The sequence below is a fragment of the Podarcis filfolensis genome, assembly GCF_964270895.1.
Source record: "Podarcis filfolensis genome assembly, chromosome: 2".
In the NCBI taxonomy this organism is placed as follows: Eukaryota; Metazoa; Chordata; class Lepidosauria; order Squamata; family Lacertidae; genus Podarcis; species Podarcis filfolensis.
In genome coordinates, this window is record NC_139605.1 from 41,009,007 (window position 1) to 41,079,509 (window position 70,503).

The 70,503-nt window shown below is 44.4% G+C and overlaps 4 protein-coding genes across 9 annotated transcripts in view; 2 read left to right on the forward strand and 2 right to left on the reverse strand.

Annotated features, from left to right (window-relative positions):
• The first annotated feature begins 4,278 nt into the window (after nt 1–4,278).
• Nucleotides 4,279–36,964, forward strand: RAB7A (RAB7A, member RAS oncogene family). Of its 5 annotated transcripts, none has more exons than XM_083603146.1 (7): nt 4,345–4,430; nt 29,526–29,703; nt 30,462–30,552; nt 33,268–33,394; nt 34,470–34,688; nt 35,044–35,172; nt 35,669–36,964. In XM_083603146.1, exons 3-7 carry the CDS (start codon nt 30,500–30,502, stop codon nt 35,762–35,764), a joined length of 624 nt encoding a protein of 207 aa, XP_083459272.1. In that variant the 5' UTR covers nt 4,345–4,430; nt 29,526–29,703; nt 30,462–30,499; the 3' UTR covers nt 35,765–36,964. The 5 variants fall into 5 exon arrangements, with proteins under 5 accessions (XP_083459270.1, XP_083459272.1, XP_083459271.1 ...); XM_083603147.1 differs by having other exon boundaries at nt 4,398–5,066; XM_083603144.1 differs by lacking the exon at nt 29,526–29,703 and having other exon boundaries at nt 4,279–4,430.
• Nucleotides 36,965–39,831: 2,867 nt separating this feature from the next.
• Nucleotides 39,832–45,335, forward strand: H1-10 (H1.10 linker histone). The gene has a single exon (XM_083603142.1). It carries the CDS (start codon nt 43,877–43,879, stop codon nt 44,549–44,551), a length of 675 nt encoding a protein of 224 aa, XP_083459268.1. The 5' UTR covers nt 39,832–43,876; the 3' UTR covers nt 44,552–45,335.
• A 4,889-nt stretch (nt 45,336–50,224) lies between these two features.
• On the reverse strand, nt 50,225–53,827 carry LOC310755830 (histone H2A type 2-B-like). Its single transcript, XM_083599143.1, has 2 exons — nt 53,714–53,827; nt 50,225–53,492 (listed from the first exon to the last, which is right to left on the reverse strand). The coding sequence occupies exon 2, from the start codon at nt 53,391–53,393 to the stop codon at nt 53,013–53,015; it is 381 nt and encodes a 126-aa protein (XP_083455269.1). The 5' UTR covers nt 53,394–53,492; nt 53,714–53,827; the 3' UTR covers nt 50,225–53,012.
• Nucleotides 53,828–56,672: 2,845 nt separating this feature from the next.
• HMCES (5-hydroxymethylcytosine binding, ES cell specific) overlaps nt 56,673–70,503 on the reverse strand; it is a 14,021-nt gene continuing 190 nt past the window's right edge. The window contains exons 1-7 of one of the 2 annotated variants that reach the window (XM_083603117.1): nt 70,350–70,503; nt 68,576–68,769; nt 65,102–65,245; nt 62,175–62,294; nt 59,240–59,409; nt 58,464–58,656; nt 56,673–57,868 (exon numbers count right to left, since the gene is read on the reverse strand). The exon at nt 70,350–70,503 is cut by the window's right edge and continues 190 nt beyond it. In XM_083603117.1, the coding sequence (XP_083459243.1) occupies nt 57,659–57,868; nt 58,464–58,656; nt 59,240–59,409; nt 62,175–62,294; nt 65,102–65,245; nt 68,576–68,758 (1,020 nt within the window). In that variant the 5' untranslated portion in view covers nt 68,759–68,769; nt 70,350–70,503 and the 3' untranslated portion in view covers nt 56,673–57,658. Of the gene's footprint in view, nt 57,869–58,463; nt 58,657–59,239; nt 59,410–62,174; nt 62,295–65,101; nt 65,246–68,575; nt 68,846–70,349 lie in introns of both variants that reach the window. The other variant, XM_083603118.1, reaches the window with a different exon arrangement.

The following is a 70,503-nucleotide window of genomic DNA, read 5'->3' on the forward strand; positions in this document are numbered from 1 at the left end:
GGCATCCCACTGAATTCATTGGGACTTGTTCCTCAGTAAACATGCTTAGGATTCATCAAGGCTGGTCCATTAGGGCAAATGGGGCACTTCCCCACCATCCTCAGTTGGCCCACCGCCAGCTCCCACCTGCTTTGCCTTCTTTACAACCAGTCCAGAAGATTGCACTGGGTCATCTTCCCCCTCCTTAGTCCTTGCGGAACTCAGCAGGGAGGAATCAATTGTCTCTGGTCCCACCTACTGTTGGTGTCCCCACCTTCTGGTGTATCACTGTCAATGGGTACCAGCCACCACTGCTTAGGTTTGTGCTGCATACCAGCAAGTCTGGTATGAGTTACTTCAAAGTAGCTATGCGTGGAACCAGGGTGTTGGTGGCTTGATTCCAGGAGGAATAAATGAGGCAAACTTTCACTTTTATAACATGTTGCTATTTAAATTGATAAGGAATCTTTAGAGGGATTGCTGTTGTCAACTAAAATCTCTTATTCGCCATTTATAGGCCTGCTTTTCAAACTTTTGAAATCTCCACCAATAAGTACATAAAAGAGTTTTGGCAACATTTGTTTGATAACTCGCTTCAAAGCTGAAGAACAAAAGCTGCATCAAAAACTTTCATGCCCTAGTCAATCAGTCAATCAATCAATCAATCTTACTGTATAGCAAAAGGTTTTTACAATGGACGACAGATAATAAAAGGACACTTTCATCTAAAATCATACAATGTAACCTGTAGCAGTTTACAAGATAAAAAGAAATTTACAACATTAAAACTGAAGATTGGAGTGCATTCACATAGCTGGAACGGAGCTTCTTGGTTGCCAGCGCAAATTTGGCTACCTGGTGTATAATATATAGATGTTTATCTGCTAGACGTTGAACTGTCACTTCCTGTGCGGATGACCTGAAAGCCAATTAAGAATTGGTGATATAAATTTTCTTCTGGGTGTTGTATACAGGGTGCAAATCAGTAAATAGTGTGGGGTGTCTTCTACTGGATTGCATCCATATATACATTTGCTCTCCACATGAGAAATTTCCTGATATCTCCCCTCTAAATATGCTGAGGGCATCTGTTGAAATATTAGTTCTGCAAAGGCCTTGCGTAGTTGTGGGAAGGTCAGAGTCTCAAGATAACAGGGCCTTGAGTGATTGGTCTTAATTTGGGGGTACCAAGTAGAGTAACCGGTGGCAATGGATGCATGCTGTCTTGGTTGGCACCCTGACCAAAAATCCAATTTCTAAGGTCACGTGGGCTAAGGGCTAAGTAGTTCTCCATTTGAAGATTATAAACTCTAAGCTAATCTTGGCACTTTTGTGCCCAGCCCCGTGTCCTTAGTTGCTCTAACCAGCAGAGCTTGATAAGGGTACGATCCTTGAAGGCATTTAGCCTGTGTCAGTATCTCAGATAGGCTAGATCAATTCTGGCTGCTAGCAAGGGGAGGCCCAACTCAGCTCTAAGGTGGGCTGCCGGTGTACCGCAAGGAAGCCCTAAAATCTGCCTCATAAATTTATTCTTGGGGGTGTCTATTTCAGATTTAACACCAATTCCTCATATGTCAGCTCCGTAGAGCGTTTTGGTGATGATTTTAGAGACAAAGATCTTAATAGCTGGGTTGATGAACTGCCTGCCCTTTGAATGGAAGAACTTATATAGGTGCCCAGTAGATCGGCCAGATATTAGCTTAATTGCTTCCAGATGGGGTTTCCATGGTGACTTCCCATCGATAAGTACGGTAATCCTAGATATTTAAATCTGGGTACTTGCTCAAGGGTGTGACCCTCTAGAGCAGCGGTTCTCAACCATCTCAACCCAGATGTTGTTGGACTACAACTCCCATCATCCCTGAGCTGAGCTCTGGCCTTGCTAGCTAGGGGTGATGGGAGTTGTAGTTCAACAACATCTGGGGATCCACAAGTTGAGAAAGGCTGCTCTAGAGTCTACCTGGACTTGGTAGTCCTCTTGCCAAATACAGTGACCTTGGTTTTATTGTAGTTTTTAGATGCTCTTTTTTACACAGCTGTCCAAATTTAACCAGCATCCTTCTAAGTCCAATTTCATTCCAATTTAACAAAAATAAATCATTGGTGTAGAGCAAAATTGTCATGCATGTCTCTTTATGGCAAGACTTCTCATTTGTCAGAATGAGATGCTTTCTACCTCAGCCAATCAAAACACAGTTGTTTCATTTGTCACAGGTGTGCAAATCAGTGTTTGCAGGATGAGTGAAATTTTCACTCTGCATAGAGAGAAAAATGTTAGAAAATGAAGAGGCTTTTAACAACACAAAGAGTGCATTGAACTCAGTGAGACTTCTAAGGAAATGGTTAGGATTACACTACTACTGTTACTGTTAGGTCTTGAGAGACAATGAGTACGCCTCTGGAGTGCTGCCTCCTGCATTGTTTTTGCTGCCTAGGGCCCCTTCAGACATTCTTTTTGTTCTGCATTCTCCAGGCTAAACTCTTCATCAGCCCCCCTTCACAAATGCTCTTGCCTGACTGGGATGAGGTTACTCACAATGAAATGTGGCCTTTGGAGTAGAAATAAAAGTTCCCTACCCTTCCCCTGGTGCAGATGTTCTCCCATAATCCCTGGCCATTGGCAATGCTTGATGGGGCCGATGAAGGACCAAAGGATCTCAACACCTGCCCTAGGGCTGAGAATCTTTGGAAATATGGTGTATCCCAGTTTCAGGGACAGGGGTGATGAAAACAGGCCTCATCCTGAAGATCTTGGAGGCTATTATAAAGCCAAAATATCAGCATATTGTTATAGCTCAATCAATTTTGGAGATAACATAGTAAAATTTCATTCCTTCATCTATGTGCTCTCTGCTGCTGCTCCTTTCACTTTGGCTTCCTTTGCTATACTTCGGTTCTTTAGCTCGTTTCCCCTTCTTGATAGTGAGGACCCACACCTGATATGTCTTTTCCCCTGCCTTAATCCTCTGTTGGACAGAGCAGTGTTGCACCCTCAGGACTCTCTCCCTGCAATACCACTTCCAGGTCAGACTGGGAGCCCCTTGGCACACTTTCTTGCTCCCTCCTCACAGGTACTTTGCAGTGAATTAAATATTTCCTTTTGTGGCTTCAGTCCATTTTATTGCTTTCTGATGAGTGCCAGGAGGGGGATTAGTAAACAATAGCCTCTTGAATAACCTCTTTCAGTTGCAAAATGTGTTTCTGTCACTAGTATAGTAGAGGTTTTAATTACTGATATTCTCTATGATTTTCTTCCAAGTTTTTATTTGTGAGATAGCCCAATTTGCTACAAAAAAAGACAAAAGGAAAGCAATTAAAAACATTAATGAAAAACTTCCAACATGGGGAAAAAAACCTTTACCTTGGGGGAATTAACAGCACAAACCTATGCTTGTTTACTCAGAATTTACTCTGAGTCAGAAGTAAATCCTGGGGTCTCTAGCTTTCAATGGGACTTATCATTGACTTACAAAAAATTACAATATGGACCATGTCCCATTAGCAAACTTAGGTTGTGAACTGCTCTGAGATCTATGGGTATTGGGCGGTATACAAATTTAATTAATACATAAATGGCATGGGAAAATGTTGTGAGCTCCTAGAATCAGAATTTAAGTTGCCGGGTAGGATGTCAAAAGCCAGGACCTTCAAGGTAGCCTTCTCTGAAATACAGGTACAACTGGTTCCACGTGGACCAACGTGTGGATGAGACGAGGGTGACAATGTCAGAAGGAGTCTTTTTTGGATTTTAGGGACCAGGGAACATTTGGGGGCAAGCTAGGACTAGTACAAACGGGGTGGGGGCTCCAACTGACCCAGGATGAAACCAGACTACTGGGAGAACAGCTTTTAAACTGATTGGGAACCTCTCGTCGAGGATGAAGATGATAAAAAGCTGATGACATTGAAAATTCTTATAACATTTTAAATGGGGGAGGCGTAAAACAAGCTAGTGCAATGGCACAAAGTACCACAGCGCCAGAAACTCTTGGAGAGGGAAAGCGAGAGGCACGGTATATAATGCCAGAAGCCTCTGAGACAAGATGGGGGAACTGGGTTGCGGCCTGCTTTCTTCAAAGTAAACTCGACCCAGCACCGGGAGGCTGCCAAGGCTCAAAGAGCAGTTCGCCCCAGAGTTCCCAGAAGCCCCTCAACCGCATCTAAGTCACGTGGGGCGCCGGCCAAACACCGTCGAGGTTAGCCCGGCCCGCCCGTCGTCGCACCAGACGCTCCCCGAGCCGCCTTGGGACACTAAGCCCCGCCCTCTGCCAGCCCCACCTATGCTCCTCCCCATCACGTCAGAGCGTCAACACGGCGGGCGGGTCCCGTGACCGGAAGAGGGCGAGCAAGAGGCGGAAGTGAAAGCGGGGAGGGTGTTTGGCCCCATTAATAGAGGGAGCCGAAGGTAGCGGAGGGGCGAGTCAGCGCGGCGGCCGAGCTTTTCATATACGGTGAGGGCGGAGGGGGCGATGCTGTGGGGCGGAGGGTGGGAGAGCGGGAGACCTAGAGAGGGCGGAGGCGGAGGCTGTTCGGGATCCAGGGCCGCTGGGCCCGGTGCTGGGTGCGAGGCCCCGGGTGCGGCGGTCTCGGCTCGCTCGCCGGGGCTGAAGGAGGGGAGGCTGGGTGCGGCTCCGTTAACGGCGCCGGAGCGGGTGCGGCTGCGGCTCCTCCTCCTGCCTCTTAGCTGGGGCCGCGTTTGCTGAGGGGTTTGGGGCGTCGAGGAGCGGCTGGCTGGGCCCCGCCCTGGTCTTCTAGGAAGGCAGGGAGCAAAGTCGGGTTGGTTTTTTCGCGGCGCGGGGGTGGCGGTGGGATATTTTACCCGCTTCGCTACCCTCCGCCTGTGTGTCACAGGAGCGGGTCTCCCCCGCGAGCACCGGTCGTGCCTGTGTGGCAGACCCGGCAGGAGAAGCCCGGGGCGCGGGGGAGGGTTGGTTCCTCTTTCCTTGTCTGGCTCCCTCCTTCCCTTCCACCAGCGCCCTCCCCGGAACAAAGAAACGTGGGAAAGGGGCCGCCCTCCCCCAGGGTGCTGTCACGGTGCGGGCCGCCCGGGACCGTTCGGCTCCCGAGTCCTCGGGAAGCTCTGGAAGGTGAGAGCGGAGGAGCAGCTTGCAAGGCCAGCCCAAGTTCCTTCTCCCCGCCCCTCCCGGCCAAACAATAAAGCTTCCCGTGGCTGCCGGCTGGAGCAAGGCATGTTGGATGACTTCCCGGTGGGGGTGCTAGCCCTGTTCGTATTATTGCCGAACTTTTGTAGCCTTTGCTCTCTTCTCCACCTTTCCCGTGTAGCTTTATATTTGTGATTACCCGAGGAGGTTGGTTTGTTCCTTTGCCGTGCTTAAAAAGGAGCTCTCGAAGTGCATGCAGAGGTTGGGGTGGGGGGGATTGTGGTGGAGGGCGGTGCTTTTTCCTAGTGGGCAGCATGCTGCCAGACACTCGGTCCCATTGAATGCAACTGGACTTAATCCTGAGTGGAGTGTTGCACATAAGCTATTAGTAATGATTGTGACTTGACAATACTAGTTTTGGTGAATTGCATGTGTGGAATGATGTGGCGATATTTACACAGAGAACTAAGAGAGTAGTTATTTGAAGAATCTATTACAGAATCTGCTCTGAATACCTTGAATGTTAAATAAATGGGGCCAGCTACATGTTATCTTACTAGCTAAACATGAGGTCATTGATAAGTTGGGATGGTAAACAAAATGTGATCTTCTCATCCTGGAGTGTTGCCTGTGAGTAATGCTTTAGAAGTCACTGGTCAGAGCAAGACTGCAGGTGTTCTGATCTCCAAGGTTTGAAGTGCTGATGTCCTTAAATAAAGATCTTATCTTATCTTAGTCCTATTGTAGTAGATCTTGTCAGGCTGATTCTTTTAAACCAGTTTGCTAAACTAAAAATATTTCAGCATGAGCACAATAGAAGCATGTTGTTTCTAAAGCATCAGCCAAATGGTAAGAACAAAAATGTATTGGGCCCTAAAACTGATTTTACTCTAATGACTACCAAATACTAACTACCATAGTAAAAGAAAACCTTTTTTTAAAGCCAGCTGAAAAACGGACCAGCGCAATATTTAGGTCAACAATAATGCAACACTCCTGGATGCAGACTATTCGTCAGATGTAACATATGTAATCTAGTATCTTTTATAGGCAGCATACATTTTCAGAATATATTTACTTTGTTCAGAGGCTGAAAAGTGAAACGTCCAGAAAACTCTTCCTGTTCTAAGCCATGCCCTCTTAGTTGGGAAGAACAAACATACTGTCTTGCTTGTGACTTCAGCAGCAGCTGATTAAGCACATGATTTAGTTTATGAATAGTTAACTATGATTTGACTAGGTATCAAATAAATGCCATGTCTTTAATGGAAGCAAAGAAATACATGTCACTTGTCTTTCGAAATCCTGGCATGTTTATGCAGAATCACTTTTTAGGGGGGAAATGGTCACATCCTGGACTTCATCAACATAGCCTCTATGTTCTAGATTAATTTTAAAAATAACTTTGTCTTATAAAATACAAATACTACAAAATCTGTAGAAATGTCTGCTTCATTCAGTGTCTCAGTAATAGAAAGATGCTCTTGCATATGTTTTCCTGCACGCAATACTGTACTTATAAAAGTTCCAGCCAAGGGTTCTTAAAAACAGACGCAAGAAAGGATAAACTCAGAATACAGGAAATAGATCACCTTAGAGCTGCAAGCTGCAGTACAAAGCTTTAAAAAATTTTTACTTTTAAGTTGGTATTGAAGTTTTTTTACTTTACCTGGCAGCTATTAAAGCAAGACCCAAGGCATTTTCAGTTCAACAAATTTGATTTCATACTGTGTGAGACCATATGCTTTGTGTGCAGAAGGTTCCGGCTTCAGTCTGGCTCTAGAGTAGCAGGTGTTGACTTATGCCAGCTACCAGAGAACTACTGCCAGTAAGAGTAAATGATACTGAACTCTGTGCACCAGTGGTCTGACCTAGTGTAAGGCAGCCTCCTAGGAAAAAGAAAGCTGACAACAGTTAAATTATATATGTGTGCTCTGAATTCAACCTGTATTCAAAATTATACATGGCAAGGGATATCCTGGAAGTGTGGTGTTATAGCAAACATTTTTAATGCAAGCCACTTGATGTTAAATCAACTAAAATGGTACTGGATTTCCTTCCATAGTTGGAAGCTCCCTGTTAAAATGAATGTCTATGTAGGTGGCAGACTGCCTTTGTCTGGAGGGAGCAGTACACTGAATAGGGCCAAAAATGGTAGTTATAGTTGGTGAATCTGTTTGAACCTGAGGGTTGTGTTCTTTTCTGGATATCCTTCTGGGCAGCATGCCAGCAGTGAGTGCAACTAGAGCAAAAGTGGCCAGGACAAAGAATGTTAATTTTACTTTTATACAGTGGACTAGTTTCTACCTTGCTGTTGAAAGCTGGCATCATCATTATTAGCTTTGTGGACACCCATCAACAAATATTCTGTAGTCAGTTTATAGAGCAATCTGCCAACCCCCAACTAAACAAGATGCAATATTAAAAGCACGCAAGAGTTAAAATAAAAATACAGTGTAACTTTGCTTCTAGCAAACAGACGAAACAGTAAATGGTTAGAGCCTGCCTTTTTATTTTATTAAAATAAGTTAGTTTAAAATGCATGGATAAAAATGTATTCACTTGGCACTGAAGAAACAATTAGAAGCAGTGCCAGGCAAGCTTCTATAGTGAACCTCGTTCATAGTTTTGGTGCCCACACCACGAAGGCTGTATTAGTAGCCATCCAACTGGCCTTACTTGGTGGGAGTGCAAAGAGGAATGTAAGGTTCAGGTAGGTATATATGGAAAAAGCCAACCTTTCAGTTAACCTGCCCACAAGCTATTAAGGGAATTAAAGCTTAAAACCAGCCATTGAAATTGGGTATGGAAAGACATTGGAAGCCAACATAGCTGGTAAAGTGCTGGCATAATATCACCAGAGTGTCCAGCCCCAGTTGATGATCTTGTGTTTCTGTCTTGAGCTAGCTGCAGTTTCCTGGCCATTTTTTAAAAGGATACCCCTTGTACACTGCATTGCAGTAATCTAAATAGGCAGCTACAACCACATACATAATTGTTCTCCAGGATGCATCCATCCAGGTATTTTTGCAATTGGTATATAGCCCAAGTAGATAAAATTGGAAGGGGGTATCCAACATGCACTCCAGATATTCCTGGACTAAAAGTCCCATCATCCTTGAATGTTGGCCATGCTGGCTTGCAGTGTTCGAAACTCAGATATAAGCTAAGTGCCAAACGGCTCCTTAAACCAAGGTTGCAGTTGCCAAAACGGAATGTCTAGTTGCTATTTTGAGGCAAGACAGCTCTAAAGTCTTATTTTTCAAATGATGGACTGCCTGTGATTGATTCTCAGTTAAACATCTGGCTAGTTCAGATGACTACCTTGAGCTAGGTTAAGAGCTTTGAGAAGTGCAAAGTCGCTTGATTCAGGGACACTCCACATATTGGCCTATTCCGACCGCTTTTCCTAAGGCAGACTGCTCTTGCTCAGTCTTCACAGAAAAAACAATTTGGTTCCAGAAATTCATTCTGATCATGCAGATAAAATATAACTGATAGAATTCTACAGGATGGAGTATTAGCATGTGAAAACAGTCCAGATCCAATGATCCCCAAATGGTGGAGATGTCAGGCACCATCCTGGCACCCTGTCATCTTCACTTGGTTGCAAGTGGTCGAAAGCCAGGTGCAAAATGTGCCTGGCTAATTTTGAAAACTCTGTGGGATTGATTAGAGTTGGACTGTAGTCCAGGAGCATTAGGAGGGCACCACGTTGAGTAACCATAGTCTCCTTAATTTTGGGGTGACAGTTTTCTTGCAGTTGCCTGAAGACAGATAATGCACCAGTTGTTGCCCTGCCTTACCTTCTTTGGGAAGCACACCCTCAACCAGTTTTGCAGATAAGTTAAATGTGTACTTGATTTTCTGTGAGATGCATGAGGGTAATGTTCTTAAATCCAGATCCTAGCCATGTAGCACACTCTTGATAGCTTCAGAAGATAAAACATTAAGGTAGATTTCTCCCTCCCCACCCCCCACGTGGGATTAGCCAACTCAGAGTTGGTTTGTGATACTGAGATGAATGCACGAAGCCTTCTTGGAGTCCTCTGTGAAATAGCTGGAGGTACTCTCTGTAATATCATTGGCAAGATCATTTCTGTTGCAGCAACACCATCTCTCGGGGTTATCTATCCACTCACTCATGCTGACTTGCAAGTCTTATACTTTTAGCCCTGACTAGTTATAAGGTGCAGGAAGAAAGTATGAGCAAACTCTGCAGGGGTCTCATCCATGTCTGATGGGTGATCTCATTACAGTAGCTGCATTTCAGGTGAACTGCTGGGCGCATTCACCCTAACACTAGCTGACAATTATACTCATCCCCATTAGATAATATCTCCCTCTATCTTCTGTGCCACTCTTCAGCTGTCCAAAACTCTTCCTTCTGTGCTTTCCTTAACGTTTTTCTCTGCCCTCCCCAGTGCTGGTAAATATGTTTCTTCCAATCTGCCATTTCATGCAAGGGTGTGAAAAATAACAAAATTAAACTACAGGCTGGAATTTAATGTAGTGCTAAGTGGAATTCACTTGTGCAAGGAAACATTTCCCTTTCTTCCCCTGCATGCCCCCTAATCTTGTTTTAGGGGTCCCCCACCCCTGAGCATATTCAGGAGTGGGAGGGGGGATAAGTTGCACGAGTAGGCCACATATACAACAACTCAGATGAATCCTGCCCAGAGAGCTCAACCTAATACAGTCATACCTCGGGTTGAAGTAGCTTCGGGTTAAGTATTTTCGGGTTGTGCGCTGCGGCGACCCAGAAGTAACGGAGTGCGTTACTTCTGGGTTTCGCCGCTCGCACATGCGCAGACGGTCAAAATGACGTCATGCACAGAAGCATCGAATTGCAACTCGCAGACATGGGTTGTGGTTCGCTTCTGGATGTGAACGGGGCTCCGGAACGGATCCGTTCGCATCCAGGGGTACCACTGTACTATAGAACTGTGTGCAGGCAGGAGGCACTGTGAATTGGTCCGTATACATTGCTTTCAGTGTTAGAAATTAGCCAGGCATGTTTTACTACTGGTGTAGGTCCAATTACAACCACATGGAGATCTCTGATTTGGTGACTGACATCTCCATCTAGCTAGCCTCTCCAGCTTTCTTAAACAGGTAAGCAGAAGAGCTTATTTATTGCATTTATATCTCACCTTTTTCTCCAAGGAGTTCATGCTTTTCCCCCTCCTCAGTTAATCCCTACAGCAACTCTGTGGTGTAGGTTAAGAGGCTGTGATTGGCCAAAGGTCACCCAATGAGCTTCATGACTGAGGGGATTTAAACTCTGATCTTCCAGGTCGTATTCTGACATTCTAACCACTACACCACAGAGGCTTCCTAGTACTTCTAGTACACAGTACTTCTGCTGTGGGGCAGCTATATAAATTAAGTAGGTAAATAAATATGGGAAGAGCAGAATGTCACTTAGAGAAGGATCTGAAATATTTTCCTTGAAGCTTGAATTTGTTTTATTATGGATTGTTTTGTTTTAATGTGTTGTATAACTCTTTGAAAAAAAAATTCTTTAAAATATAAAGAAATATATAAATGAAATTAATAATAATAAATCCCATGGTAAAAAAAGGCAACTAGACATTCTGTTGTGGTGGCCATAACCTAAGTTTAAGGTGCCATTTGGTGATTAGCTTATATATCTGAGTTTCTAACACTGCTTTGCATCAAATATTATTCCCATGGCACTCTATAACAATATATGATGAGGGTCAGTGATGCAGTTAAAGAGAGCCTGCATAGCTTCAACATAGCTCAATTCTGGGTTGACTCTGACTAGTGTAGAATTAAACATCTAATGTTAAGCTTGAGAAATAGGTTTTCAAGAAACCACTCTGCACTATACAGATGCCCCAAATGCAAAGTTTGAAGCACCCTTTTAACACCATTGGATGTATTGGAGTACAACATTTTGTGTGTAGTGGGATAGTCACTAATTTGCACCCTGATGCTTTTCAGTCCATTCAGGGACTTGGAATTCAGCCAGCAAGAGGGCTGGTTCAAGAAGTGTTGCTCTGACTTAGGTCAGGACGGGCTCGTAAGAACAAGGTAGGTTGTATAAACATGGCTTGGTTATGTATCACAGCTGAATGATTGGTAGGTAAATGAATAGACTAGGAGTTGCTGTATAGCATGCAGGCATTTCATGGAGCATTCTGTTATCAGTTGCTATCATTCTGGCACATATTGCTACAAGCATATCTGCTGATGAGCTTTCCTTTTTGTTTTTTTAAACCAAAGCTGCAGCTTACATGCAGCAGCTGTGCTTGAAGCTCTCTGCCCAGCACTGGTCTGCCCTTGGTGATGTCATTCTTGCTGTTCTGTAAAGCATTTCTTACATAGAAGAGAGCCTAACTACATGGCAGGTTTTCTCAGTAGTGCTGTTAATGTAAACTGTAATGTAAAAGTAGAAAGTCTGGTCAAGCCTACCAGCCTGATTAGCTAATATTGTTTGTTATATTGATGAGTTGCTTTGCACCAAGACAGTCACAAAGCAGCTTGCAGAATAAAAATCCATACAAAAGCACGTTAAGAAGTGTCTATCCAACAATAATACTTGAGGAAATATACTTTCCATTCACCAAAGAACAATTGTCACAAAACCACCAGCATGCCCTCTAAAACGGCAGCAGTACTAAAACCAAAACATTTTCCTGGTGCCAGAAAGTGTTGATTCTAGGCGCCTTGACCTGTGAGAGTATTACAGAGAGGGTGGGCAGGGGCTGCCAGCTGAAAGGCCTGCTATCCCATAGCTAGCCTCTGGATTTCACTAGGGAGGACTTGCAAATGTTGAGAAGGGCCTTGGGCTATCTTGGGCTCCAGATATATTCAAATGGCAGAGCCATCCATTAGGTTTTGTGGTTCCAAGTTGTGTAAGGTTTTATAGGTAAAAGCCATTACTTTGAATTGAGCTCAGTGGCATATTGTTAGCCAATACAACTTCACCAGAACTGGTGAGATATGTTCAGACCCCCTAGTTCCCATTAATAATCTGGCTGCTGAGTTCTGCACTATAACAACAGCTTCAAAGACAATAATACAGTGGGACCTCGGGTTACAGACACTTCAGGTTACATACGCTTCAGGTTACAGACACCGCTAACCCAGAAATAGTGCTTCAGGTTAAGAACTTTGCTTCAGGATGAGAACAGAAATCTGGTAACAGTAGCGCAGCAGCAGCAGGAGACCCCATTAACTAAAGTGGTGCTTCAGGTTAAGAGGAGTTTCAGGTTAAGAACGGGCCTCCGGAACAAATTAAGTACTTAACCCGAGGTACCACTGTACATATAATGTATTGCAGTAATGTAGTCTAGACCACTGAAGCTAAACTCTTGTCTATCTAGATAGGATTGCTGTAGGGTTAATTGTGAAAGGCAGCAGAAGGGACCAGTGTTAGAAACTCAGATATATAATCTAATTGCCCAATAGCGCTTTAAACCCAATGTGGTTGACACACTGGAATGTCTTGGCAGTGTGCCCCCCCCCTGGATTTATTATTATTGTTCATTTCATTTCTATACTGCTTCATATAAGTGACATTTTGCTTTTCTGAGTCACCAAGCTGGCATCAGAAATCTCCACATGGTTGCATTTGGACCCACGTCAGTCACAAAATGCAGCTGGTGCCTGGCTAATTTCTAATACTGGAAGGCACCCTGCACTTGTGGGGTGGCGCTTCTGCCTCCAATGGTGGTCATAGAGCCAGGAGGTCTCCAAGCTGCCCACCTGATCTTTTAGTGGAAGCACAACTTTGTCCAGAACATGGAGCACTCAGTAAACCTTGGGGCTGGCAAAAAGTGTTGCCTGTTTAAGCAAGCAGGTTATTCTTAACTAAATTTTTTAGGTGCTGTTGTGAAATACAAACCTGTAAATTACTGAGTGTTGTGAAATTTAAAGGAGGTGGCACTTTAATTGCCATAAAGGCTAATTCAGAGTTGAGACCATAAACGCTTGATAGAAAGATTTGCATTGTTCTCCTGAGTACTAGAAGTATTCATGTATCATACAAGATCTAGCATTGCTGACTTCTCAAATAAAAATTGCATAGGGTGTCTTCTCAAAGAGGGGAGGGGCTTATCTGTTACTTAATCATAGTGTTTCACTAATTCAGTTTGTACACAGGTTGTCTTTAAGCGTCTAATACATTTGCCTGTGTGATCTAGCAGTTTGAAACTGCCCATTGTGCCCAGATTAATAGTGAAGGCTCGATAAGATGTAAGCCTGGTTTATATTTGATAAACTATTATGAAGATAGTAAATCCTTGTGGCTAGGTAAGGAAACAGTTGCATTAACCAGGTGAGTTACTCCTTTGCTAGAAGATTTTACAATGATGACATAAGACTTGATCTAAAACTAGTCCAGTACTCTGCTATATCTTGTGGACAGGTTGTATGGCAGGGTAACTTCTTTACCTGTACTTGCTGCTTAACAAATTACTCATTTTAGTTCTTGTTGTTAACTGAATAGATTTATCTGGTTTTCTGTATCTAGCTTAATTTTTTTCAAACCATTGTAATATAAGTATACCATTGTAATGCTAATGGAGACCCTCCTACCTTGAGCCCTTCTTGAATCTTTTTCTGTTGCTTTCATGTGCCTCAAGCTTGGAACTAAAGGACTAGAAGCTAGCAAGCACTGGCAGTCATGTTTAGGTATCAACTGTTAGTGGTTCCAGAATCTGTGGGAGGCAGGGCTGATGTGCCAAAGTTGACTGTCGATCTAGGTGGTGAAGAGTTAGGGATTTGAAAGCAGATGAATCCATTGAATCATTCATGTGTTAGCAGTGAGATTTTGTGTTGCATGCCCTTGAGCGTACTTTGAAAAACCATGTGAAATAACCATTCTAATATATCTAGGGTATGGCAACAACCAAGTGAGCACATCGGACTGCAAAGCCTAGTTCCACCCTACCTCCTCAGAGGCTGAACTGCCACTTTCAGCTGTTCAGAAGCTTTTCCTAGTGTCTTTGCTGCTTCTCAATTTGAGGAGGGGCATTTATAGGAAAAGTACAACTTGCCACTCAAATGTGTGGCTCTATCCTAGCTGCATTTAGAAACTCAGGGGAGAAATGCTGATTGCTTATACTTCTGCTCACTTCCAAAAGAATCATTCAACTGTGCTGAGTTCACAATACATCTAAAACCATTATAGAAAGTCAAAGACTCATTCTGACGGGGTGGGGAAGCAGACATGGAGTGTTTTCTCAAGGAGGGGGGGTAAGTGATTAAGCACCCTGAGCCCACACATGATGCTGTAATCTGACTGTGCAGCCTTGAGCCAAGTACTGTTCCTATGGACACCAGAGGGAGTGAACAGGAGGAGGGAAGACATGCCACCAGAAAGAAAGTTGGCAAGAGGAACTTGCTTAATATGTGCAGAAACTGAAATACTGTTCATTTTTAACTGAATTTATTTCCTTCAAAGTAGCATAGCATGTTCAAGGTATCCTCTCTTTCGGCCCCTCCCCTCATAGTTGTGCCCTACAATATAGAAGCACAAACCTACCACAGTGTGCTAGGCTTTGAGACATACCGGTATATTAACTCAGTAGAACAGCTTCTGACTCCTAAGGGTAATGCGGAAAGAGCCTGTTCTATCTCTGGCACAGTGTAGGTCCCATGTTTATATGGGAGAACTGACAATTTCATCAGATGGAATATATGTACAGCTGCTGAACCGGTATAGATGCCACCTGTACTTTTCCAGAAGCTTCTGACTCTTTACATTCCTCCAGATTGGCACTTGACAGGCCTGGTGTCCAAATACCTCTTTAAAGGAGGAAGCAACTGGTCAGGAGCGTAAAGGCATATTCAGGCCAAGTGTACAGGAAATCAGTAAAGTAGCAAGGCTAGTAGTGGCTGACTTGTTACCTATGTGACTGATAGTTGGCCCTGTGGTCTTTAAATTTGCAGAGTGTCCTAATCTACATTCTATCTGGTAGTGATTGTGAAATGGCGGTTTAGTTGCTTGTGGCCAAATACCTAGCAGCCAAATACAGAATAATCTGTCCCAGGTGAGTTAACATTAGCAGATGCAAATTAACTATGGGTACTATCTAAGTCATGCTCTGAGTAGATCCATTAAAATTAATGTACTTAAAATTAGGAATGACTAAAAGTCACTTTCTCTTGCTGTATTCTGAATACTGCCTGGTTGGAGACCACCCTAATAATGCAGGGATTTGGAATTGGATCCTGCTGGTGGGCCAGTTTCCAACCCCCCCCCCCAATAGGCCACCTTGGGTAAGTGGGCATGGTCACTCATCTGTCAGGTGATTGACACCTGTCCAAGTTGCTGATTCAAATCACTTCCTTCAGCCCCCACAGCTGCTCTAGAGAATTCCCAGCAGGGCTTCCATTCAGCATCAATCAGCTGATTGGTGCTGACAGGGAGCCACACTTGCAAAGGAACAAATGGACCCACCCTTTCCTCACATTTGATGTTGCCTGTGACCTCAGGTATGTGGCAGGTGGCTGTGGTCTGTGGGAAACTTCGGCGGGCCAAATTGAGGCATGTGCTGGGCCTAACTAGGCCCAAGGGCTGAAGGTTCCCCACCTCTCCTGTAATAACTTAATTCAGCTTTTGTTTTATGCAAGCTGTTTGATAAATAAATTGCTGTTGTGATAGAAAACAGTAAAACAGCAAAAAAAATCTTCACAATTCTAATGAGTAGAAAATGCTTTGGAACTACAGAATTTGGAACATGGTGTGAATTAGGTAGTATCTGGCATATCAGAAGTAGCTTGCAAACCTTTTCCCAACTCCTAAGAGCCTCTTTCCAGCATAACTCTAAAACAGGAAGGTTCTTGGCGAAGTATATATAAATCTGAAAACATACTCTATGTAGTGAAGTACTGCTGTTACAGACACAGTAGATAGGTTACAGGTTCTAGTTTTTTAAAATATGATTTCAAAAGAAAAATATTTAGGGAGGGTCATACACACCATGCCCCTAAATGCCGTTGACTGCTGAAGTGGCAAACATTGTGTGAATTCATGGCATTCCTTAAGCAGTGGTAACTACCAGAGTGTTAAAGGTGCCAGATATTCCTTTACAAATGTAATGCAGAAATTAACTGCTAATTCTGCACTCATTGAGCAGGTCAAATTTCTATTGCTTAGAGCCTTTGCAAAAATTGAGATTCAAACCAGCTCAAAGGTATGCAACAAATTATATTTGAAAATACAAATTAGTAAAAAAAAGGTATATAAAACACAATAAACAAAAGCCAGACTTGAGGATAAGAAAGCAGTAAAACAAAGGACAAAGAAAGCAATAAAATCAAATTGGGTATCACCCTGATAATCCTTCTTTCTCTGAAAGCAGGGGGAGGCCCAATTACAGTGGTTCTGGGTAGGGGAAGGTATGGCATGGGAGGTGGGGCAGACCAGTTAAGGTGCACATGGCACAGGTAGTTAGTGACTGTGCTATGTGCCAGCCCCCTCCTCCAACCTGGGGAATTGTGGTTGTCATATCAGCCAGCCCTCAGGTCTGTGACTGATGCTGTTGAATGCAAGGTCGGTCCAGAATAAAATCTCCCTCATCCATTATCTGATTATGGATGAGGAGGCTGATTTGGCATCTTTTACTGAAACTTGGGTGGGTGAGCAGGGTGGAGTTGGTCTCACCCAGCTGTGCCCACCTGGGGACTCAGTGCAGCATCAGGCTAGACTCAAGGGTCGGGGAGGGGGAGTTGCTGTGGTTTATACAGATTCTCTCTCTATCTCCAGGCTCTTTGTCCAGTCCGGGGGGTGGGGTGGGTTGGGAATCTAGAGTGTGTGTTCCTGGCATTGGACAATTGGGACAGATTAGGGATTCTGCTGGTTTCCTGTCTGCCTCGCTGCCCAGCAATCTCCCTGCCTGAGCGGACAGAACTGGTCTCGGAGAAGGTGTTGGGTACTCCTAGACTGCTGGTTCTGTGAGACTTCAACATTCATGCCAAGGCAGCTGGCTCTGGGGCAGCTCACGACTTCATGGCTGCCATGACAACCATGGGGCTGTCCCAACATTTCCCCGGCACAAAGCACATGGCAGGCCACACTCTGGACCTTGTTTTCTTGACTGGGCAGCAAGAGGCTGATTTGAAGGTGGGGGACATTGATCCCCTGCATTGTTTAACATCTACATGAAACCACTGGGTGGGGTTATCTGGAGGTTTGGAGTATGTTGTCAGCAGTATGCTGATGACACTCAGCTCTATTTCTCCTTTACATCTGCAGGTGAGGCAGTGGAAGTGCTGGACCAGTGTCTTGCCTCAGTAATGGACTCCATGAGAGCCAACAAACTGAAACTCAATCCACATAAGACTGAGCACTATTAGTGGTTGGTACCCTAGACCAGATAGGTGGGAGATCACCTGCTGTTGATGGGGTTACACTTCCTCTGAAGGAGCAGGTTCATAACTTGGGGGTGCTACTGGATCCTTAGCTGTTGCTTGAGGCTTAGGTGGCCTCAGTTGCCTGGAGTGTCTACGCTGCTTTCTGGACAGGGATAACTTAACTACTTTTGTCTATGCTGTGGTAACCTCAAGGTTGGATTACTGAAATGTGTTATACATAGGTCTCATGGAACTTTGAAGTGTCAGGCATAGCTCTAATGGCTTTAGCCCAAACGTAGCAGAGTTTTCCTGCACAGCGAAGAAGCTAGTTGAGGTGGAAATGACTAGTCAGCTAGACTCAGAATAACTATTTACAGGATTTATTAAAAGGAAAAATAAAACCAGCAGAGTTTCTGCATACAAAACAAAGCAAAATAAATCCTTTCTTTCTCTCTCTCTCTCTTAACCATACACAGCACTCCTACTCCTAACACACCCCTAACACACCAAACTGTGCTAGCAATCCCTAGATAACAGAGTTGAGTGCTGGTCGTTAACCAATCAGAGTAAGTAGTTTCTAGGTCAAGCTGACCTTGGCTTTCTGCCAAGAGTAAATTGACACGGCCTTGAGTTAATTGTGTGAAGCCAGAATCTGTAAGTTTCCCATGAGAACCAATTAACAGAAACTGAACACCCCCTCACAGATTCTGCTGGACAATTAACATCAAATACACCTATGTAGGAGATTATTTTTCCAGCAAACCTAAACCCTTGCACATTCGCTTGTTCTTTACCTTTGCCAATGGTTTAGTTAACACGTCTGCTACATTTTCTTCACTTGATACATAAGTACAGGTGATTACATTGTCTTGTACACAGCAACGCACATTTTGGTATTTTACAGAGATATGTTTGGAACGCGATTTGAAACCCTCTGTTTTACTTAAGGTTATACAAGCTTGATTATCAATGTAAACTTGTACTGGTTCTCCACAATTTACATTTAAATCTGTTAACAAATGCTTGAAATAAATCACCTCGTTGCACAATTCACTCAACGCGGCGTACTCTGATTCCGTTGATGACACACTTACAACGTCTTGCTTGCGTGACCGCCAGCTGATTAAAGCTCCACCGACCATTATGACTAGTCCTGTGACAGATTTTCTATCCGGCAAATTTCCCCAGTCACTATCACAGTAGCAACTCAACATTTCATCCTCTGAAGAATTTAATTGTAACATATAGCCAATTGTCTGTTTGAGGTATCTCAGAACTTGTTTTACCCCTTTCCAGGCATTTAGTGTGGGTTTTGAGACCAATCTACTTAATATGCCTACTGCATAGCTAATATCAGGTCTGGACCACTGTGCTAGATACAATAAACTTCCAATTACAGAATGATATACATCAGGATGTTCAAATTCAGGACTCTCATCTGTATGAAGTGTTTTTATGAAACCTGGATCCATAGGCACCACTGCCCCTTTGCAATCCTGCATCCTGTATGTAGTCAGTAGTTGTTTAACTTTGTTCTGCTGACTAATTAGGCAGCTGCCATCTTGGGCCCAGCACACTTCCAACCCTAGATATGTCCTAACCGGGCCTAAGTCTTTCACTTTGAACTTACTGGACAATTGCTTGGCAAACCTTTTAGTTTGTTTATCTGTTTTGCAAGCATACAATACATCATCTACATAAATCAGACAAAACTCTTGATCACTGCCTGTACCACGTACATAAACACAATTGTCAGCTGTACTCTGCTTGAAACCAAATGACACTAAGGCCTCATGGAAACATTTGTTCCAAGATCTTGCAGCCTGTTTGAGACCATAAAGAGCTTTATTTAATTTCAACACTCTATTGGAACCTGTCTCATAACCAGGCGGTTCGGCTAGATACAGGTCTTCTGATATTGATGCATGTAAATATGCAGTCTGGATATCAAAATGGTTTAACAGGAGTTTTCTCTTTGCTCCAAGCGTTAGAATCAGCCTTACACTGTCCCCCTTAGCAGTAGGGGAAAAAGTCTCGTCATAATCTTTTCCAGGCCTTTGAGAGTATCCTTGAGCCACTAAACGAGCTTTGTATTTGTACTCTCCTGTCACCAGAGGTTTAAGTTTGTACACCCACCTGCAGCCTACAATCTTTGCCCCCTCAGGCGCTGCTACTGGTGTAAAAACCTTGTGCTCATTCAGAGAGGACATCTCTTCCTCCATTGCCTGTTTCCAGAGCTCTGCCTCCTCTTTTGGTAACTTTAACACCTCCTGAAAACTCTTGGGCTCTGCAATTACACTAAACACATTTGCAGTATCTGGAGAAAAACGCACCGGAGGCACTCCTTTGTTTTGTCTTTTAGATCTTCTGGGAGAAAATTTTTCTTCTGACCCACTTTCCTCCTCAGAACTACGACCTCTCTTTTGTTGCTTAGCAACTGGTCTCTGGCTAATTCCACTTTCTTGAGAGCTCTTCTCTGAACTTTCCTCCCCCTCAGACTCTGATTCTCTATGTTTACCTTCAGAGTCATGAAGCTCCTGGGAAGGTTCAAACCAAACCTCAGTATTGGCATGTAGTCTCTCCCAGCCACTATGTTCACAAAAACTGGCATTCCTGGAGATCACAATGCCATTTGTCCCTTCAGCAAAGCGGAAACCTTTTCCCAGCTCCTGGTAACCCACAAACACTAACTGTTTGGTCTTAGGATCTCCCTTCTTTCTCATTTGTTTTGGAATTAATACCCAGGCTTTTGATCCAAACACATGCAAATGGTCAATTTTGGGTTTTTTCTGAAACAATTTAAAGTACGGAGTTGTACCTATTGTTTGATGAAAGAGCCTATTTTGGAGATAACACGCGGTGAGCATGCTCTCCCCCCAATAAGACATGGGCAAATCAGCATCATCAAGCATGGCAAACATCATGTCTTGTAAAGATCTGTTTTTTCGCTCTGCAACGCCATTCTCCTCTGGGGAAAAAGCGTTCGTTTTTCTATGCCCAATGCCACGCTTTTGTAACCAATCTCTAAAAGCATTTGACATAAATTCACCACCTCTGTCCGTCTGAATCCTTTTGAGTTTAATGGACAGAAATCTTTCCACAGATGCCACCCAGCCTTTAAACTTAGTGAACACGTCACCCTTATTCTTCATGGGAAAAACCCAAGAATAACGCGTGGCGTCATCCACAATTGTTAATGAAAAACGCGATCCACCCCTGCTTACAGCAAACGGACCAATTACGTCCATGTGAACCAGCTGTAGCGGTGACTCACTAACTCTGTCACTTCTGGGGTAAGAGACTCTGTGGGTTTTAACCTTTTTACAAACATTACAATCAAGGTACTTGTTACAACTCTTTAAATTACCCCCATCAGCCAATTCAGACATTTTTAGTATACTTTTCCAGCCAGCATGCCCCATTTTCCTATGCAATAAGTGCACACAGTTGTCATGTATAGCTTTGTTATTCACTGCAGGCTGAGATTTACTGACTACTGCTGCAACTTGAGATCCTGCTTTAAACCAAAACAAGCCTCCCTCTGACTTAGCAGTGCCTAAAATCTCACCAGCCTTCTTAATAATGCAACTGTCTCCTTCAAAATACACTTTAAACCCAGCTTTTAGCAAACAATCTACAGACATCAGATTGCTCCTTAATGAAGGCACATAAAGTACATTTTGCAGGCATTCACGAAGACAAGGAACAAAAACTGCACCCCCTGAAATCACTTCGGAAGTACTTCCGTCTGCTAGAGCCACCTGGCTGCGCTGTGCTGAGTTCTTGGAAACAAACAATTCATCTGAATTTACGATGTGCCGAGACGCTCCCGAATCGACCACCCAGACAGCTTGTTTCTCATCAGCAATCTTGACCTCGGCGGTCACCAGCTGAGCCGACTGTTTTTGTTTGAAGAACTTCTTTTTCCGCTGCTGCTGCTGCTGCTGCTGCTGCTGCTGCTGCTGATCTCGTCTCTGCTCCTGCACCGGCAACTGAGACTTGACCAACTCAGGACATTGTCGTTTTAGATGCGCTGAAGACCCACATCGGAAACAACGCCTAACAGCAAACGCAGACTCCTCACCGGCACGCTGCTCTTGCTTCACCCCTGGCACGGCATGAGAACTCCTTCCAAACCGCCCGCCTGTAGAAGCCTCTGCAGCCAACGACCTTTCTTGCCTCTTCTGCCACTCTTCAATCAAACGCCCAGTAACGTAACTGATTGATAAATCACGCTCCTGTATGCCTTCTAGAGACAAAACTAAATTATCCCAGCTTTCCGGGAGAGAACTCAAAATAATAGCCACCTTCTCCTGCTGGTCTAATGCACAGTCTCTTTCCTGTAGCGCAGCAAACTTTAACTGTAAACTGTGTAGGTGTTCCTGCATTGTAACCCCAGGCTGTAACATTGCCTTGTACAATGCCTTGCAAATGAACAGCTTGGAAACCGCTGTCTCACGCACATGGAGTTCTTTAAGTGCTTGCCACACACCTCTAGCTGTCTTGATTCCCCTCACATACGGCAACTGGGAATCTTCCAGCCCCAAGACAATTGTGGCCCTTGCTCTTTGGTCTTTATCGAGGTCTTCATCATCAGGCTTTGCAGGAAACTTACTCACCACTTGCCAGAGACGATCCCTCTGCAGCACTGCCTGCATGCGTTCCGACCACAGCAAGTAATTGGAGTCATTCAGACGCTCAAAAGCCATCTGAACTGGTTGTGAGGCCATCTTGAGAGCGATGTCCCTGGAACCCGGAACCAGCTACTCACGACCACCGAGAGAGAAAACAGGAACCACAGCACCCAGCACTCACACGCTGCAGCTGTTGTCCTTGTGTCCACTGCGTCACCAGCTCACAACAGTCAGGAACCAGCCAGTGTCCATCTGCTGCACCAACAGGAACAACAACTTCTGGAACTACTGGAACCAACGCCGTTGATGCTGACACCACCACAACTCAGGCTGGCAGCACAATACCCATAACCTCATGGAACTTTGAAGTGTCAGGCATAGCTCTAATGGCTTTAGCCCAAACGTAGCAGAGTTTTCCTGCACAGCGAAGAAGCTAGTTGAGGTGGAAATGACTAGTCAGCTAGACTCAGAATAACTATTTACAGGATTTATTAAAAGGAAAAATAAAACCAGCAGAGTTTCTGCATACAAAACAAAGCAAAATAAATCCTTTCTTTCTCTCTCTCTCTCTTAACCATACACAGCACTCCTACTCCTAACACACCCCTAACACACCAAACTGTGCTAGCAATCCCTAGATAACAGAGTTGAGTGCTGGTCGTTAACCAATCAGAGTAAGTAGTTTCTAGGTCAAGCTGACCTTGGCTTTCTGCCAAGAGTAAATTGACACGGCCTTGAGTTAATTGTGTGAAGCCAGAATCTGTAAGTTTCCCATGAGAACCAATTAACAGAAACTGAACAAGGTCTGCCTCTGAAGATGGTTCGGAAACTTCTGCTAGTGCAGAATTCAGTGGCCAGGTTGCTCACCGGAGCAAGATCATTTGAGCATATTACACCAATCCTGGTCCGACTGCACTGGCTACCAATTAGTTTCCAGGCCGAATTAAAAGTGCTGGTTTTGACATATAAAGCCTTAAATGGCTCGGGACCACAATACTTCAATGACCGCTTGTTCCCATATGAACCTACCCAAAACCTGAGATCATCTTCTGAGGCCGTTCTTCATGTGCCACCTCCTCGAGAGGTCCGAAGGGTGGCAACACAAAAATGGGCCTTCTCTGCAGTGGCTCCCCATCTGTGGGATGCTCTCCCCAGGGAAGTTCACCTGGCGCCTTCATTATACACCTTTAGGCGCCAGGTAAAAACGTTCCTTTTTAACCAGGCCTTTGGTTGATCTGATTGACATCCTATGCCCTTTTAAAATGTGACTTTTGGAGGGGGGGATTATTGGGTTGTTTTTATTTTGATTGTGTATTTTGTGGTTTTATGTTTTGATTTTATTCTGTGAATCGCCCTGAGACCTCCAGGTATAGGGTGGCATATAAGTTCAGTACTTACTTAATAACTAACTAACTAAATATAAATACATAAATAGATATCCATGCAGTAACCAGTGCAAAAAGGTACCATCCCAGAAAAAAGATGCTGAATGTAATCCCGATAAAGTAGGATCCCAATTCAAGTGCCTAGATAAAAGTACGAAGCATAAAATAGATCTTCCACATTGCATCCTGAGTCAAATGAGCCCAGCAGTACTGGCCATCAATCATGGCCATCAATGACATACTCTGAGAATAGCCATAAAGGCTTGCTTGAGCTTGGGAAAACAAGATTAAACCAAATAGGAGCTCTACAGTGGTTATCTTTACATAGTCAAGTTCAGCTGGAAGCTTTTGAACATAAAACTCAGTCTTTTTGAACAAAGACAATTTTAAGAGCAATAATTTTAGCATCTGTAATTTGGGTAATCAAAGAGTATATAGAGCAGGGATAGGGAACCTTGGGGGCCAGGGGCTAAATGCAGCCCTCCAGACCTTTCTAGTTGTCCCTCAGGACTCTGTCCAGGCCTCACTGTTTTTGCCTGCCTGGAATGTTTCCTTGAATAGTGCAAATGCCTCTCATTCTGGAGGGAGGGAGCTTTGTCTGTAAAAACCTCTGGCATTTGTGCAGCTGGAATATAAATCTATTGTACAAAGGTAAGAGTTCCATGCATTTGCATGCCTACTTTTGCATCCAGCCCTTGGGCCGGAAAGGTTTCCTGCCCCTGATGTTGAGAGAGTTTATTTTATCTCAAGAGTTTCCTGGAGAGCCAATTCTATAACTTGAGGTATCGTAAGATAATAAGAATCTTATTGTATCTGAAGTTTTTAAAAACTGTTAATTATGGACTTGGGCCACAATTGAAGGAAGTCCAACTTCTTCATAAATTAGAGCTGATGGAATACCAGGGGTACTAATTGGTGCAGAAGGCATCTTAAATCCTAAAAATGCATAGCTCTTAGTTTTCCTTACAGTCTCCATTATGACAGCTGCTGACTGTATGGTTTAGGTCAGTGTTTCCCAGCTGGGGCCCCCAGGATATTCCACCACCACCACCCCGGTGAAAATTACATAAATGGGGGGGGGCACAGCATGAGGCTCGGGGGCCACAGAGTGAAGTGAGAAGAGAAAAAAAAATTCTGATTGGCTGGCTATATGCTTGGCCAATAACAAGCAGGTAAGGGGGTGGCCTAGCGCTTCTTTTTGCCATGTGCATTTTCTTGGAGCAGTCCTGGTTTGTTTCCAGCTGGAGAGGGTGATCACTGAGGTTCCCGTTTTGACCACTGCTTGTAGCTGTTGCCAGTGCCGGTGGCAGCCTGGGACAGACTCTGCAAGTTGCTGGGGTGCAATCCACCCCAGCACCTAGCAGATCAGGGATCCACCCCAGAGCCTAGCCAATAAGGTCTAGTGCTGCTGGCTTGCATCTAGTAAATTACTAAGTGTCTACTCAGAAGAAAGCCACACTGGCCTCAGCGGGCCTTACTCCCAGGTGAAGGTGTGTGGGGCTATAGTGTTTTATCTAGGCAGCCAGGGCTCCTCTGGATGACAAGATCTTTTTGCACCAGGTCAGTGAGGACCACTTGGGACAGTCCTGGATTTACAGAAATTGTCTCAGTTTCTGATTTGATTCCAGAATGCCCTGCTTTTCCTTAGGACATCCCTATTTTCACCGGAAAACTTTGAAGGGTATCTGACCCCTGAGCCATCTGAAGGCAGCCCTGTGTAGGGAAGTTTATTTAATGTTTAATGTTTTATTAGGTTTTTTATATATGTTGAAAGCTGCCCAGAGTGACTGGGGCAACCTAGTCTGATAGGTGGGGTATAAATAGTAAAATTATTATTATGGAATACAACATCTCTATTTTCATCGGAGAAATGTTGGAGGGTATGGTTTTGGACTGTAATCTGTAGGTTCCCCTGTCTTTGTCTAATAACTCGAGTCAAATAAGTGTTGTTTACTTTTTAAAATACATGAAAGATGGATCTCCCTTGGGAGGTTCTGGACTCTCCTTCCTTGGAGGTTTCTAAGCAGAGGTTAGATGGCCATCTGTCATGTATGCTTTAGCTGAGTTTCCTACCTTGCAGGGGGTTGCACTAGAAAGATGACACTTTGGATCCCTTCCAGCTCTTACGCTTCTTTGTTTTTTTCTGCTTTAACAATATTTCATTGTGTTCCTACCATTTAATGTAATTGTATTTGGTATGAATTATAAAATAAAACATACTCTATTTACAAACAAAACATTTAAATAGCTACCTTTCTACCGGTAGGACCGGGGGGGGGGGGGGGAGGGCACAGGAAGAAAACAAGGTCTGAAAGGGGCCATGGTCGGCAAAAGGTTGGAAAACACTGGTTTAGGTAGTTGTTACCACCTTGGCCTTCATTGTGGCAAACTCCAAACTGTTCGGGCCTCTAGAGTAATTGGAATATATTGACCCAGAACTAAATGCTGAATTTGACATTACTCATGATGTACTTAAACTAGTCCAGCTGATCGCCAAAGGTTGAATTTGCAGCAGGGCACGGAGGATTTATATAAAGCCCGAAACTGAGATGCGTCGTTGGCTCCTCACTAGGAAGCTCTGGCTCTGTGGATGTTTACAAAGCATGTGATCCTTCTGAGTCTTCAGGAGTCCTTAGTCATGCCTTGGTGGTAGAAGTGCTTGAACTGGCCAAGGCTGCATATCGAATAGCATGAGGCAGCCACTCTTGAACAATTGACTCTCCTAATTGTGACTGTCACATGGACTTATTAAGTATTTCTCACAAGTGACTCAAAAAACTACTTTTCAATGATAGTATTCATCCTTACTATGTGTGAGCAGTGCTAGCTGTTGGAATTCAGTAAGAAGCAAAAGCCCTGTTAACTGTCTCGGGTTTATTTTGCTGCAAGAGAGAATGCTGGGGCAATATCTGAGGCGTCTAAAGGAACAGTTATTAAGCAAATTTTCAGGTTAATAACAAGTTGACTTAAGGCAGAAGGGAGGGACTAGAGGAAGTCAATTAATATGTACACAAAGTTGGATTTTAAAAAGATTAAGTGTTTTTATTGTTTATTTGTTATGGTGGTGGGTGGGATGGATTTTGTATCATATTGTTGATTTTCTCTTATGTATCTTTTCTTTTTATGTCTTTGTTTTTGTTTGTTGTTTTGTTATGTGATATTTGTTATAATTGTGGAAAATCTGATAATTTTTTAATTTTTTTAAAGTTCACTTAAGGCAGGATATTCTGATTATCTTAGTATCGGTCTTAATATTTTTGAGCTGCTTCATCAAAGATGCCTATATCACGTGCCCCTTTCTTAAGTAGACAATTTCAGTACCAAAATATTTGAGGCTATTACAGTTTGTGCTTTTGCAACAGAATTATAATGCCTCAAATTGCCTTGTGCCTTCAGTGGGGAGGGACAAGGCTTCTTTGACGAGCGGTAATAGCAAAACTGATCTGCAGTCACTAGTGTTTCCTTGGAAATTGTGCAGTTAGAGGAATTAGCTTCTGGTTGTGAACGCTTCGGGTTACGAACTCTGCTAACCCAGAACTAGCTGCTCCTTGTTGCGAACTTTGCCCCAGGATGCAAACGGAAATCGCGTGCCAGAGGCACGTGCGCAGGGGGAGGCCCCATTAGCAAAAACGCGCCTCAGGATAAGAACGGTTTCAGCTTAAGAACAGACCTCCGGAAGGAATTAAGTTCATAACCACTGTATTCAACTCACCCATTTTTTAGTACAATGGTACCTCTGGTTAAAAACTTAATTCGTTCTGGAGGTCTGTTCTTAACCTGAAACTGTTCTTAGCCTGAGGTACCACTTTAGCTAATGGGGCCTCCCGCTGCTGCCGCGCCACCGCCACACGATTTCTGTTCTCATCTTGAGGTAAAGTTCTTAACCTGAGGTACTACTTCTGGGTTAGCGGAGTCTGTAACCCGAAGCGTTTGTAACCCGAGGTACCACTGTACAGCAATTCAGTTATGTGGAAGCTTCCACATACCAGTTGTTCTTGTGTAGCTCCTCTTAAGCTAGTTGGCTCAAATGCAATGCTGTTGCTGTGAATAGCGAACAGGAGACATGAGACACCTTGTAACCAAATTCATTAGCTCTTTCAATGTGTCTAGGTGGAAAACAAAGTGTGTACCAAGCATGACTTTTCCCACCTTAAAAAATGTTGGGTGGCCATGATCATCTGACATGCTCTGTAACTCTTTTCTAGTTTTCTTTTTGTGGGCAATAACACTCTCACAAGCAGTACTTCTTGTGCTGCTGCACTGCTAGCGTTCCTTGGTTGTGTGGTGTTTTTAAGACTGAATGCCTCAAACAGGAATGCAGTGTTTGAAATTAGCCAAGCGGCAGGCGCATTTGGCACCAGGCTTTGACCACTTGTAACCAATCAGGCTGGTGCCTGACATCTCCATCATCTGGGGATCATTGGATCTAGATTGTTTTCACACACTAATACCCTATCCTGTAGAATTTTATCAGTTATATTTTATCTGCACAATCGGAATGAATTTCTGGAACCAAATTGCTTTTATTGTGCAGCCTGAGCAGGAGCAGTCACCATTAAGAAAAAGAGATCAGAATAGGCCCTAGATCAAGTGTCTTTTCTACTTTAAGTTCTAAGAGCTCTTAAACCAGCTCAAAATTGTCATCTGAACTGAGAATCATTATCAGTCCATCATTTGAAGAAAAAAAACAAAAAACTTTAGAGCTGTCTTACCCAAAATGGCAACTGCAGCCTTGGTTTAAGGAGCCATTTGTTGCCTAACTTGTATACAGTCGTACCTCGGAGGTCAAACAGAATATGTTCCAGAAGTCCATTCGACTTCTGAAACATTCGGAAACCAAGGCACGGCTTCTGATTGTTTTCCGATTGCGCAGGCGCACCGGAAACAATAGCGGAAGCCGCACTGGACGTTCAGCTTCCAAAATAATGTTCGAAAACGAAAACACTCACTTCCGGTTTCCGATCGTTTGAGAGCCAGAACGTTTGACTCCCAAGACATTCGGGAGCTGAGATACCACTGTATCTGAGTTCCTAACACTGCGGGAATGGGAAGCTTATGTGGTAGTGCTTTTGTGCAGCTCAAAAGAGAATTTCTGTAGAACTATTTCAAGCTGCATTTCTGCATATAATTTCAAAAGCATGAAGCAAGTAAAAATCCCTGGATACTTTAGGTGATCTCTTAAAAATGATTTCACTTAGAGTCTGGCTGTGCCCTTAAGTCTTGAAGTAAGAGTTGCCTTGGGTTTGTCAGTGTGGAAAATCAGAGTTCTAGAACAGGGGTTGGGAACCTCGGGTGTGCTGGATCCTCACCTAACCCCCCTATTGTGGACCACTTTGAAGAGGGTGGGACTGCCCTCCTGTCATTCGCCTGACACCATGATGCAGGACTTGAAATTAGCAGGGCTCCAGGTGCATTTTGCATCTAAAGATTCTCCATTTGTGAGCACTTCAAAAAGTCTGGGTGCCATTTTTTGTGCCTGACTGACACTCAAGGATTATTGAAATGTATGTGCTTTGAAGCCTCAAAGTATATGCTAAGGATAGACAATATGCTAAGGAGTTTAACAATAAAGAGTAGAGTGTTTTGAAAACTGAAGTACAGTACCAATATTTTTATTTTAAACACCAAATAAAATGTGTGTTAACAATTTCTGCTAAAATGTGATATTAACAATGTGTCACTTATGTCAATTGCATATTAGTTCATGCTTATCAAAATAATAAATAGTGTGGGCCTAATATGGTACACAGGATGGAAATTTCCCTTGCCTGCAGTAGAAGTTTACAGCAATGAGTCTCTTGCACAATGTCTGGGTCCCTTAAGTGCCAGCTAAAACAACAAATTCTAAGGAACTGAGTACAAATACTAGTTTGTGCATTCAATGAGCAAGCCCAGTGATTAACCATTGCCGTACTTTTTTTTTTTTTAAGAAGCTGCAGAAGGCTGTCATAAGCTATCAGTGCAGCTTAGCAATCTCTGGTGTTTGAATTGCATATAGAACTTTTGGTTAATTGCTGCTTGCCCCTTGTGATATTTTCCTCTTCTACATTTGCTGACCAGCTGAACTTTATAGCTGTTTTATGAACTACTTACAGATGCTGCTATCTTGACAATAGTGACTGTCCAGCATTCAAAGAACTGTGAAACCTTTTCCTTGCTCCTGTGCCTTCATCGGTTCTTCTTAAAAGCCCCTGCTCTCCTTCATCCTGCTTCCTTTGGAAGAGGCTGCTTGCGAAAGCTTCCTTGCTGCCCGTTTTAATTCTCCAGTGCTTGGTATACAAACATTGCAAAGCATTGCAACTAACTGCCAGTGGGCCACTGTAGATCGAAGGGGTTTTTATCCCTGAAGGCTGTGTGTAAACCTGAATCTTGTTGAGTATTTCTTTTCTCCCTATGCAATAGCCAAACTTCTTTCTAAACTTGTTATAGATCTTTTGGTGAAAATTAAGACTTTTGAACTGGAGTCCTTGCTGCAGAGTCTAATCTGGTTAGTAATGCATGATTCATGCATAGAATAGGGGTAAGATGAGACTCTTTGTTCTTTCACAAGGGATAATCCTTGTGAAATCTGAAGCCTAAAGAGGACTGAAGTTGCAGTGTGCATAGTAGCATTGACTAAGACTGTTAGCATTCAGGCAGCTGGATAAAAAAAAAGTATGTTGCATGCAAGCCATTGTTAATCATTGGGATTCTTCATTATTAGATAGTGTGGCAGCCTAGTTTGCCTGTCAAGCAACTTTTTGCTGCTCTTGCTTGGATACATTTTATTTCCTTACTACTTGTGTTTTCACGGCCAGACTTTCCCAGAACTTGAAGAGCCTGATGGGGCTTCATGTTTTCTAGTCATAAGTGTAGGCCAAACCCTACGGGTTTAACAAGTATGTATCTGAAGAGGCAGTACGTACCTGTTAACCTAGCTTGAAGCCACACAACCTGCTCATCAGTTGTCCTGTACTTTGAGATGCTGCAAGCAGCAAATGAGCTGCATGTTTTTTTTAAAAAATAGTATTCTCTCTCTTTTTTTGGTCCAGTAAGTGCACTTGGAACTGATCTTCTGAACCCTTGAACAATGACTTCTAGGAAGAAAGTATTACTCAAAGTCATCATCCTTGGCGACTCGGGGTAAGTGGAGCTTCAGCAAAGTAGTGTCTGTTACCATTGGATGTAGCACAGTGTTTGCTGCATCTTAAAACACTCACTTGAAATGCATATGACTGGGGTAGTTGGAAGCTCTTTACAAACGGGGACCTATCTATCTTACCTGTGAAGCTACCTAAGTTTTGTTTGCTTTACTGGCACTGTATAAATTGCTGTGCAGCATCAGTGAGCCATGCAGAATCCAGGAAAACACTTGTTGAAATTCAAATTGTTGCTACCATGGAATTGTGATCAAAAGTAAAGGAAGCAACTTGGCCTGCAGCGTTGCATGTGTTGTGCGAATTACCACAAAAGGGAGAAGTGGATTTAGGTTTTGAAACAAGTTCAAGAATAATGAATAAAATAATAAAAATAAATAAACCAGCACTCCACTTTCAGTCCATAGTTGCTGGGGAAACTTGCTCAAATTACACGGATAGCTTTGTTGTTGTTTTTTACAAAAACTCACAACCCTGGTAGAATTAAGACTATTTTTTATTGTAGAGTAATTCTTCAGAGTCAGATGGTGTGTAACTTAAAAACAACTATATTGTTGCTGCCTGATCTAACCTTCAGTGCTGAATAAATTGTCAAAACATCCTACCTGCATTATGCTGCCTAGGCAATTAACAGCTTCACCTACATATTGCATGACTGAGGAAATCCAGGCTTTTTGGAGCTTCCCACAAGAGAGAGAGCAGATGTGCGACAGAAAAATCAATGATCATAAAGCTCCACCAGTTCTCTTAAGAGCAGTGCTCTAGGCATTAAAGCAGCACGGTACAAACCATGCTGTCATAAAATACCAAATAGATGCTTAATGCAAATGGATGTTTTTTGTGTGAGTAAAGCTGTTTCACAACTGTCAGTGGAAAAGCAGTTTCATATTTGCTGCCTGGAATATAATGTGACCCAAATTCTACTCTTAATAAACAGATCTGATGTCACTTGGCCCAGGCTTCTGAAAGATGTTGTGGCCGTCTTGAGTACATCTCTGCAAAAGAGATTGGCTGCTGCAGTCATAGTTGTGAAATAGCAAATTCTGCTAATGTGCCACACCAGCCTCTCAGTCGATAGAGTGAAGCTTCCTTAAACAATCTGTTGTACACACACATGATCTTGTATCATACTAGAGGAAAGGTGTAAGTGAAAGACCAAAACTATTCCATCTATACTAATTTCCTTTCCTCAGTTACAGACTGTTCACATATTTTCATACCCTGTATCACCTAATAGGCAGAGTCACTTCAATAGAAAATAAATTTGGGGCACATCTCGATACTGGTCTTGTGAAAGAGCTCACTTCAGCACCTAAAGATACAAATGGAATTAAAGCCTAGTCCAGTAGAGACACAAGGCTTTCAGCACAATTTGTTGTTTTAATTCCACATTTGTGAAGGTTGGCATGTTGAAATGAATCCTTTATTTTCCAGACAAAGAATATAACACCCACCTTACTGATAGTGCATTTGATGTACCCATCTAATCAATATATTTGAAAGTGCTGCTTCAGATAGCTCATGCAACCTCTTTGAGCCTCTTTTGTTTCAGTTATCCTGTGGGATAACTTGTTCCTGAACCTAATTCAAACTCAAATTATTAAAGGGATGTATTGGAGGGTGAACTATTTTTTTCATAAGTAGAATGCTAAACACGGGGCTGAATTGTCTTATTTTTTAGGGTTTTATGTTGCCTTTCAAAAACACTTGAAACTAACTTAAAAACATGTATTTAAAAATGCATGTTAAACAGCAGGATACAAAAATTTCCAGGCAGACCAGAAAAGAGCTATACTGTAATTGAAAACTGAGCAACGGCATTTCAAGATCAAGATCATTTCAGTAAAAAACAGATGGCAATAAAAACACTCAAAGCCCACTTAAAAGCAAACTGACAGGCTTTGGGTGCTTCCAGACTGCTGCTGTTTTCAGGTGAAATTCTATTGTGGCAAATTCAAGTTAATGCAGTTAAAGTTGATTTTGAGGTCTTGCTCAACTAACTGTTTCAACAAAAGATCATACTTTTTGCAAGAAAGAAAGTGACAGGCAAATGCACTGGCGGGGAGGGTGACATTTGCTTGGTGTGACATCTTCTGATCTCCCTGTGAACAAATTAGGATGTATTCTCAGTTAAATGGGTTATGTGGAAGTGATCCCAGATGCACCTTAATACAGGGCCACCACTGAAATGACCCCGATAGGAGTTAGTTGTTTGGATTTCTTTACCTTTTTCATTTATATACTGCTATTGTTACATCATGAAACCCAATGCAATGTAGGTGCTTTCCAAACAGTCTTACATGCAGACCCTGACCAGACTCTGGCCTGTTAGCTTCAGCAAAGTAGTGGTCTCAAGTACCTTCAGATCTAAGGTGGGGTCGGCATCCTGTCGTCCCGTGTCTCTCCCCCCCCCCCCCCGGTTGATGGGACTGCAGCTTTTCATCATCCCTGACCATTGGCAATGCCAGCTGGGGCTAATTGGAATTGGGAGTCCCACAACATTTGGAGAGTTGAAAGTTTGCCACCAATGCACCAGCGTTTTAGTTGTAGTCCTAAGGACTAAAACACTCCTGAATAAATCCAAAAGTGATGCAGGATAACTTGTATTCTTCTGTAAACGGAATATGGCTGTATATTGTGTGTGCACAACAACATGTATTCTTTGTATTCTTATGGCTTTTCTCTCTTCCTCCTCCCATAGGGTGGGAAAGACATCTCTCATGAACCAGTATGTGAACAAGAAATTCAGTAACCAGTACAAAGCTACAATAGGAGCCGACTTCCTCACAAAGGAAGTGATGGTGGATGATAGGCTAGTCACAATGCAGGTAAGAATTGTATCCATTGCATTTTTGCAACTTGCAGCGATCTACAAATTGTATTTTGTGTTTAGGTGTTTATAATTGCCTTTCTGCTAGACAGCATTGATAGGGCTAACAGCATGATAGGGAGGAATGCCCAGTTCGAAAGAGCCAGTCACACCAGGCCCTGCATTGATGCTTGGAAAGCAATAGGATGATTGACTGGTGGTCCCAAGGCTCAGCACACTGTTGAGAACATGTCTTGCTCTTCTCGAGCCTCTGGAGGAGGCAGTGGCAAACATGAGTGTACATGAGAGACAGAGACCCTTGATGCGTTGACACGAGCAGAAAAGAATCAGATCTTACTAGGGGTGGCATATTTGATAGTTGGACAACTATTCTAAACTAGCCGTTGTCAAATATCTACAGAATGCTTAAATTATGTTATGGTGTCTTGTTAGTAGCGACAGAGGTGAGAGTGGCTTGCCCCTTACCCTGCGGTGCCAGAGGGCAAATTGAGTAGCATCACAAAACTTTTCCCTCTGGCAACCTGCTCTAATGCTGGGCATCTCCCAGCAAGACCACAAGCAAAAACAACCCTGAGCAAAAACAATTAGATGGAATTTAACAGATAGATGTGAAGTCCTGCATCTAGGTAGAAAAAAATCAGAGGCACAAGTATAGGATGCAGGAGAGCTGAGAAGGAGAGGCTTATTTTCTGTCATGCAGACTAAAGACTAGCCTGCTCTTATATAGCTCATCATGGCATGGAGCTTCCCCTGCATGGCCTGCAATTTTCTGAACTGGGTGGGGTGGGGAATGGTTTGTAATTCTAGATGGTCCTGCTTTGTTTAAGGGGTAAAGGCACTTCCTTCCCACATTTGGCAGGCTGCTCCAAATTCACTTGCCAAACTATTGGTCTTTAAGAACCTACTCTCCATTAGGGGCATGCTGATACTTTTTCCAAAGGCATGAATGTGTTCCTTCCAAATTTGTATGACATTCTGACAAGCAGCGTTATGGCATTGAGGAACTTCAGTCAGTATGATCTTGAGGCCTGATCTGAGCTTGTCCCTAAGAGTTCTTCTCCAATGTCTTGCAGATATGGGATACAGCAGGGCAGGAACGGTTTCAGTCTCTGGGAGTAGCCTTCTACAGAGGAGCAGACTGCTGCGTGCTGGTGTTTGATGTAACGGCTCCCAACACATTTAAAACTCTCGACAGCTGGCGAGATGAGTTTCTCATTCAAGCCAGTCCGCGGGATCCTGAGAACTTTCCTTTTGTTGTGCTGGGAAACAAGATTGACCTTGAAAACAGACAAGTAAGCTGGTTGATGCATACTGTGGGGTTTAATTAGAATAATTATCAAAGCAAACATTCTGAATCTGCCACCATTAACCAGGATCTCCTAAGGATGCTAAACTGAATCCTGTCTGCAGAAGCCTGCTATTTTTAAATAGTGAAGAGAAAACAATGGGAGTGGGGGGGGGAATGGGGAGAATAGTTGGTGAACAATGTTTCCTGGGGATTCTGGGAAACATGGAGTTTTACATTTAGCATGGCAAATTGCTGTGCTTTTTGGCAGTGAAAAAAGATGGCTGGTACGGACATGGAAGATGAATGCGGTTGACTCTTGGTAATTATAAAGAGCTTAAAGGAGTTTGCTTCTATTACAGGTTACTACAAAACGAGCACAGGCCTGGTGCTACAGCAAAAACAATATCCCTTATTTTGAAACCAGTGCCAAGGAGGCCATTAACGTGGAACAGGCTTTCCAAACAATTGCACGAAATGCACTTAAGCAGGTATGAGTTCTAGTGCCCTCTTCTGGCAGTCCGGTCCTTATTCTATATGCAATATCAAACCAGGCGATGGCTGGAGATAGGTGATGGAGGCACTGATGCCTTTGTGCACTGGCATTTGTCCAATATGTTTTCCAGTTGAACAGGATTCTGAAACATTGCAAAAACCTGTTTTCAAAGGCAAAAGTGGGATGAACATACATCCCCATAGGCAGTGATGCCTCTTACATCATCAACAGTTGGAATTGTGTCTTTCAGTTCCTGGCACTTCCAGGTGTGCTGCTCCTGGTTTTTACATTGCACCTTCTCCTGTCATAAACTGTAGTATTAACTTGGTTCTGTCCAAGTTAGGAAGACTTTGCTTTGCTTGCTTCCTCCAGAGAATAGGAGTTGGGGAGGCAGGTATTGGACATGATGGTGAGGTGGTGTTATTAGCACCCACTTAGTTGAATAAAAGGACCAAATTGTAGTTGGTGACATTTTCTTTCTTTCATTATAGGAAACTGAAGTGGAGCTTTACAACGAATTTCCTGAACCTATCAAACTAGACAAGAATGACCGGGCGAAAGCCTCTGCGGAGAGCTGCAGCTGCTGAGGTGGGGCTGGAGGGGTTGAGAACAGTCCTTCACAAACAGATATCACACTTAGGCCTTCAAACACATACACACACAGCCCCTCTTCTGTGTAAAAAGAGAAACAAGATCCTATTTTCAGTGGCCAAAATCACCCATTTTACCATGAACAACTTGTAAGCCCATTCCTTTACACGCCTCCCATGTCCCTACATCCCATCTCATTATTTCATGGTAGCAGACCTTTCTCCTAGTTTTAAAAAGAGGAAACTATGTTTGGAACTTAAGCTACTTCCAGGTGTCCCAGCGGAAAGAAACTATGTACAGAATCTGTAACAATTTACCTTTTAATGTCTTGTGTTTCCCCTGTGAAGGCTGCAACTGGAAAGGCTGATTACTCATAGTTCATTGCAAGCTCAGCATTCGATCCAACTAGGTTGAGTTTTGTATGTATCTGTTAATGCTTGTTACTTTTAACTAATCAGATCTTTTTACAGTATCCACGTATTATGTAATGGCTTCTTTAGGAGAAATCTTATAGTACATGTTAATATATGCAACCAATTAAAATGTATAAATTAGTGTAAAATTCTTGAATTACATGTTTAAGTACTGAAACACAGGTTGTTTAGGAAGTGAACAGGACACTTGTGGAATGCCGTGTGCTAGCAACACAAGTCCAGATAGAGGCAGTATTCTGTACAGTAGAAGCAAGAATTATGTAAACATTTTTATTGATTTTAAGAGCCAAAAAGCTTCATCTTCTGGAAAAATATTGTCTGGCTTCTTTGTAGCTAAATCTTCAAAGGATGATTTGCATAACCTTGCACACTGGATTATTGGACTTAAAAAGAAAAATTAAATACAGCTTTCAGAATGATCACTTTGTTTGCCTTTTACCACCACCACCACCACCACCCTTCATGATTAATTCTGCAAATGTAAAGAGGAATCTAACATGTCTGTCTTGTAGAACAATCTCCATATGGGTTGTGATGGTCATTCTTGGTGACTAAGAGCACCTTCCCCTTTCTCTCTTACTGTCACTAGTCTGGATTTTCTGGATGGAAACTTGGCAACTTTGTTCTGCCCTCTCCTTGTTCTTGCATTTGTAGCTTTCTTAAATGGAGCCCTTCTACTGTTTTTCCCAGAGGTCTACATTCTAGTATGTAGGCAGAGCTCTTCTGTAAAGAAACATGCCAATAAACTTAACAAGAACAAAACTTCTTGCTCCTGTTTCTATTTTTATCACGTTACTGAAACTGAAGCTCCTGAGCTAATTTTAATCTCTTCTTGTCCACTGCCCACTTTTAACTGTTCTATTACTTCCCCTTAGCATAACCTTAGCCAGCCAGGGAAAGGGTAGAATGAAGCAGAAATCTCAGCTACTGCTTGCAACAGCGAGGAAGTAAAGCTGTGCTGCTTTAATATTTTTAATTCTTATTAGGGAAAAGTTGTGACAGCAAACATTAACATGCTCAGACTTACCATGCTAATTCTCATCATGAGCTATATTGGATAGTTTCTGTGGCTTGACATTGACCTTGTTTGCATGTAAGCTAAGCCAAACCATGGCTTAGCATGAATGAGCAAATGCGTTCCTGGAGTGAAAATTCTGCTGAAAGCCATCTCCCAAACACCCTGTCCTGTTACTGCCAGCTACCCAGAACTATGCCAAGGTTTGGCATTGCATCTGAGCCCATTTTCGAGGTTTGTTGTTCTTGGCTTGCTGTTCATGGCTTGAGCAGAAACCAACCACAACCACAGGTTCATACAATGCTAAACCCTGACTTATTCCTATGTAGCACAGCTGGACCAGGGAAGGAGCACAGTGTTTGCATTCTGCACCCCAGGAACCTGCATATTTGTGCTAAGCCATGGTTTGCAAACTGGGCCATTGTCTTGTATAGCTAACTAATTGCCTGGAGAACAATAGAGCTCTCATTGTTGTACTGCAGTTTCTTGTTCCATATCAGAAGGAACAGATATTTAGTTCCTCCACTATGTAGTTCGTATATGTCGTTTAACAGAAATGGGGTCAAATCCTTGCTGTACAATGTAGGACGGATTGTTTTAATGCAATAGCTGGCTCCAAAACCTGACCACTATATAGGCCACTAGCCATATAGATGACTCATGATAGCATTAGATTCAAGGCTGCTCATGTGTGGAGTATCCCTGCAAAATTAAACACGGATAAAAATACTGAGCACTTCTGCTTCTCTGAACACCGGCAATGCTGAAACCATGCATTCCTGGTAGTGGGTTGTGTGTGAGGTCAATGTGATTTTCAAAAAGCCTTGAGCTCTAGAAAGCAAACACAGTTAATTGGTAGTATTTCAGAGTAAAATTCTTCTATAGCGGGAAAGGCTTAGAACATTTCTCAAGGAGCTGCTGCTGTTCTTTATCCTCCAGGCATTCAGTGATGGTGCTCAATTCCAATGCCAGGAATAATTGGATGATCTAGGCCAGCACATAATGTCACCTCTTCTGTTACCATGTATGCACAGGCCTTCTGGTATAGTTATTGTCAGTAAGATTGTTGCAATGTCCCACCTTTATGCCTTTGACAAGGTGGATCGAGAACTGTTTTTTTCAGTGCAGATTGCTGTACACTTATTCTGCCTGTGCAGCTATTGCCTTGTCAAAACATCTACCCATGACTATATGGTACATGAATGCCACAAAATGGATATGTGCTATGGTTGTTGGAATATGGTTTGGGCTCCTCTAAATTTCTTTGCCTCTTTCATGGTCTATGGTTTCTTCTCAGAAATGTTCTCTTTGTCTTCCAAAAGAGGTTTGCAGCTGATTTACTTCATAGCTGCGCTGCGATGGCACAGCCTTTTCTGCCGTTGCAGGTTTCAGTGTAGCCAGCTGCTTCAGTATCTTCAAGCGTACTTCACTGATCAAACTGAATTGCTACTTGAAAAGCATGACTTGTTCAAAACTGCATCTTGTAACACCAGACCTCCCAGGGCTCCAGTGAAGTAGAAGCTGACAAATCAAAACAACCCAGGAGGAACTGAAAACGTCATAGCAGAGCCCACTATTAATTTCTGTGTTGTGAACACCAAGAATGCTTGCGAATTATAAAATTGTCATGGCAACAAGTCTTCACTCATGGATGTAAAACCATTGATGGCTGCCCTCCAATATACCTTCAGGAAACTTCTGCTGTGATACAGGGAATGGCTGTTGCCATTGTAGTATAGTTAGAAAATGCTGCTGAACTTGGAGTGGCTATTTTGCTTTGGACCTGTGCTCTTACTTATACCATAGTTCTGTAGAAATTGGAATGGTCTGATCACTGTCTTCGATCTACATTCTTTCAAAAGCATATTGATGGACCCTCATTAGAAAACCTCATATTTGCTCTGTGATGACTTGAATTGGCATCAGTGGGTGGGACCCTAGGGAAGGGTTTCTGGTCCAGCAGAGGCATCTTTTAACAGAGAGTTTTGCTGATTCAAAGCCCCCCCCCCAAAAAAAACAGGGTGGAAGTTGGTGGCGGTACAGAGGTAATCAGCAAAAAGGACTTCCCCTAACTGATTCCTTTTATTAGATCAAAAGCTGTTTTGGACCAGCTGATTCAATGAAAAGTTCATATTAATGATTTCATTTCTAGTAACTGGTCTATAATGAATTCCTTTCTCCTAGGCATAGAACAATTTGGATTTTCTATAGCCTTCCCCATCATTGTCACTTGAGTATCCTTAAATATCAGCTAGAATCTTTTGGAAATTGGAGTTGGAAGACTAGACAAAATAGGTTAGCTTTTTTCTTGGGAGTCTGCCTGTTTGGGGGAATGCAATGCCCTGTATAGGACATAGGAGTGTAGTAGATAATGATATCCTGCATGTCAACTGAAATTTTATTTCTTCTGGGTTCTAACAAGGCTTGAGATGCATGGCAACTGGGCATGTCCTCTGTCAACTTCGCACACATGCAAAGCTGCTATGGTTCAAAAAGGCAAAAGCAGGAGCTAATAATGCATTGACAGAGCGGTAAACTCTTGGATTGACCATGTATTCCAAATCACCAATGCCACTAGCCCCAAAGCAGTTTGGAATAAAATTTATTAAAACTTCTGAGTGCTGTGCATCTTTAACACATGTAATAAGAAGGGCTAGGAAGTTATGGAAGCCATTCAAGGGAAGTAACAGGCCTACTCTATTGCCTTGGTCAGAAGAAGAGGAGGAGTTTGGATTTGATATCCCACGTTATCACTACCTGAAGGAGTCTCAAAGCGGCTAACATTCTCCTTTCCCTGCCTCCCTCACAACAAACACTCTGTAAGGTGAGTGGGGCTGAGAGACTTCAGAGAAGTGTGACTAGCCCAAGGTCACCCAGCAGCTGCATGTGGAGGAGCGGAGACGTGAACCCGGTTCCCCAGATTACGAGACTACCGCTCCTAACCACTACACCACACTGGGTTGGTAATTCTTTAGCTTGTTTATTAACACTCCCTTTTCTCTAGTGGGTTCCATGTGGAAATTTGGCTAACCTATAAGCTGATGCTCTTTGGCATTTCCATATTTTACACTGTACTCCCTATTATTGGGGATGTGTGTATACTGTGATTCCATCAGAGCCTGGGGAAAAGTGCAGAATTCAGTTTTGTAAGGCTGTCAAGGCTTGGTTTCCAGACCTTTGATAATCTTGGTCGCCCTCCTCTGAACACGTTCCAACTTGTCAACATCCTTCTTAAATTGTGGTGCCCAGAACTGGATGCAGTACTCTAGGTGTAATCCAACCAAGGCAGAACAGAGCAGGACTACTGCTTCCCTTGACTGGGACATTACTGTTGATGCAGCCTAGAGTAGCATTGTTTTTTTTGCTGATACATCACACTGTTGACTCATGTTAAGCTTGTGGTCTAGTAAGATCCTTTTCACATGTACTACTGGCAAGCCAGGTGTTCCCCATCTTATGTTTGCAACTGGTTATTCGTGCCTAAGTTTATTCCTTACATTTGTCTCTATTGAATTTCATTTTATTAGTTTAGGTCTAGTTCTCCAATCTGTTAAGATTATATTGAATCCTGATTCTGTCTTCTGCAGCATTAGCTACCACTCCCAGTTTCATGTCATCTGCAAATTGGATTATCTTATCCTTGATTTGTCCAAGTCATTTATAAAGATGTTGAACAGCAACAGGCACAGGACAGAACCCTGTGGCATCCCACTTGTCACTTTTCCAAGAGACAAGGAACCATTAGTGAGCACTCTGGGTTCGGTGAGTCAAGGAGCTACAAATCCATCTAACAGTTACCATGTCTAGCCCACACTTTACCAGCTTCTCCACATCATGGGGGACTTTGTCAAAACCCTTTCTGAAATCAAGATACACCATGTCCACAGTATTCCCCTGATCCATCAAGCTTGTAACTCCATAAAAAAAAGAAATAAGATTCGTCTGGCATGACATGTTTTTGAGAAACCCATGCTGGGTTTTTCCTTTTCTAAGTGCTTACAGACGGACGGTTTAATTATCTGTTCTGGTATCAATGTCCTGGTGTCAATGTCAAACTGACCAGTTGGTAGTTACCTGGATGCATGGGAATTTGAACTCTGCTTCTCAAACAAAAGTTAGATGAGAAGCAGTGTGGTGATATGGTCTCAGCTTTGAAGGTTTAAAAAATAAAATCCCCACGGTTCACCAACGTGCTTTTTAAAATCTACATAGAAACCTCTGGCTGTTCTAAGGCGTAACCAATGGGTTTAAAAGCGATCCTTTGCTTAAGAGCAGAAGAGGCTGTGGTAAACCGAGGTCCACCTCGTCCCAACATGCTTTGCAAGACGTCTACGGGGTGGGCTCTTCCCCAGAGCGCGGTTTTTACCTCCTGCACAGAACTGCTGTTTTTTAAAGCCGTGCAAGAGGGAGGCAGGGCGAGCGAAATGGCGGAGAAAATAATAAGACATGGGAGGAGGAGGAGGACGGGTGTCAGATTTATCGAAAGTGGGAGGGGGAGCGAGAAAGCAAGCTGCGGAGCTCGAGGGTTTGAATTGCCTCCCTCCCTCCCCCCTTTTCCCCCTTTTGGCATAAGAAGCAAATCAGATTCAAGGCAAAGGAAGGTGGGGGGTAACTTTTCCTGCGCAGGAGGATGCAGTTGAAAGTGGGTGTAACGCGCCTGCTTCCCTCCCTCCCAGAGCGATCGTGAACCAGCTTTAAAAGGTGGCAGCAGAGAAGAGGCTTTGATGGAGTAGGCGGATTCCATGGCTAAAAAGCTCCCTCGCCTTCAGTAACCGCGCTGGGTTGCTTTCGTTTTCTTCCCTGCAGGAAGATCTCTCTCCCCCCCCACACCCCCAATCTAAAAAGAAACGTCCCCCTCCTACACACACACATATTTTAGACAGTGCTCTTGGCAGCACTGGCTAAGGCCGTCTACACTTCTAAAGCAGAGGTGGTGCCGCCCCGCCCCCCCTTTCCCTGCCAGCCCCCTTCCTATGGGGTGCATATGTGCCCCCCTTATTTAAATGCGTCCGGATCGGGCGCCCTCTCAGATAGCTTATAAGCTAACGTGATTAAAAGGTAATTTAAATTCTGCCCAAATTGGGGGGCGGGAAGGAGACTTGGCAGGCGGGATAAATCCATGGCATCCCGCGTGCGGAGCAAGATGCCTCCTGCCGCCAGTAGCTGCTCCCCGAAGGAAGTGTCCGTTGCCACCCGATCTGTTTCCAATCAAATCCGGAAAAGGAAAAAAAAAACAAGGTGCGCCTTGGCTGAAAAGGAGCCGCTGCACCAAACCGCCCCCACCCCGCGGAGCTGATCTTCTCCCCGTTTTGCACGCCTCCGATTATCGCTTTCTTTTAACCATAAACTAAAGGGCGCCGCCCCCTCCCTAGGTAGCTCGAAGTGGGGTGCGGAGTAGCCCGGAGAGACTTCTCGTGGCTAGACTTTACATACCCTCTTATCTCCGGGTGCCTTGCAATGTTACCCGTGCCTTTAAAGACAAGTGGCAAGATCCTGAAAACATCCTCCATATTCATTTCCCCGCACGAAGCCCAAGTTGAGACATGGCCACCCCAACCCCATCTAACAGGAGTTACCGAGGCTGATATAATGAACTCGCAAATATAAATATATACAAACTCAAAAGCAATAAAGTGAGTGGGCACCCAACGTCTTCTCTGCAGGCTCCTCCACCTGGTTGTTCAAGAATCGCCCCCCCCCGACCTTCGCTTCATCGGTTGTTTCACCAATTTGGGCATCTCCTATGGTAAATATACATCGCGCCTCCTCGCCCCCCAAAAGCAGCACAAATAGCAGCGCCCCTTTGCCCTTCCATACCACTTCATACTAGAGACCAAACGCGCCTCCGTCGGGATTGCCTGCGTGATAGGGGGAGGGCTTGCAACCCCCTCTAGCCCAAACTGGAAGGTGCTGCCGCCCTACAACCGAGGATCCCTGGGCGGCCAAATCCTGCCCTCTCTGAGCCCCGCAACCCCTTGAGTCGCGGCCCCTCCAGATCGGGCGGGGACCCCCCTGGAATGAGCTCCACAGCTCCGTTGCTGCTGCAGCCGACCACGTGAGGGCGTCCAGTGTGTTAGTTGCAACAAATTAACCCTGGGCTAGTCACCCCCCCGAGGGTCGCCGGCGCCCCACGACCGGCCAGCGGCACGCGGCGCCCTCTTCTCTACCGGGTCCGTGCGTTGGCCGTGCCGTGCGGATCCCTCGGGGGCCCCCAGAGCCCTCCATACAGGGCGCCCCCATCCTCTGCCTTCCCCCAGCATAGGGTGCGCCCTTAAAATCGCCTCCAGGGAACCTTTCCCAGCCCCGGGAGGCTGCGGCGCCCGGGCAGCTCCGTCAGGCACCGTCGGGAGTAGCCGCTGGCGCCGGCAGCCCGACCCTAGGCCGCCGGACGCGGGCGGGAGAGCTCGCCGAAGGGGCCACAAAAAGCACAACTTGGAGCCGGCCTCCTCGCTGCCTGTTGTTGTTCTCAACGTGGTCCGCTCCTGGCGCATATAAAGAGCTGTGGCGGAGCCCGCCCAGGCAGACGGCTTTCTCTCAGGCGGAGCAGAGGCGAGCTGTGCTCGGCTACCGCGCTTGCTGCTGCTTCCCGAGTGCGCACACGAGTACCACCGAGCCTGGTCTTTTTCTCTTGGAGAGAGCGCCGTCTCGCTTTATCCAGCATGTCTGTTGAGCTGGAAGAAGCCGACCTGCCCCTGGCCGAGGCGGAAGAGGCGCCTCTGGCTCCGGAGAAGAAAGGCGCCGCCAAGAAAGCCAAAGGCGGCGGCGGCGGGTCGGTGTTGTCGCCCTCCAAGAAGAAGAAAAATAGCAAGAAGAAGAACCAGCCGGGCAAGTACAGCCAGCTGGTGGTGGAGGCGATCCGCAAGCTGGGCGAGCGCAACGGCTCTTCGCTGGCCAAGATCTACAACGAAGCCAAGAAAGTGGCCTGGTTCGACCAGCAGAACGGGCGCACCTACCTCAAGTACTCCATCAAGGCGCTGGTGCAGAACGACACCTTGCTGCAGGTGAAGGGCACGGGCGCCAACGGCTCCTTCAAGCTCAACAGGAAGAAGCTGGAGGGCGGAGAAGGGGGCGCCGGAGCAGGAGGCGGGGGCGCCTCGCACGCCAAGTCGCACAAGAAGGCGGTGGCCGTGCCCGCGTCGCGCAAGGTCGAGAAGAAGCCCGTGGCCAAGAGCAAAAAGCTGGAGAAGAAGTCGCACAAGAAAGGCGCCGGCGGGGCCGCCGCCAAGAAGGACAAGGTGAAAGCCAAGAAGGCCGCCAAGAAGACGGCCGCCTCGCCCAGCGCCAAGAAGGTGAAGAAGTCGGCCAAGCCCAAGGCGCTCAAGAGCAGGAAATGAATGAGGCGCAGATGGAGAGGGCAGGGGGCCCTGGACTTGTGGAGCCTCGGGACATTGTGACTTATTGCTCTCAGCACAGCCATGTTACCCGGTTTCGTTTCTGTAGCTTTTTCTTTTTTTTGGGGGGTGAGGGGTGGGCGTGGGTTGGAGGCGCACCTTTTCTTCATTGCCGCCGGTTCCTTGGAGGGGAGAGGAATACGTTATTCGCCCCAGCCCTTTATTTTTTTAATAAAGGGGGGATGACTTGAGGGCTTGTGCGGGGTTCTTTTGTTTTTTAATTGGAAATAGTTTTATTTTTTCCTGCCCCCCTCCCCCGAAAAATATGGAGGATAGGCGGCGCCGCTTCCCTGCTTGCCCCTGGTTCTCCATGCTCACGGGGGCGTTTTGGCTGCCTTCCGAAAGTTTCCCCGGCCGTCGTGGCCGCCCCTCGGATGCCGCTGCGGCGCCATGGCAACGGCTTTGCAAGGGCGTCTCGGCTTTTCCCTTTAAAAAGCCGCTTCTCGGGATGCAAGGAGGGAGGGGAGAAATGGGGAGCGGTTGGGACCAAGGGGGGTTGTGGCGGGGTGCTTTTTTTATTTCGTTTTTGCCTGTGAGAGGCCTGCACAGCCATTACCGGGCGGGATGCGTAGATGCTCAGTTCTAGGGAAGGTGGGGATCGGAGGGGATCTCCCTCCTCTCCTGGAAGATCATCATACTGCCTTCAAAGGTGTCTTGCCTTCGGTAGCCTTTCCCCTCCGCACTTGTGTTTTTTGTTCAATAAATCGTTTAAAATGCTTTTTTTTCACTCGCTGCTTCCTCCGTGTGTTTTAACTGCAAGAGGCAAATGAAAACGGCTTGGGAGGGAGGGTGGGAAATGGGGGCGTTAGTGGGATGAACCGGAGATAATAGGGGTGCGGCTATAGGGTGGAGGAGGCTGGGTACCAGGCAGGGGAAAGCTGTAGCTTGTGCGTGGGGTGGGGGGGGAAGGTTGCGCATTCCACCCGCTTAATTTTCTGCCGGTGTGGAGTTTTCTGGAGGTGGGCGTGTCAATCATTTCAAACGAGCTCTTTCCTCTCTGATTTGAGCTCCATTTTCTGCAAAGGCCGGCAGGCATTGCATTGCCCTGTTAGCAAAACCTCTGCCCTTGGTCACTTTTTTCACCCGTATCGTAGTAGGTATTGCAAGTTGGAGGTCGTCGTCCACATAAAAATCCGAGCCGGACCTGAAGTTCCAGGGAGAAGGCGGCAATCCTTTGGTTTGGCGGTCCCCCTCCTCTCCCAAACCCCGCACATGCACCTTGCTAAAAAGAAGCCTCTAGGGGGCGAGCCTAGCCTTTGCGTACATGGGGGATTACGTCATCGGGCGCCAGTGCGCACGAGTGGGGAAACGCCCGTTGGTTGGCTGGCCGGGGCGGTTACGTCAAGCCATTCGTCTGCACCGGTAGCGTCACTCCTTTCGCAGATAGCAGGTTGAAAGGGGGGAGGCGGCACCAAAGTGCTCAACTGAGTCGTGAATTGATCATCTCTCCGGAGCTGCTACCGCTGCTTTCTGCCACCCGCCCTCGCGGCCAAAGGCCTGCTCCGGCCTATCGTTTATCTCAGCGTAAGGGGCGGGAGTGCCTTACAACAGCCCTGCAGTGTAGCTCCCTAAGCTAAAAACACCCAATGTGACTACATATAGAGTCAGTGCTCTTCTTAACCATCCCATATGATGCTGGGCGGTACAGTGGTACCTCGGGTTACATACGCTTCAGGTTACAGACTCTGCTAACCCAGAAATAGTGCTTCAGGTTAAGAACTTTGCTTCAGGATGAGAACAAATTGCGCAGCGGCAGCAGGAGGCCCCATTAGCTAAAGTGGTGCTTCAGGTTAAGAACAGACCTCCGGAACGAATTAAGTACTTAATCCGAGGTACCACTGTAGTTGCATAGTCACCCACCCTTCCTGCCGGTGTCCCTTCCTGCCAGTGGCCTGCTTTCCGCTGCCAGAAAAACAAGAGCTCCACCCCAGAGCTGGGAAAAGGACTTCACGGCTACACCTTCCGCAGCTTGCTACCTGTCCGTGGCAGCAATATGAAGGGGCAGTCGCAGCAAACGAAGAGGTGAAAGTGGGAAATGAACAGCGGAGGCTGGTACCCCGGTGCCGTCTGGGATAGGGGAAAGGTCTAGGGAGAATATGGCCTGGGAGAGAGGGAAGCTGGGCTAGCCCCAGGCCTGCTTTTGCAGGATCTTGCCATGGGGCTACTCAGGTCAGGGAAGTATATAACCTTAAGAAGGGAACTGGAGGGCACCTGCTTAGGGTGGCAGAAATGGTGCAGCAGAGCAGGGCCCTGCTAATATAAACACAAATATCACCCCACATATTAAACTATGGCCTAACTTTCAACCCCTTGGAGAACACTTAAAGGAGCTCCAATAGCTGAGCACATTAGGATCAGGAACTAAGACCAAGCCTGTAGAAGGAGCAGCCTGACTGTTTCTCCTACACTTTTAATCTTAGCACTTGTCCACAAGGAGTCCTCTACATAAAAGAAAACACACAGCACACAGTTCAGGTTTACAAATAAGGGGGAGGGTAAGAGAATGTATCACCTACCATGAAATGGTCCCTAATAGGTGCCATAACTCACCATCATGCAAATTTAACCACCACCATTTGGTTCTGAAGAACGTAATAATACATAGCAAGTGTGCCGCTGTAAGGGGTATCCAAATTGTACAAAAAGGGTGATAATACTATTCTAAATGTCCAGATAAAACTAGTGGCATAGAAAGATCCTTATAATAAATATAGCCTGAGTTGTGGCCTAGAACTAACTGCAGTGGGCCAGATTTTGGCACTTCAGGAAAAACCTCTATCTTGATAAACTACTTAAGAAGACAGGATGGTAAGATATTCTCCCAGCTTCACAACCCAGTGCACATACAGGAGCAAGGCACCCCCCTGCAAACTATATTGATAGACTTTATTCAAATCATGCATGGAGATACTTTCACTTTTGTGAACTGGTATTTTCACATTTCTTACAGTTCAACTTTGTCCATTCCAGAATGATCCAACAGTTTCAAGCTTTAACCAGCAGCATCCAACTAAGCCACACTTAAGCTATGGGGGCTCTGTACACAGGGGGAAAAAGAACACCATGTGGTACAGCTGTTGAACTACAACTCCCACCATCCATTACCTTGGAACTACTGGCTGGGGCTGATGGAAGTAGTAGTTCAACACCTGGAGGGCCCCACTCTGGCTACCCCTGTTATATCTAAGTGCAGATAGCTACAACCACCACTGTAGCAGCATGGCATGTTTCTCCAAGAGAAGGAAAACATTAAATGACTTCACCTTTTCCAAAAGGAGCCGTGATTACCCTAATTCCCTGCAAGGATATTTCCAAAAGGCAGAAACAGGCACGTGAAAAATAGGCAGAGGGGGAAAACCACAGCACCCCCTTCTATAATTTGCAAGGCTCTCAGGCTACAGGCTCAAACAGAAGAGTAGCAGGTAGCAGAGTCTGCTGGGAGTTTGGAGGCATTTTTATGTTGAAGATCTCTCGTTCCTTTTACACAAGCTCTGTGTCCACTACCTTAAACTGTTTTCAGGATTATAGAAGCACATTTTTCAATCCAAGTGCTATATTATATAATGTGTTGAGAAGCATCGTGTGGCAACATAGTACTAGTCCTGACCTACCTGCTGCGGCTCACATCAGATTTCAACAGTATTCTACAGTATGGATGGAAGGCCTTTGAAATGCATATCCCCAGTTTGTTAAAGATGGCTGTTCAGTTCACTATTGGGAATCTAATAAATTTAGAATAAATTTTTATATTTTGGTACTCTGTAGAGTGGTCATTAATGCTGTTCACCAAGATCCTTATATATTGCAATGACTTATGTTTCTAAGCTGTACAATTACATTATGTTAAGCTGTACAATTAAATTATGTTTCTAAGCTGTGCTGTACATTTGAATTGACCGATCACCAAGACTTCCTCTCTTCACCCTCAGTCCAAAGTTATCTTCCAAAATGGATATAAAGGCTGCTGCTTTCAAGTCACTTCTAAGCTTTTCCACACACTTTGCCACCTGCATTCTCTTCCTGAATCTAGTTTCCACCATTCATTCATTTCCATCTGCTTTAAAGGGAAGAGTTAACGGTGACACTTACGACAGGGCAGAAAAGCTCACATTGTGCCACTAATTCAAGCAATATACAGACACAGTTCATACACCATGCTAAGCCATACCATCGGGATTCCTGGAGATCATAGCCACTTAGCTCCTGCCCCTGTGAGCTAAGTCATGGTTTAGCTTAGCATGTCATCCAAATGCAGGCCAGGCTTATGGCTTGTCTTGCTCCAGTAAACTCCAAGGTTTGCTTTTGGTTTACAGTTCCTCGTTTGTCTGGAGCAAGGCAAACTACAAGTCTGGATAACATGCTAAACTAAATCATAGCTTAGCTCAGAGGAAGAACAAAGCAGCCATAATCTTTCCTCTTTGGCAGTCTGGACATCAATACATTCATGGTTTGGCTTAGTGTTACTTGCAAACTGAATTATAGACTCCCACAGATAGAAGAGCAAGCTAGCTGCTATTGTAAGGAATGCCATTTCTGGACAAGAGCAATATTTTCTTTTTAGTGTCATTTAGGTTTTCACAACCCCACATGCCAGCTCTACCCATTGACATAAACAGATGGTAGAAAGGTACTAAAGGGGGGGGGGGGAGGCTGCAGGGAAGCACCAGCCTTTTAGATGCTCACATATGGGACCCTAAGCTCTTCACAGCGAAGCCCCTTTGTAGAACTGACATCCCTTTCTAATATTACTTTTTACCATCTGTTGATTTAATCATGTTCTCTTCCCTTCAGCTTTACATTTAAAACAGTTAAAAGTAAAATATACCAAGGGGCCATGTGATGAGGGCTTAGGAAGGTTATATTTGTTAATTGCTAAACAGATTTCATTAATTCTGAACAGAGAATACACGATAGCACAATGCACAGCTTAATCCTGTCCCCATTTACTTTGAATACTGCATCCAACTGAACTGGCTTCCTCAGGACTTCATACTCTGATGCTAGCACTTTTCGGAAGCAAGTCATATCAACTTTGAATGGGCACCACCAAATAAATGCTTGACGGGTCTAACACAGATTAATAGTGCATGGGTTGCACTGATGTCAGGAATAACCCAGTGCATTTCTAATGTAAGTTAATGGGAAACCTTGGGTTGTGCAGGGCTCTCTGCATGCAGGGGAATCTTGGGATCAGGGTGTCATTTGCCAAGCAGAGAGAAGTGAGGAAGATATGAGGCATTTGGTTGTGCAAGTCAGATAAATATTTTAAAAAATGGGCTCCACTGCCAGGACCACAGAAGGATACTTTGGGCAAAATGGGCTTTAAGATTTGATACAAACATTAATTTCCCATTTATTAATCAACACCATTTAATTTGCTATTAGATAGAAAGAGGGAACATGGGAGCTGAAAGACAGATGGCTCACACTGCAGTCAAGTCAGAGTTACTAGACCAAACCTTTGACCTTCCACTGCCCACCTTCCCTTTCTTCCAGCAGTATTTTCAGGAGAGTAGGGCATAAATGCACATTACAGACCTCAAACCACCAAAAAACCTTTCATGGATTCAGTAACCCCCAAACAGCTAATTAAGTGATGTGTCGACAAGAGACATCTTTGACGTGCATTCAAGACTGAATCGGTTTAATAAGAATATTGGTTTTGCACTTTTCCACTATCACAAGTTCTGCATTTTCTAATAAATACAAAGCAGTCTTTTGACAGAACACAAAATACTGATCTTGAAATAATAAAAGACAGAAAAACACAAACTCTCATTTCCTATTTTTCAGTAGTTATTTGCATTTAAACAATCTCTTCCCCACAATTATGCAATCCATGTTCATTCTAGAAGAAAGCAAGAGCCTTACACTGGTCCAGTGCCAGAGGAATGAGATAGCAACTTAGAAACAATGGGTCTTTTTTCCCTGGGTCTGCAGTGGGAGATAGGCAAGACAAATCAGACAGGAGCAGATCAAGGTTCTACCTCTTAGGTATCACTAAGGAGTGAACAAACCACCTTCATTACCCAGGTATTAAAGCATCCAAGTTCCACTAACCTATGTGTTATTTGTCAAATCAGAGCAAGACAATACTTCATCCACAGATTTACACCTCACTTGATAGGTTGAACACATGCTACTTGACAGCACATACACAGTTGCCCATAAATATTACAAGTTCTACTTGCTCAATAGCCTAGACACTGCTGCATGCACGTGGTTCTATTAACTTTTCACCTAGGCAAGCAAGCAAGATTTGGCTCCGATACCATCTCTAGAGTACCATAGCTACTATGCACCACAGGACTGGCTAGGCCACCTTCCATGCTCATACGTTACCCAAACACCAATTTAGTAAACCAACACATTAACTAGATATTTTACTCTAGTATAAATTCAGTTTTTTCCCCTAGAAAAACCCAAATCCCAAAAATTAATCCATTGAGGATTACAATTAAACAGATGCCACAATTGCACTCTATTTTATGCACCAGGTGTGAAATTCTGAACAGGAATAAAACTGTGTATAGTCTTAAAGTGCAAAACAAAGATACAGAATGCCAAACCTCCATCGTTGGGGAAAGGTCTATAACAGAATTAATAATCCAAAAGGGAATGGGGGTGGGAGGAGGACAGAACAGACCACACAGCGTAATTGCTTCTGTCTCAAGGAAGCTTCAGGCACCTCCAGACCTACCATCACTTAGGCTGAAAAACCACAAAAGCTATTATACTAAAATACTTTTGATTTTAGCTCTGCTGACGTCAACAGGACAAAAATACGACCTAAATCCAAGAACCCTTGCTTAAAATGAGGTTCCAGCTAAGCTGCTAAGCGCATTCAGAAGATCTGAATGCAGCACCAATCAAGGCTAGAGACAGATAATAGGAGCCCTCCCTCTCCAAAGAGTTAGTCTGAAAGACAATTACTGTTCTTGGCCTGTGCACTCATCTCACTTTTGTGTCTGGCCCAAATGATTCACATCATTCAAAACCCTACCCCAAGCATGTTTGGCCAGAAGTGACAGTAGGACAAGATGTGTATACCTTAGGAAACTGAAGACACTGTCCAATAACCTTCCCCCCGCCCCCCGCTCTCTCTCTCTCACACACACACACACACACTCACACTACTGTTTGCCTCCAGCCCAAGGCTGTTAACTTCATAAACTAGATTCCCCCTTTCTTTAAAAAAAGGTTTGTAACAACAATAAAATCAAAATTTAACACCAGCACACAATTAGGAATGGAGTACAAATACAGTGACACAATACCTCATCATAAAGCAAACAAGGAAGGGGGAGAAAAAAAGCTTAGCACTTGAAGAGATTAATATTTCTCTCAGCAAGAGTAGTGGCTCTTTTCACATTACGATTTTTCTGGCAGCTTCCTTTTCTCCCCTCCCCCCTCCAACATTTTATTAAGTTTGTGATCACATTGAATGGGGATGTGCAGCAACAACAGGTAGATAGATCCATCACTGTATTGAGCTCCGTGACAGAGCAGTTTTAAGAGAGTAGACGGAATATTTGTGCAGAACAGTAATGAATGGAGAGGCTCTGCCTTCATCCTCCCTCCCTGACAGGTGCACAGACAGGATGCAGAAAGCCTCCATGGTCACAAATGGTGGCACACTGTCAAGCAAAAGTCCCTTGCCTTCCTAGGGCAGGCTTGCAGCTTCCACCTTGCTTCCTGACTTCCGTTCTTCCAGTTAGTCCCAATTCAAGAAAAACAAGATGCACAAATCATTCTTCTAGTTCCAAAACTGTCCTTTCTTTCCAAATCCCCTTTCCCGAAAAATTAATAGTGGCTTTAAGGGAGGGAGAGGGAGGGAAAAGAAAAGCTAATTGCACAGATGCTGCAGGTATAAGCAGCTTCAGAGTAGTAGATTAGGGGATAAATCATGGGGATGGGAGGGAGAATGCGAAGAGAGAGACGGAGGGAGGAAAAATAATAATACAGAAATCAATTTGCAGGGCACTAGGTGGCAGCCACCAGGCCCGCAGCACGTGCCCTTCTCGCGACACAGAAAAATGATTTAAGCCTGCTCTTCCCACTCCAATCTCTGGGACTGAAAGAGGGCAGGAGGGCCAAGCGAGGTGCAGATCATTGGAAGGAAAGAGGGCTGGCGGGGACGAGAGGGAAGCCCGGCGGCTGCAGCGCCAGGCGGACAGGGAGGACCAGAGCGAGGAGAGGAGGCGCAGAGGCGGCCCAGCGATGGCTGCGCCAAGGCAGAGGAGGCGGAGAGGAAGAGATCTGCCCGGCGCTGGCTGCTCCAAGTGAAGCAGAGAGAAAAGGGAGAAAATGTCCGGTGCCCGCTGGGTCGGATCCTGCGGGTGGGGTGGCGGGGACACATCACCGGCCCATTCTTTGTTGTTCCCCTTCGGAAACAGGGCCGGGCTCATTTCTTGGAGCTCTGGGTCTTCTTGGGCAGCAGCACGGCCTGGATGTTGGGCAGGACCCCGCCCTGGGCGATGGTCACCCCGCCCAGCAGCTTGTTGAGCTCCTCGTCGTTGCGGATGGCCAGCTGCAGGTGCCGCGGGATGATGCGGGTCTTCTTGTTGTCCCGCGCCGCGTTGCCGGCCAGCTCCAGGATCTCGGCCGACAGGTACTCCAGCACGGCCGCCAGGTAGACGGGCGCCCCGGCGCCCACCCGCTCGGCGTAGTTGCCTTTCCGCAGCAGCCGGTGCACGCGGCCCACCGGGAACTGCAGGCCGGCGCGGGACGAGCGGGACTTGGCTTTGGCGCGCGCTTTGCCGCCGGACTTCCCTCGGCCGGACATCGCGGGCAGGCGGCTGGGCTGGAGGGGGCGGGCAGGGGGGCGCTCCGAAAGGGCTGCAAGCCGAGGCCCGGCGCGAAGCAGGCAGAGGAGGAGAAAGACCTGGAGAAAAAACACCGTCACCACAGAGTGTTAGCAAAGTAACGTGGGAACGCAGGTTGCGAGCCTGACGCGTGTTCCGGAGCAGCTCCGCCCCCTCCCCGCCGCTCGTCACCCCGCCTTGCAACCCAACCACGGAGCGGACTGGCAGGGAGCAGATTGCAGGCCGCGCTCCGGCGGCCCCCAGCTAGCGCCGCGCGCAGGGGTCACCTCCCTCCCCTCACGGTTCGCCGCCTCGCCAAGCGGAGCGCTCCGCCCGAGAGCCGCAGCTGCAGTGACAATAACAAGCGCGAGATGCTGGAGGATATAAATCCAAGCCCAGCCTGTCGGCGGCTTCCCATTGGCAGGGGCGAGCGCGGAGCCGCGCCGCTATTGGCGGGTATTCCGATCCCTGATTTGCATAGGAGCTCGCGTCGTCCATGTTCGGACTCGGAGGGAGCTGGAGCGGCAACAGACGCGCAGGCTTGGCCGCCTGCAAAGAGAGCTGCTGGTGAAGCATATTAATGTGCAGCAGCAGCAGCTTTGGGAGACGCGGGGGGTCTCTGGCGCGGCGTGACAAAGGGATGCACCGGGGGAAAGAGGAGGCGGGCGGCTGCTGCACTTGCTCCTGATAATGCCACCTGGAGCAGCCGCCCCTCTGGGTGAGGAGAAGGCAGCCAAGGTTAGCAGAATTTCCCCAATCCCCTCTCTCCCGAGTTGAATTGCTTTAAATACTTGGTCTGCCCCCCAAACCCAGCTGAAGGCTAACCCGCAGGTGCAAACCCAAGCTTAGGATCACGACCGCCGCGCCCTAGGGCAAATGCAGCACCCGCAATAAAGGCAAACATTTAAGGCCGTCTGGTTTTTCACAAGGGGAACTTAACTCAGGCAGGGCCTGAGGAGGAAGAGCATGATAGGATTACACACCTCCTCCCATTTATTTGTGCGGTATCTGGGTGCCCTTCTGGAGGACATTTCTTATTTATTTATAGATCCTCTCGTTGGGTATTGCTTTCTCTCTATAAGCCTAATTAGCAGTACCCTATGCCAAAGACACCTAAAAAGGATGCTGGCCTATCCCAAAGCAGGCAGGCAAGCCTGTGCCCAAACCCCAACCAAACCTTAGTCAAAAGGCCAAATCAAGTGTTTCTTGATTGGCACATCTGAGGTGGGGAAACCTAATCCAGCAATAATTTATTAGCATTTTATATAGTGCCTTTATTGCACAGAGCACTTTGCAAGTGTTATCCTGGTATGATTTAACAATCTAGTAAAAGTCAGTATTGCTAAGTTCTTACAGGGGAGGTTAAGAGACGGTGGCATGCCTAAAGCCACCTAGTTGTCGGGAGTTCATGGATAGAAGTGAAATTTGAAGTCAATGTCTTAAGAGTCACATTGCATTCTTAAAACCAGCATACTGTGTCACCCTGAAATGAAAGGCAGAGCAGTATTAACTCAGGAAATCTGCCGGGGAAGATGTGAGGGTTTACACCAGTTTAAATTGATGGGTGGGGGCAGGGGGGAATAACCATCTGGAAGGATTTAGGTTGAAATTATATGGGGGTTAGGGCTGTAGTAAGAGTTGTGCCACCTTCATGGATCAGCAAATTGTGCCTGTTATGCTGGGCCTGGTTTTGTTACTGTTTTTGTAGCTGGTGAGAAAGCCATCAGGATTTAGAAGTCTGGCCAACCAGCTTGTTCTGTGATGTACTGTATGTTGGGCCAAGCAGGCCATGCTCCAATCACAAGCATTCCTATTCTAGTTAAATTAGTTTAAAAAAAAAATACCTGCTGCAAATAATGCTAAATCAAACATTGTCAGCCAGACCAGCGACTTCACACAGGGATAGCTGTGCTAGTCTGTTGCAGCAAAATACAGTAGAATGTTGTGGCACTTAGAGACTAACAGGATTTGTTATGGCATAAGCTGCTGTGGACCAGTGTCTCATTTTACCAGATGAAATGGATGAATATGCATCTGCTGAAGTAGACTAGTCCACAAATGCTTGCTGCAATAAATCTTGTTAAGTCTCCAGCATGCCCCAACACTTGTAATTGCCAGACTGGACTTTAGGGGGCAGATGAAACCGCTGAGTCAGGGATACGCTTCTAGGGCCAGGGGAGAGTGAAATCGTTTCTAGGTTCAGCAGAAATTAGGCCCAGCTAGACGTTAAGCAAGAAGAATCTAAGCAAGCTAGGTTAATGATTTGCTTAAATTATTGAAACAGACAACCCATGGGTAGGAAGACCAACTTTGGACATAATTGTACAGAAATATGAGGCATCCTCCAAAACACTTACCGGTACATTCCAAGCCTAAACCAATTTATTTGGTGGACTTAGCACTGTGATATACATTGTAAGAAGGCTCTAGAATAGAGACAATTTGCCTTCATGCTTCTGGAGGCTTTCCAGAGCTGAAAGAATTGGAGAGGCTTGTGATGGACCCATATTCCATTCCTCATAAGAAAAGAGCACCGAGCTTGTGGCAGTATCATTATTAAACACACGTCATTCATATACATTACTTACAAGGCAATATGAACTGCATTCAGATACATTGTGTCAAAAGGCCCAGGTAGAACATCTGCCCTGCATCTAGAGGGTCCCAGGTCCAATGGCTGGCATCTCCATGTGGGGCTAGGAGAGACCCCTGTCTGAAACCTGGAAGAGGCAGCTAGTCAGTGCAGGCCATACTGAGCTACACGGACCATTAGTCTGACTTTGTAGAAGATGGGTTACGAACTTAATTTGTTCTGGAGGTCCGTTCCTAACCCGAAACCGTTCTAAACCTAAGGTGCGCTTTCGCTAATAGGGCCTCCTGCTGCTGCGCAATTTCTGTTCTCATCCTGGGGCAAAGTTCGTAACCTGAGATACTACGTCCGCGTTAGCGGAGTTTGTAACCCGAGGTGTTTGTAACCCAAGGTACCACTGTACTGAACTTATAAAATGTTGCAAACACTCATGGGCTAGCATGATACACTTACAGCATTAATTCTTAACGTAGCCAGAGTGCTTACAAATTCATGTGCTAATGCTCATTGTTATAGGCTTCAAGACAAGAAAGACATATTGTTCAGTGCCTCTGAGGCTGCAGTCCTAACCTCACTTACCTTGGAGTAAGTGGGATTTACTTCTGAGTAAACACTGTAGCCTAAACGAGTGTTTTGATGATTAGCTGGAATTGGGCAATGCACAAAAAAATAACGAGATAGAAACGCATTTTATTTTTTACAACCATTATTTAAATAAAAGCAATGAATGTTTTTCCAGAGAGCCTGGCTTCTGCTAAACTGTGCTCAAATAGTGAGCTTTAGTAAGATTTGCACCTGCTTATTCAAAACTTAAGAGCACAAACATCACAGCATGTGCTTTGTCCCTTTTAGAAGATCAATTTTTAGCAGGTGTTGTTCAACACAGCAGAGTACCAGAGCAGCTCAATGGTACTAAAAAGAGAGGTTACAAAATAATCCTTTGATATGCCAAGAACACTGATAGCCAGAAACTAAACCAAAAGAAGTATCTCTTATTGTTGAAACAGGCAACCTTGCTTAAAACATGAAAACACGTACAATTCCGACTATGAGTAAGTCTGATGTCAGAAAAATAGGCCCAAACTCTCATTCCTTCTACAATGCCAGTGTACTGAATTTTTGCTATTCATTTTCTCATCACAAATTTGGGCAGTTATAATTAAAACAGTAGCTACAGACATACCACCACAGCAGTTTCCAACTAATACAGCTCATACTTACAAAGTATGTGAAGGAGACATCCCACGCCTCATAAGATGAACATAAGATATTCATAATGCTTTAAGAATACACTTATTTTTATTTTTGCAACAGGAGCTCTTAGTTGTAACAGTGGTCTGTTCTCTCCAAAGAATCCAATAAGTGTACTGGATGAACACCAGGACAAGAAACATGCCTTGCAGAATCTTTGTCTCTCTCCTAGGAGGAGAAATATATTAAGTGTCTCTCATATTTGAAGTACAGTTGCTCTCCCAAGTTTGGCAGGGGAATAGCAACACTGTACATAAAATGCACACCCCAGTTTGTACTACAGACAAGAAAAAGTGTTAAATGTCAAGGCCCACATAGTCAGAATATTTGCAATCCCACTCCGCAAATTCAGTTCAGGAGAAACTGCCAAATGTGTTTTAAGAATAAAGTGCAAGTAACAATAAGTCACTGAATTTTGGGATGTTTTGCAGAAGGTTCTCCATCTTCCTTCTTGAGCCACTGGTGTATTAAGTTTGAACTGGTCTTTTTAGGTGGCGTGGTTTGGATAAACTGGCTGGACCATCTTGGTAAGCCGTCACCATCATCTTCTTTCTTGGGAGATTTGTTTTTTAACCAGTTCATCATTATTTTGCTGCTTGCACTAACTTTGGTATCCTAGGAGACAGAGAACAAGGACCATTAGAAAAGTATACCGCTATCATGAACTAAAGGTTGATTAGGAATGATGAGAGTAGTTTAGAGAATCTACCTATTACCATCATGGTTTTTGGAGCACCCCTTTAAAGCACTGTGATACTACTTTAAACAATCAGCTTCCCCTAAAGGATTTTGGTAGCTGTAGTCTGTTAAGGGTGCTGAGAGCTGTTATTTGATCCCTATTTCTCCTCCCTGAGCCATACCCAGAGTGTTTTAACAATCAATTCCTCTTCCTAGGCAACTGTGAGAATTGTAGCTCTGTGAGGGGAAGAACTCTCAGCATCCTTATCAAACTATTGTTTCCATAATTCTTTAAGGGTAGCCATGACTGCTGAAAGTGGTATCGTAGTGTGGTGCGACACCCTGTTAGCTTGTATTTATTTTTCATTCAGCTCTGTCATGGCCAATGGCTAGTACAATAAAGTGATTTGGATTGGATTGGTATCATGGTGCTTTAAGTGTATGGTGTGAATGTAGCCCTAGTTGAAGTTAAATATGACATGAGAATAATAACCCTACCCATTTTCCCAAACCTTAAAATCCCAAATCTTACCTTCTTGATCTCCAGTTCAATGGGTACAATGCATTCTGGTGTATTATTTCTGGAATTGTTCACTATGGTTGAGACTGGGTGGAAAGCAAGGTTTTCTGTGGGTTGGATAAGCTTAACAGCTTCTTGTGTGGGTACTTCTGCAAAATCAAGCCATTTTCTGATTGCCTCATCCCCATCCAAGACAGCTGGCATTCTAAACAAGTTAAACAATACAGAGCTCAGTGAATAGAATAACCCAAATTAGTCTACAGCATGTTATGGTTTGGGGGGGACACACACCACAGTTGAAGCATCAATAAGAATCAGATTCCTAATATTAGATGGAGCTAAAGGAAGGAGAATTCAGCAACTAAGATCTGCATGAATTTGCAGCACAATCATTCAAAAGAGGCCCTATTTTTCAAGGGGTCTGAATGACGAAGCCAGGTAACCGTTTTGGAATAATTCAAATGACAACCACAAAATATAGTATAAACATAATTCTTTATAAGCCAAATCCTGTCACTTAGAACAAGTAACTTCTATTCAGATCCTCTTCTCTAAGAGGACAAAGGAGTTTTTTTTGGGGGGGGGGTATTTCTCTGACCTTCCTTTAAAAGTTATATATTATATATAGAGAGAGGTGTGATTATTTTTTAATATAATATAAAAATCATATGCCACACTAGTTGGTACACAGAAGTGATGGGAATTGAGACTTAAGCAGCCTTATTCTCAACTAGTTCCACTGTACAATATGATTTTCACCAAACACTTATTGAGCTATTCTCCCTTGCCTGTGATGGATGGAGCTTAAATCTTTTGAAGCATTTACTGTGATGATGGTATAGCTGTACAATGTTTCTCCTCCATCAAGGGGCTCCCAACAATCAAAAATACCAGCCATGGTGAGTAACTTCCTGTCCTTTGAATCTTCATCCTCACCGTCCACATCTGGCTTGCTGAGCTGCAAAGTTAAGGAATCGTGTTTTTTAAAAATGTAAATCTTTCAAGTGCACAACCCCTTCAAGAGAAGGTTCAATACACCTCCCTAGATAGATGAACCACCCATCAACAATACTACCATCTTGTCAGGATTAAGTTTCAATTTGTTAGCCCTCATTGGGACTATCGGCCTCATAAGGACTATCACTGCCTCCAGGCAGCAATTCAACACTTCCATGATTTCACTTTCATTTGATGTAAAAAAGACTCTAGTGTTGAACACAAGTTGTGTGTTTACAATAGCCCAGCAGGACCCCACAGCACAGATGCCATTTTGCTGCTGAGAAGTCCTAAAACTGGCACTTCAGCTACAAGCAGAACCACGGAAACCAGGGGCAGCAAGCCCTGTTTCGCTACTTGAGGCAAAGCAGGAAGTGCCATGCCATTCTGCCATGCCTCCTGTCCCTGCACCACACATTTCCAGTGCCTCCACCACTGAAGAAGCTGTGCCAGCATCTGTGCCAATTTATGGCAAGATGAAATCTCACAAGATCTTGTGGGAAGTCAGTGCTGATGCTGGGGCTGCTTTTCCACCAGCGATAGAGGCAGGTCAGGCATCAGCTCGGGGGTTTCTGCTGCCCGAGGTGGCTGCTTCACCTCACTTAATGAGTGGGCTGACCCTGACAGAAACACACTGTGCCCGACTCAGAAGACCAATCAAGAATAATAGTATGGTCCATAGTACTGAAAGCTGCTGAGATATACAGAAGAATCTCAGTGGGCATGTCCTTCTCCCAGTGAATGTTATCCAAAATTGTTTCTGTGCCAAAACCATTCATGAAACCAAATCAAAATTGATCCACAGGGTCTTTTTCATCCAATATTGTCGGGAGTTGCATCGCAACACTTCATAAGCATCTTTGCAACTGGCTAATAGTTACTGCAGTTATTGGAGTCCAAGAAGGGTTCCTTTAAGAATGGCATCACAACTACCTCCTTCAAGGCAGACGGGAATCTTTATAACAAGCAATTTTATTACTTCCTAGACCCAGATTATCCCTCTCCTACTAGATGTAATACGCTAAGGGCACAAGCTGAGAAAACACTCATAGGCTGCTTTTCTCCACGTCCTCAGACTTCAATATGTGAAATTGATTCCTTAACCCAAGACTAGATGGTGCTCTGGACACATCAATAGACTGAACTGCTGAATCAGTAGAATCTAGGCTGAGGCAGATATGAGAAACATCATCCTTAACAAGTGCTTAACAAACATGTCACTAACATCGCCCAGTGGGCCAAGCTGGAATAGACACTAAGCCACTCAGAAAAGCTCTTCTAGATAGGACCCCAAGGATTCAAAGGTGCAGAGAAGTATTTCCTACGCTCAACCAGAGTAAGCTCAATAACGGGAGTACAGTCAGTGACATTTCCCTAGAGACTTCTGCCACTTGTGTTCTAGTCAGCTCCCAACGTGCTTTGATCTAGTTAGAAATGTCCATTGCTCTAGCAATGTCACCAGAGCAGAGTAGCCAGTGTGGTGCCCTCCATATTTTACTAAATTATAATTCCCATCAGCCCTGACCACTGGCAATGCTGGCGTTATAGGAGTTGGAGTCCAACAACATCTGCAGGACACCTCATTTGCTACCCCTGTGCTAGAGGATAAAGTGGTCGCAACAGCATGGAGCCTGTTCATCCACTAAAGCTGGTACACTAGCTGCACCCCTTTGGGATAAAACAAACCACCTGCACTTATCCATGCCCTGGTAACCTTTTACTACAGTAACATGTTGTACATGCAGCTGTGTTTGAAGACTCTCAGGACTGCTTTTCGTTCAGAACATAGCAGCCTGGCTACGAACTGGGAACCAGGAATTGTAACCACTACTCATTAGTTCTTAAAGAGATCCACTGGATTCTGGTCTATTTCTGCACACAATTTAAACTGATGGTGCTTACCTTTAAACCCTTGCATGGCTTGGGACTGGGCTACTTAAGTAAACATTTCCCACCTCAACCTGCCAGTATCTTCTCAGAGGTCTTCTTCTGGTTCCCTTCATGATCTGTAGTGAGTTGTGTGGTTACAGTGGCAAATCTTGGGGTTTCAAATTTCAGCAGCACCCTGTGCAATGCCAAAATTCAGTGCCTCCCCCCTTCCATTCTACATCATAGTTGCAGCACCCTTGAGACTCCATGCCCAGTGCAAATGAATTGGTCACACACCACTAAATCTGCCTCTGGGTGGCTATGGGAGAGAGGTGTTCTCACGTTAGGGAGGTTTGCCTTTTTGTTTCTTTTTAGGTGCAAGGCAAATACCCATTTCTCCCTATGGGTTTAACCTGTGGTGTATTCTGCACTTTGCTGCAATTGCTTTTAGCATTCTATTGTACTCTTTTAGTAACTAAAAGAATTCAGTTATTTTAAACTGTCCTGGGAATTTTGAATTGAATGGCAATGCAAAAACACTTTAAATATTGTAAATTGCTTCAGGATGCCTCATGGGAAGAGATTCAGAAATGAAATAATAAAAATTACATGTATAAAAGATGAACAATTCTGACATACTGTTATGCTGAACTTTCAGCAGGGCCAAAGGAGAACAGAATCGTATGATCTTCAGCAACAGCTACCCTTGGGTGGCCTTGCTTCATGGGGAAAGGCAGTCTGACCAAAATAATAAAGCCAAAACCTTCTGAAGCAAGTTAAGAGTTCGAGGGAAAGTAAATGAAAATTAAAGAGCCAATGAGCACTTCAGCATTAAATATGAACGTATTGCTGTTGTACCTTTTTATCCTCAGTCTGGGGGAAGTAAATGAAGTAGGGTTGCTTCTGCCCATTTTGTTGTTGCCATTCGTAGTAGCCATCAGCCAGCACAACACAGCGTTTGCCTTTTAACAGAGGCCCCTTTTCAGAGAGAGAGAGAGAGAGAGGGAGGGAGGGAGGGAGGGAGATGTAGGGAAGTGGGAGCAAGTTAATTCATGCAAATAGCAACGTCAAATAATTAAAAACAAACATTTGGGGTGGGACAACTTTAATAGTATCACATAGGATTCTAAGAAATGATCTTCAGAGCAAATGTGAATTCACATGGAGCTGTTGACAACATTGACAGACTCATTTGTTTTCACTACAGTCCTTGAAAGGAAACAGAAATTTAATTACTACATCTACACTTATTGACCCAATGACATTCCTAACACAACAGGGATTCTAAAATGGTGGTGATTGGCAACAGTCCTACAATTGTGCTAGTTCCTGGTGCAGCTCAGGTGCTTTTTGGGGATATTATTACAACGGTTTCTACATATACGGGGTGTGAGGAACAATTCCCCTATCCCCTATCATTCTGCTCCTTAATGAGTGTTTCTGAGCTTTCCACTTACAAGTCATGCTTAAGAATCCTTACTATCCCTTTAGAGTGCTTATTTGTATTTTTCTCTCCTCTGATTCTAGCTGTTACACCTTTCTAATTAACTCGCGTTATCAGCCTAACAGATGCTTTTACTGATCTCAGAGATGTATCCTAAAGTGGCCTTCCTTACACAAGCCTCTACTCATCCCTGCCAGAAGTGTAGATGAGAGTTTAGGCCACTTTCCCACAAGGTCTCTTATGTGTCTTATTTGTGCCTCTACATGAAGATTTGAGGACAAATCTTATTTTTAGGATAGAATGTAATACATTTCTAAAGTTGAATTTTTATGAAAACAAAGCCACCTATTAAAAGAGGAACACACACCTGTAACATAGAAAAGGTAGGAGAGCAACAGGGAGGAATCCCCAAGGTTTGCCATGCTCCTGTTCTGAGAAGTAGTCAGAGAAATTCGGATGGAAGAGCTGACAGGAATCACACTATTGGAGCATCACATAAAATTCTCACAAAAAGTTGGGAGCATGTGCAATTGCAGCAAGGCTATGTCACTGGAGGAAAAGAAAGGGCCCAGTGCACTTTGCTCAGTTCTGCTCTTAAGAGCCCAGACTGTGACAGCAACATAGTAAGAGGCAGTTCAGTGTTGTGTTTTGGAACGGAAGAATCTGGCAACAAAGCTAGCTGAGCTGCATTCAAAGGCTCTCAAAAGGAGCTGTGAAGCAGGTGGAGAAACTGGGGAGAAACAGCCTTGCTGCCAACAAGCACCATACCACCTCACATTCTGTTGTTGTTAATTAAATTTGTATTTGCATGGTGCAAATTCTCCAGTTTCTCAGGAGTCAGATGCACCAACCGTTGATATGAAAGCTCTTCTATTCCTAGCACCAATGCGACTCACACTTCCTGAGTCCTAAGGCACTTTCACTGGTGAAATCATTTCACATAAGACAGCCTTGCAACGCCTCTCTAGCAAATGATTTCTTCCTGGGATGGGTCAATACCATGATCAATTTCAGAGAACTGAAAAAAGGTTCAAGCCTGCATCCCAAATCCAACATTAATGAACAAGTGTTTGAGAATGCTACTTAATGACCAGAGAAAGACACCCATCTACGTGCTGAAAGGCACTGTCTAGCATGCTTTGAGAAAAGCTTATCCATGACCTATTCCAACTTCTACATAATACTGAGTCAAGGGGTTTAGCCATTTTAGGGCATTTACTGTGCTCAGAAATAAAAAGGAAGTGTTGAAGTATGGAATGTGTTTATAGGCTGGAAAATGAGAGATTTACAAAGTCAGAGGAACAATGAGGTTTCCTCTCCTAAATATTGACTAAACTGCTGTGTGATGGCAACATGCCCTTGAGGGGGCTCTTCCACATAGTTAGATGATGACTTGTGCTGCTGGAGGAAAAGACTCCCAGGTGTTAAGGTTGGCAGAAGGGGCTCTCTTGATAGTTCCACCATCCTTCAAAAGTGCAGGAAAAGGTGGTCAGAAGTGGGCCCCTCTCTGTTGTGGAACTCTCTCTCCGCAGAGGTGTGTCTAGCATTTTTAGCATGTAGCTTCTGCTATATGCTGAATACATACCTCTTTACTCTACTTTGATAGTGAGGGTATTTGGTTTTTGAGGACCCACCATTTTGTTTAATCTATACTGAGCTGTTTTTGTTTGAAACTGTTTACCTGTTTTTATAATGGTATGATTATATTGTTGCCTGCCTTGGGACATTTTGGTGAAAGGTGGGTAAGAAATATGACAGAATGAATGAATAAATGAGTTACAGAGAAACAAGGAGGGTTAACTTTCCAATGTGATCTCTCATTTCCTCAGTCGGATGCATGTTACTTCTTCATGACCCTTTGCTTCCCCCCCAAGAGACCTCCATTTGTGTGCATGAAGTTGGTGGGATGCAAATGGAAAGAGGTGACAGTATCCAGAGCAAACCGTTTTTCCAGTGAGTTTTCATAGACTTCCACTTCTGCTATTGTATTTCCCAAAGCCTCCCATACCAGCAACATTACTTATGTTCTTCTCTAATCGAACCTGCACAGATACCAAACAGCCAGTTATCTTGAAGCTGCTCTGTCAAGCACAGCATGTGAAATGCTATCACCTGCTGGGCTCTTCCCTTTCAGGAAAATCATGATGCTGTGTTCACAGCATGCAGTTCAGAATTGTTTACATTTGGTGCGGCAAGGCAACTGTTATGAATACCTCTAGGAAAAAGCTTCACTTTTGGTGTATAGCTCAAAAGACATACCGTAAAGAGCATGGCCAGGAGGAGACAGACTTTAAGGGGAAAAAAAGTTTATTTTCAAATGGAAGGCTACACAAAAACTAACCTTGTAGGAAAGTTTCTCCATCATGGTATCACTCCGACAATTTGCAGTGTTATACTGCATTTTAGATGGGTCAGCTTCCTTAAACCAGGATGGAACCAGCCCCCAACGCATAGCTACAAGGACACGTTCAGAAGAGTTGGCATCCTTTAATAAAGTGGAAACAGGAAGAAATATTGAGAAGCATCCAAAAACACAGAAAGAAGATTTCAGAGTAATCAGTGTGCACAGTGTGAACACAGAAAACAGCAAAATTCCTGCTGAAAAATCCTGTTGGAATGCAGAAAATGGTTGATAAGTTCACCTTTCCAAACTGGAGAGGTTTTTACCTTTCTAAAAGGGACTGGGTGCACAGCTCCTGGTGTTCGGATTTGGGAAACGTGTGTGGAGCGCCTGTTTGCACAAGCAGCTCTTTATCCAGTTAGAGAAGCAAACTTCTATGCACTTGTACCTTCTAGGTAGATTGAGGTGAAAGGGTGTACTAGATTTCTACATTGTCTCTCATTATATAAGCAAAGTGATTCTAATCAAGTCAGTTACTGACAAAAATACCAAGTTTTATATTTAAAAAGACGGCAGCAAGTTAATTATCACTTTATAACAGCTCTGGGATTCATTTCTCTAATTCTGTGTTGTGATGATACCCTACTCTATGACTACAATAGTTATAGAAGGAACCAGCAAAATGCAAGGGTCCTGCTGAAGTAAATTAGACATGAGTTATAGCCAGGCAAGCCACGTTAAAAAATACCATTTGAAAACAGGCAAGTAGAACACATCGTGGGATTTAATTTTTAGTAAACGTGCGTAGGATTGTGCTGTCAGAATTTGAAATCTGCTATTTTACCCTCTTCATAATGTACCTTCCGGTTTTTATGAGTCATTTCTTTCATTTTTCTCAGTTGAAACAATTGAAACAGACCAACGGGTTTCATTTCTCTGTTTGCCAGTTTCTATTCAAATTCAGTTTCGGTGTTATCCCAAGGGCAACTTTTAAAATGGTTTCAATGAAAACAAATACCAAAATAGTCTTACTGGTCTGAGATTTTAAAGCATGCATACACATGTAAACATCAGAAAATACAGCACAAGCGCTAATTCAATATTGAATCAATATGTATGATAACTTTTCCTTAATGGTAAATACCACTGAAACTTGTTTGTTAAGGAATACAGTGTAGCAAATGTTTATTGACATCCGTGGTAGAAGAGCAATGTACTGAGGACTCCAGACACCCATTCACTCCTCCAACTTGCTGACCTCCCTGCTGTTTTGAAATCTACCTGATACTGCTGCATATACACTCTCTTCTTCTGCCTAGACAAGGCAATTATGTTGTGCTCCTCTGGCCAACAAGGGCAAGATACCTTTGGTATGTGCATTTGAGAAAGAACTAATAAACCACAAGCACTTAGGGCAGCTTCCTGTCTAGGCAGGAAAATGAAAGAGGAAATGGATTGCAAATTTTTGGTTTGAAAAGGTGACAGGGCGGGGGCTTCAGGTTTGTGCATTTATACTATTTTGAGACACAGATTATTTTAAAATTCACTTTTTTCCTTTTTTACTCTTGTACTGTGAGTGAAATCATGTCAGAACAAGTGCTTATCTTCCAAGATTTGAGAACTCAGCTTTATTGCAAATCAGAAAACATAATTAACCACCAATCCAATATTGTATTTGTCTGTGTGCTGGAGCAGGAATTTGTTTTTTAAACACCACCACCACACACAATTATAGCACCCTGTGGAAACAAGGTAGTGCAGAGAAGCCTGCTTAGACTGTAATGCTCCATTACAGATAAATAATCATCTCTGGCTGATGGAAGGGTTTCTATCTCTCACTTCCCAGGCCTATGATTGAGTTAAATGAAATGTAAGCTTTGTAATTATTAGTAATTTCTCAGTATACAGAATTGTTATTTAGTGATTGTATTACAGTGGTGGAGGGACGCGGGTGGCGCTGTGGGTAAAACCTCAGCGCCTAGGACTTGCCGATCGTCAGGTCAGCGGTTTGAATCCCCGTGGCGGGGTGCGCTCCCGTTGCTCGGTCCCAGTGCCTGCCAACCTAGCAGTTCGAAAGCACATCAAAGTGCAAGTAGATAAATAGGGACCGCTTACTAGCGGGAAGGTAAACGGCGTTTCCGTGTGCTGCGCTGGCTCGCCAGATGCAACTTGTCACGCTGGCCACATGACCCGGAAGTGTCTGCGGACAGCGCTGGCCCCCGGCCTCTTAAGTGAGATGGGCGCACAACCCTAGAGTCAGACACGACTGGCCCGTACGGGCAGGGGTACCTTTACCTTTACTTTATTACAGTGGTACCTCGGGTTACATACGCTTCAGGTTACAGACTCTGCTAACCCAGAAATAGTGCTTCAGGTTAAGAACTTTGCTTCAGGATGAGAACAGAAATCGTGTTCTGGCGGCACGGCAGCAGTGGGAGGCCCCATTAGCTAAAGTGGTGCTTCAGGTTAAGAACAATTTCAGGTTAAGTACGGACCACCGGCACGAATTAGGTACATAACCTGAGGTACCACTGTACATATAAAGATGAATGTATGCATATTTATTAAACTTTTAAATCTAACTTTTATTTGAAAAAAATAGGGCGATGCAGAAGGAAAAGAAAATGATTTATGTATTGCAAAAGACCTGTGTGATGCCGTCACAATGCCTGGATAGAAAGACTTCAGTCTTGGCTCCTTTACTAGGGCTGCTATCAACACTAGTCAAGAGCTTATGAAGATGAAATGGCATGACGGGGGTCAGCTGGATCTAGTGCTACTGAGAACATCCAACTCAACACACTGCTGGATAGTGGGAAGTTTCTATAGAGGGCTGCTGCAGTTAACATCTCATATGAATGCGACACCTTCACACCATTTCCCCACTGATATACCAAAACTGTATTTTGCTGAAAGATGGTTTGGTAGTCTTGGAAACAAGGAAACATCCCCTCAGCAATACTGGAAACACAGTGAACACTAAAGATTATTACAACCATGCTTCATTGCTGGAGTCATTGATGAAGGCAACATTGACCATAATGCCCTAAATCAGGGATGGGAAAACCTGTGGCTCTCTATACATTGTTGAATGAAAATTCCCAGGATTCCTGACCACTGGCCATGCAACTTGGGTCTGATGGGAGTTGGAGTCCAGCAACACAAGTTCCACATCTCTGTCTTAAATAAAGATGGATTGGTCAAAATTTGGCCTCACGTATAAAGCAAAGAGTGATAAATGTCTTACTCTGAAAGACTGCTTCTTCAGAAGCTCTCTATTCTAGATGATTAGACTTACAGAATATAACAGATGTCTCTAATTTTGGAACACAAATGCTCCACTGAGCAGACAGTCACAGTTCCCCTTATTTGTGACATTTTGATCTCGCAAAGCTAACATAAAGCACCTATACATGTAAAAGTAGCTGAACAGAAAGTTATGTTAAGCACAAATCTAATATTTGGGGGGTTCACCTTTTCAAAGTGTTGTCGGGAGAGAAGCACAGGGCTATTAGACTGTGGGCTCTTATTGTAGGATGGACTATATTTGTCAGCATTTTTCCATTCTGGACACCTTCTCTTTCCTTGATTATCACGGTATTCACAGGCACGGCGGATACGATCTGCTCCCAGTACAACAGCTGTTCGCCCACACATTCTTCAGTGGCCTGCAAAAAACAGATGTACTCAGACCAAAGGCCTATGAATCTGGCTGACACCCCTGCAATCTCCAATGTCTCAGTTCTAGAAATGCAAACACAGAGAAGTATATCCTAGTATTCCATGTGCCCTTGATGTGCACCTTTCATAGAATCCCAAGCCTTCCTGGAGAGATCATTCCAGGATGGGTTGAGAGGGGGATCTTGTAGTGTGGGCAGCCCAGGACCTCTATTCACAGTGTCCAGGCTTGTGCCCCAGAGAGGCCACTTCGGTGCTGCTAATGTAGCAAAAACAAACTTGGGATGCAGCAAGTTACAAGCTACCTGTCTCTGCAGCTGCAGCAGGTGCTGTGATTCTCCAATGGTTTGATCTCACCACCAGAGGCACAGTCCATTGTTTCTCAAGACAGACAGATGCCAACAACCCAACTTCATACATCCCTCTGTTCTAAGAGCTGCCAATTTGTTCCAACTCTCTGCTGGTTGTTCAAGAAGTTAGTACTCAATAAGGATACTTGTCCTCTGGTATCATGGTTGCTAAGCTTACTCATGAACCTTTGGTGAGGGACTCTGGAAAAAGCTTTTTGAAAGTACACAATATCTACTGGTTCACCCCATCCACATGTTTGCTGACACTCTAAAACAATTCTAAAAGGACTTAACATGTGCAAAAACTATGCAGATTTTTCTTCAGCAAGATTTCTTCTTCTATATGTTGGATAATTCTATTTTAAATTTTCCTTTACACTCATTCACACAGAAGCTAACCTGCCTACAGTTTCCTAGATTCCCCCTTACATCCCTCTTTGTTTTTTTTAAAAATGTTGCTACATTAGCCACTTTCTAGTTCTCAGGTACTAACGCCCAAAGTAGAAAAAAGCCACATACTTTTGTTAGAAGATCAGCAATTTCACATTCACGTTAAGAGCTTATTGGAGCATGTGATGTTAAATTTTAATTTGTCAGTAAGACCTAGAGCTTCAGAGCTCACTATCATTATAGGCTCCCTTCCTGAAAAAGTTCAGATGTGGGTACCTGCCCTATCTCTGCTGCAGCAAAGACCCCCCAAAAAACCCTTAATCCAGCTCTTCTGCGACCCCTCTAGCCAACATTTAACTTCCTTGTGGCAAATACAGTGGTACCTCGGGTTAAATACTTAATTCGTTCCGGAGGTCCGTTCTTAACCTAAAACTGTTCTTAACCTGAAGCACCACTTTAGCTAATGGGGCCTCCTGCTGCTGCCGTGCCGCCGGAGCACGATTTCTGTTCTCATCCTGAAGCAAAGTTCTTAAACTGAGGTACTATTTCTAGGTTAGCAGAGTCTGTAACCTGAAGTGTATGTAACCTAAAGCGTATGTAACCCGAGGTACCACTGTAACAGCTTTCCTGCATTTTTTTTTTTTTTTAAAGACTGAAATTTGAGCCAGTAAAAAGTCATCATCAGAACGGGCAATTTGACAAAGACGCATTATTACAGAGGGGAAAACTATCCCTCCCCACGAATCTCCGCTCTTGGTTTAAAAGGGAAAAAAGGAGCAGCTCTGAAACAACGGAGGGTGGGGAAGGGAGAGAGAGGACAACTTCCTTACCTGTGGGATATCTTTAAGGGCTGAAAAAGGCGGCGACTACCTTTGCCGCGGGAAAGAAACGCGGACTGCGGAGCTGCTGGCAAGGAGGGCGACTTTCGCCCCGGAACGGCGCCCGGTGTGTGGACTCGCACGTCGGAACCCGCAGTGCTCTTCG

Bases quoted from the DNA above. Each gene is read 5' to 3' on its own strand.
- LOC310755830 (XM_083599143.1), bottom strand. From the start codon at position 53,393: ATGTCCGGCCGAGGGAAGTCCGGCGGCAAAGCGCGCGCCAAAGCCAAG.
- H1-10 (XM_083603142.1), top strand. From the start codon at position 43,877: ATGTCTGTTGAGCTGGAAGAAGCCGACCTGCCCCTGGCCGAGGCGGAA.
- RAB7A (XM_083603144.1), top strand. From the start codon at position 30,500: ATGACTTCTAGGAAGAAAGTATTACTCAAAGTCATCATCCTTGGCGAC. The intron at 34,689-35,043 runs GTAAGCTGGTTG...CTTCTATTACAG, and splicing joins TTGACCTTGAAAACAGACAA to GTTACTACAAAACGAGCACA. The intron at 35,173-35,668 runs GTATGAGTTCTA...CTTTCATTATAG, and splicing joins CACGAAATGCACTTAAGCAG to GAAACTGAAGTGGAGCTTTA.